Raw genomic sequence first — 69,699 nt, 5'->3', positions numbered from 1 at the left:
CTTGGACTGGGGGTTTGGGACGTGTCCCAAGCCCGGGCCTTGGAGGAGGGACTGAACCTGGGCTTGGGCCCTCCTCCATGGGCCTGGTCCGGTTTTGGGACTAGACCTTCTAAGATCGATCCTTGTAAGGACCGGTCCTAAGCCTGGTTTTTTGGGTGGGTTTTTTTGGGTCGGGTCCCAAATTCCTACCTCTAAAACAAAATGTTTTTTGGTTAAAGTTTTTGGAATTTTGATGTGATATGGTACTTGGATTATTTTATGTTCACTGAAAATAAAGAGAATGGCTAATGGGTTGCTGCTGGTTGTTGAGGTTAAGGAGGGGAGCTTTCGGAGTATAGTAGGCGTGGTGTGACGGTGGTGGGGATGGAGGTTGAGAGGCGATTATGGTAGTGGTGATGCGAAAATGGTGGGGATGGACTATGGAGGTTGTTGGTGCATGAAGAATGGCGGCTTAAGGGCTGTGGTCTCATGGTTTTTCATATTAGTATTTGATCTTTTTTGTTTTTTTGCTTCATTTCTGATTTTGCTGGATTTTATAGGGAGTAATGCTACAGTTACCGACGAGTATACACCGAATTTGTGCACCGAATGACGTGACAAAATCCTAACCGTTGATTCATTATAAGTTAATATTAATCAACGGTCAGGATTTTGTCACGTCATTCGGTGTATACTTTTCGGTAACTCTATCGTTTTCCTTTTATAGGAGGTGAAGGTCGTAGGGCGGTGGGAGAAGAAGAGCTACCAGGTTTTTTTTTTTGTTTTTGGCCAATGACGAACGTTAGAGGGAACATGTGGTGAAAGAGTGCTTCTCTTTGACCCTTTGTATTTATTAATTTTTTTTATGAATTAAAAATTTTTTTTTTTTTTAATAATAGGGTTAAACTTGGTCTTTAAATGATCTGCATTTGTCAGGTGAAGGATTTGGATAACTTTGACAAACGGCAGGGGGTTGATAGCAATATCCAAAATGAGAGGCGGTTTATGTATTTACCAAATACTTCAGGGGTTTTAGATCTCCATGTTTTAATTAGTACTAGACTATTGAGTTTTGTACTGTCAATAGTCTAGCATAATCTAACGTTTTATATCATCAATCAATTATTTATTGTTTCATTAAGAATATGATTGGTAAGTTACTAATTTTACAGCTACTTTTGTTCTTTAAAAAAAGCGTTCACTGCTTTTTACCACCCAAATAATGGTTTAATGACATTTTCTTATCTATCGACTTCTAAAATATCATTTTACTATTCGAATTTATATTCTAAAAACAAAAAAAGAGTAAACTCAGTGCAGACTGTTGGGGCTTTTGAAAATGGGAGGTCAATGAGTCTTTTGATAGTGGAATGTTGGATTTTAGTGGTTGTGATTGATCAGAATTTGACTTTGGAGGGCGGCTGTACAAACCCTAATCTCTCGATTGTCGGCGATTGACGGGGTCGACGGGAGTAGGGATTGAAAGGTCATGGTGAGTGATAATCAAGAAAGAGAATGGTGGTGGTGTAGGGTCGTAACGATGCCAGAATTGGAAACGGAATATAAATTTAGGTAATAAAATGGTATTTTAAAATTTGGTGGATGGAAAAGTGTTATTAAGTCATTATTTGGGTGGGAAAAAGTCGTTTACTCTTAAATAAAAATTAATACTTATAAATTTTGAGAAAGTATGATGATTGAATTGGCTATGTATGCCCAAATAAGGTATTGCACACGGAAACAGAACTAATAATACACTTATTAATTATTATCGTGGACTTGTAAAACAATAATAATTTTGTTGATGCTAGTTTTCGGCACCAACCAATTGTCACGTGGGTATCACTTTTTGATGAATTAATACACGTGATAAAGGATATATGAAGTGAAATAAATGCAAAGAAGACTTTTAAAGTGGTTCGGATGCTAAGGTAGCAAATCCTACGTCCACTGATTTGTATTGATATTAGTGTGGGTCAGGTCGCGAAGCGGACTGACGTACATAAGAGTTATGAAAAAGTTAGTGTTTTCTTTTACAAGAGAGAGAGAGAGTTGTTTTTCTGTAAAGAATGGCCGAATCCCCTTAATGGAGGGGACTTCTTCATTTTATATCAAATTGAAGCGTGTAATCATCATTAAATCTATGGGTTGGTGTGATTGTCAGGATATAATCCGGCTTTACGTCCCATTTTCCTTTTTCCAAGCTGACCTCGCATGACTTACTGCAGAGGAATGGACGCGTGTGAGCTCCATATTATTTTGCAGGCCTGACGTGTGCGTGTTGCCCTGACGGGAGCAGGTCAGCTTTAACGTGACTTTCCCACGTCAACCCTTCATTTTCCCGGGTATAACAGAAGCCCCCTAGTTTTTAAGGCTTGAGGAACGAGCCTTGGAAACTTAAGTCACGCTGGAGGCTTTGGTCGCTCCGACCTGGATGGGGTGAGCTCGGCTCAAGACCCGCAGCGAACACGATCTTGCGCGATCCCTTGCCTAAGAGACCTGACAATCTTCATCCTAGCGACCTGGACTTGACGGACGCTCCTTTCTGTACCTTAGAGGTTCAATGAACCTGGCTCTGCGCTGTCAGGCGCTCTGCATGCGTTACAGCGCTTGTCAGACATATTAAATGCGCGGCATGATGACCCGACGCCGTTTTGACAACATTGACTGTTGTAACACATTTGAAACGACAACCCTTATTACTGCATTTAATGCGACGTAGGTTTGAAACGACGCCCCTTTTCACGGCATTTAATGCGACGTGGGGCGCATTTAATGCGGAGAGAGAGAGAACTGCCATTTCGGTTCCAAGGGGTGGTAACTGTCGATTCGCAATCCATATAAAAACTTTGTATTTTTCAGATGAGGTCACCGAAATTTCTTTCGCTTCGAGTGACAAACTTTTGCAAACCAAGAATCATTCTCTCCCGATCGGCGCTTTTCAGGCAACCAGAACGAGTTTCGGTCCCAGCTCCTATACCACAGAGTAAGGTTCTCTCTCTTTTTTTTTTTTTTTTTTTTTTTTTTTTTTTTGGCACATGGTTTGGTTGAACCACGGCGTTGGGTCTTCTAGTGTTTCACCGGAGTCGCGACGCCGTTATTGGATTCGAGCCGTGGATGGCGGTTTGAATCACACGCTAGGTTTTAAGCACTTGTCCCTTGCCGCCGCACGGGACGAACACGAAGGCCTAATGACTAGTCTGTCGATGTTGCAGACTGGAATGGAACCGTCAACATCCAAGCCCGAGGAAGGAGCCAGCTCGTCCGCGCGGGGAGCTCCCGAGGACGCAGCTCTCGATGTCTACTCGGTTCTCACCCCGAGGAATATGCTAGAAAGAGGCAGTTCGACATCCGCTCGGAGGTGTTCCTCGACCAACTAGGCCGTCACGGCGCCGGCTGTTCACCTTGCCGTGATCTCTGAAGAGATCTTCAAGGGTGGAGGGAGGATTCCTTCCACCCTTTCATCAGGTCGGTCCTGGATCATTTCGGGACGCACCAAGCAGTTGACGCCAAAGCGTATGTCATCGCTGTCGCGATGTACATCGCGTGCTGCGAAAATGGCTTGGGAGAGCATCGGCAGTGGAGCTCGGCGTCGCTACTACCTGAAGAGAGTAGGGACAAGGATTCGTACTATTTGTCTCGGTGACCTACCATTGCGCGGGGATACACAGCTATCCAGCAATCGGGGGCCTACGAGACAAAGTTTTTCTTTTTTTTTATAATGGTCACCGCCATTTTCAGGATCCAAGTAGGTTTCCTTTCGCTGGGTTCGTTATCTGCTCGCACGATCATAGTAACGACCTGTTTCTTATGCAGTTAATAGAACGACCAGCCAAGACTTACTCGCCGACCCAAACAGGCTCGTATCTTTCAGGGTACTGGACGAGGAACAACGGGACGCGAGGAAGCTTGTGACGACCGCGAACCTGCGAAAGTACGGTTTTTTTCAGCGATAAGGCGTCGTTAGAACCCCTAGAAGGTAAGTCATACTGGTAGCTTTTGGTCGTGAATAAATTCCCTACGACGAGTTTAAAGCAGAGACCATGCCCCCAAGGACTCGGGGAGTCCCGCCGAGCACCATTTGTTTTCCCTCGATCAAGGAGGGAGAGGGGAGAGGAGAGGGAGACTGCGGCCGAGGCTGCCCGTGCTTCCCGCACAACCGCTGCGAACTTCTACGCCTTCGCAGCCCTGTCCGGCAAGAAGCGACCAGGACAGAACAGGTCGCTCAGGCACCTCTGCTCGCCCCCGACGGAAGGCTCTGGCCCAAAGGTCCAAGAAGAGGAAACAGGTTCAGGTCGAAGAGTCTGAGACACGAATCCGAGGAGGAGCCTCTGAGGACGCGCCAAGAATCCAGGAGGTCGGGCAAGGAACCCGCGAGCGAGGCGGTGACTGGCGACAAGGCGAAGGACGCGCCTGTACTGGATTCATTGGGGAGTCTGCCCGAGTACCTGCAGCCAATTGCTATGGCCTGCTCGAGTGCGAGCTACGGAGTCGTACGGCGAATTTGCAGACAGGGCGACGACCTGATGGCCACGTAGTTCCAGCATCTGAGCAAGGTAAACACAGCTGTACTTGAAATTTCATTTTGCTCTATTTCTAACTCGTACTGCTCGCAGGGTGTTACGATGAGGATGTCCATGGAGAAGACGCGGCTGGGGGCCGCAAAGGGGGGAGCGACCTGCAGGAGGAGGTCGCGAAGCTGAAGCAAAGTTTGGAGTCCGTTTGAGGCGGAAAGAACCCAGCGTTCGAAGCACAGCGATAGGTATCTGAAACCAAAAGGACGCTGCTCAGCGAACAGTGGGACTTCCAGAGGGCGGAGCTCGATCGGCGTGGGAGGAAGTCAGAGAGCTTCAAAGGACAAACGCTAGGCTCTCTAGGGAGGTCGGAGAAAGGACCAGGAGCTCCAGGCGACCTTCGCACGGGCTCAGCGAGCTGAAGAAGATAGGCAGGCCTCGAGCAGGAGAAGGCTAGCTCTTGAGGCCGAGCTCCAGGAGAGTCGGGCGAGAGTCGCTTCTCTGACTGACGAAATGCAGAACCAGTCAGAGGAGTGGAAGAAAAGGCCGCGGACTGGGCGATTGGGTGTATCTACTCCCTGCGAGCAAGGAACCAGGATTTGAACATGTCGACCTCCCGGAGGGTTGGCAAGCGACTTTGCGGATCATGGCCGAAGAGGACGATCTGGAAACCGCGGGCGCCCAATGACCCGACCAGGCAGGGGGTTCTGATCAAAGGATCCCCCGACCAGCCTTAAGCGTAATGAGTCGTCCTTGTGTAATCGGGTTTTGGACTCTTTTTGTTTGTAAATGAATGAAATATCTTTCAATTTGCAGTTCGCTCTTTTCAATATTGTGTACAATTTACAATTCGCGACTACATAAGCAATTGTCTACGAATTTTTCATGCGAACAGAACAGAACACATACGAACGTTTCGAACGAATAAAGTAATACTTAAAAGAATTGACAAAAATTGAGTGGAGTTTGAGATTACTGATATTATGGCCGGAGGTGCTCGGCATTCCAAGCTCGGGGTACTTTGGAACCGTTCAACCTTTTGAGATGGTAGGTCCCGGTCTGATTACTTTGTCGACCCGGTATGGACCTTCCAGTTAGGTCCTAGTACCCCGCACTCGACTCTCTGGTTCGAGGAGAACTTCCTTTAGCACAAGATCTCCGACCTGGAAGTCTCTTCGCTTGACCTTGAGTCGAAGAATTTTGCTCGCTGCTGGTAGGCCGCTATCCTTAGCGAAGCCTTGTTGCGGTGCTCTTAGACCAGATCCAAACTTGCTCTCATTAGTGCTTCGTTTTCGTCCTCATTGTACAAGTCCCTCCGAAGAGACCCAGTTCGACCTTTACTGGGATCATTGCTTCACAGCCATAGGCTAGCGAAAATGGAGTTTCCGAGGTGGAGGTCCCTGGAGTTGTCCGTACGCCACAAGATTCGGGGAGGTCGTCAGCCCATTTCCTTGGCTGCCCTGAGCTTGGCTTTCGAGTGTGCTTGATGGTCTTGTTGACTGCTTCAACTTGGCCATTCGCCTGCAGTCTGGCGACTGAGGCAAACTTTTTAAGGATGCCCAGCTCGTCAGAACTGCTTGAACCCTCATTATCGAATTGCTTTCATTATCTGAGATGAGGGTGTGAGGAATTCCATAGCGGCACATTATATTCTTGAAAACGAAGTCTTTCAGCTTTCTGGTCGTGATCGCGGCTAGCGGTTCGGCTTCGACCCATTTGTGAAGTAATCTACCGCGACCACGGCATACTTGACCCCTCCTTTCGACTGGCATGGGGCGATGATAGGTCGATCCCCACATGGAAAATGGCCAGGGGCTAGACATAGTGATCAGCTCGTGAGAAGGGGCTCGCGGAATGTTCGCGAACACGTTGGCATTTGTCGCATTTCTTGACAAAGTTGTGCGCATCCTCCTGGATTCGGGGCCAATAGTATCCCTGGCGAACAATCTTGTTCGCAAGAGACCGAGCTGCTGCGTGGTTACCGCAGATCCCCTCATGAATTTTCCTCATGATGTAGTCTGCTTCTTCACCGGTCACACATCGGAGGAGTGGGACACTGAATCCTCTCCTGTAAAGCTGATCCCGATGAGTGTTGAAACGAGCGACCTTACTCGTAGGACCCTTGCCTCGACCTTGTCGCAGGCAAGATCCCATCCTTGAGGTACTGGACAATGGGAGTCATCCAGGAATCTGGTTGAACCTCATTTACGGCCTGTTCGGCCGAGCTGATAGTTGGAGCATTGACAAAACGAACAGGAATACTATCAGGAGCTCTGAATCTAGTGACGGGCTATCTTTGCCAAGGCGTCCGCTTATGAGTTGCTCTCCCTGGGGATCTGAGCGATCTCGAAGTGCTTAAACGCCCCAGAGAGACCTAGCTTCTTTCAGGTAGTGGCTAGTCTCTTCCTTAGCTTGGTATTCCCCTAGGATCTGGTTGACGACCAGCATAGAGTCGTGTACACACTGATCGTGGTTGCACCTATTTCTTTGGCGAGTGCAATCGGCGAGCAGAGCTTCGTATCGGACTCATTGTTGGTCGCCTTAAACCCGAACCAGAGGATACCATGAATCCGAAGCCCCTCGGGGCTAACAGGAGAAGACCCGCTCGGCCTTTTCCTGTTTGATGACCCGTCGACGTAGAGGTTCCAGGTCGACAGGTTCTGAATAGTTTCTTGCCCGACTTTGCTAGACTGTTGCTCGTTTGGGAGATATGAAAATTCCGAGATGAAGTCTGCAACAGCCTGCCTTTGATAGTCGACCTGGGCGTATACCTTAAGTCGAACTGGCTCAGCTCCATGGCCCAATGAGCAGTTTACCGAGGCCTCCAGTTTCAAGGACCTGCCTGAGAGGGTAACTCGTCATTACATTGATTGATGGGCATGGAAATAAGGTCGCAGCTTTCGGACGCGACACAGCAGGGCAAAAAGCTAGTCGCTCCATTTCCGGGTACCGTATCTCGGCATCCGATAGACGCTACTTGCATAATATACCAGCCACTGAACTTTTTCCTCTTCTCGTATTAAAGCTGCACTGACCGCGAACTGAGACACGGACAGGTAGATGAGCAGGATTTCTTGTGGAAGAGGCTTAGAGAGGAGAGGTGGCTTCCCAAGATGTCTTTATGCTTGGAATGCCTGCTCGCATTCGGAAGTCCACTCGAATTTCTTATTGGCTTTCAGAACATTGAAAAATGGTAAACAACGGTCTGTTAGCCTTGATATGAAGCGACTAAGTGCCGCTATTCGCCCATTCAGACTCATGACCTGCTTTTTACTGGTCGGGCTTTCCATATCTAGCAGAGCTTGAATCTTCGGGGTTTACCTCTATGCCCCGCTGATTGACCATATACCCAGGAACTTTCCTGACGATAATCCGAACGAACATTTGAGAGGGTTCAGCTTCATTTTGTAGAGTCGGAGTATGCAAAACTCTCAGCGAGATGCGAAATATGATCTGTGGCGACCGGGATTTGACTAGCATGTCGTCCACATAGACCTCTGTCCTCCCGATAGGTCGGAGAACATTCGGTTGACTAACCTCTGATAGGTCGCACCCGCATCTTGAGGCCGAAGGGCATGACTTTGTACAGTATAGCCCCCGGTCGTAATGAAGGTCGTATGCTCCTCATCGGCTTATACATCGGGATTTGGTTGTATCCGAGTATGCATCCATGAAGCTTAACAGCTCGTGCCCGAGGTGGCGTCAACGAGCTGGTCGATCTTGGCAGGGGGAAGCTGTCTTTCGGGCAAGCTTATTCAGGTCGCTGAAGTCTACGCAAGTCCGCCACTTGCCATTTGGCTTTTTGACCAAGACGGGTTAGCAACCCAGGTCGGGTAGAGAGCCTCGCGAATAGATCCATTGCGGAGAAGGTTCTCCACTTCTGATTTTAATGCGGCGTACCGCTTCGGATCCATTGCCCTTCTCTTTTGGGAACTGGCTTAGCTTCACTGCTGACGTTCAGTGAATGGCAAATAACGTTCGGGCTGACCCCGACCATATCTGCATGCGACCAGGCGAACACATCAATGTTCTCCTCAGGAAGCTTACCATCGGAAGCGAGTGAGGGTTGAGACAGCTTCCGATTTTAGCATTCGGCTCGGCTCTTTTGGATCAACCGAAACTTCGGACAGATCCTCAACCGGGCCGCTCGGGAGGGTTTCCTGAACTCGCGGATCTATGTTATCCTCCGCCGGACCAGGCTGTGGCTCGATCCGGCTGATCGCCATAGCATGCGGGGTGCACACCGCGAAATGCCCTTTCCTTTGTCGGCCATCTGGACTGATTTACATAGCATTCGCGAGATGCGCTTTGCGACCCGCTACCTCCCTATCCCGGTTGGAGTGGGGAACTCATCTTGAGATGATAAATGGAAGTGACTGCCCTGAAGGTTCTCAGCAGAGGTCGTCCCAGGATTCCATTGAAGGCCGACGGACAGTCCACGACCAAAAATTCGGTAAACCTAGTACCTCTCGTAGTCGCCGAGCGTGACTGGCAGTTGGATCGTTCCATTAGGGATCAGGTGATCCCCTGTAAAACCATACAGAGGCATCGAGGCTGGCTTCAGGTCGGCCTCGACCAGGTTCATTCTGTCGAAAGCGGATTTGAATAGGATGTTTACAGCGCTTCCGTTGTCTACAAGCATTCTGCAGACATTATGACACCTATCAGGGGCATGATTACCAGAGCATCCTCGTGAGGATGGTGCAGGCGAGCTGCCTCTTTCTCGCAGAAAGTGATTGGCTCCTTTTTCTGGCTTTCGGAGGTCGCTGCGAAGTATTCATTACTCTGATCGGGTCATGGCGCGCTTCGCGAACATATCTCTCCTGCGCTCCTCGCTTGTTTCCTGCGAGGTGCGGACCTCTGAAGATTAGGTTAACACTGTCGTACCCGCTGCGATCACGGCGCTTTTTCTTTCGCTCCCCTTGGTTTTCTTTTCGGGAGTGTCATGTACTCCTTGAAGTGCCCCTTTTTGATGAGCTCTTCGATAGCCTGTTTTAGAGCTCGGCACTCATCGGTGAGATGCCCATTTTCCCGATGATAACGGCAGTACTTTTGTTGTTTCTAGCCGTGAGGGGGTTTTCATTGGTTCGGGCTCACCGAGCAGGCTGGCTTCCTTGGATTTGTCGAGGAGCGCAGATATGGACACATTCAACGGAGTGTATTGAGTCCGTTGCGGTCGCGACGGGGGACAGGAGCATAGGACTTTTCTGCTCGTAGCGGGGTTTCTTCCCTTTCGTGACCGTCAATGTCTCCTTGCGATCAGCTCGCTTATTGTCTCCCCGAACTGATACTACTGGAAGTGCCGTGATCGCGACGGCGGAGCGCCGCCAGCGAATTCTCTATTCGAAGATACTTTTCTGCCAGGTTATAGAATCTGGTGAGGGAGATACCGTCCTCAGCCTGCAGTTCTTTCCACAGTTCGGTTTACGGGCGAACCCTAGCTATTATAAGAGTTGGATGGACTCTTCTGGCGCGTGAGCCACTTGTGAGCTCCTTGTGGAAGCGATCAATGTAGAAGCAGGGATCGTCTCTCCTTGCCTTATATGCTAAGGTAGCTCAAAGGCATTGAAAATTTCGGTTGGTTGGAAATGCCGCAGGAACGTCGTGCTCATCTGAGGCCACGAAATGATCGATCCAGCTGGGAGCGACCTCAACCACCGTTTGCATGAGAAGTCAGCGTCACGGCCAAACAGCGGCATTCGCAAGGTCCAAAACCTTGTAGAGCTCCATCAGGTCGTTGAAACTATATAATGATCCTGCGGATCATAGTTTCCGTCAAACGGCCGCATATCTGGCAATCTGAACCTTGGTGGAAGTGGAGCAGCTAGCACTTCAGGAGAAAACGAGGACGTAGAGGCGACCTGCGCCTGTTCGTTTCGCTGCTCCCGTAAACTGTCTGAGCTCGCTGAGCTCCTCAATTTGTGGTAACGGAGCCATACCTGGGTTGTTTCAACCATGCGAGCCCGACTTCCCGGTTGCGGTTCAGGAGAGTTCGGAGGTCGGATGCCTCCTCGCCTCGGCCGGTATTCAGCCGCGCTCGAACACGCTGATAGAGGCGTGTGAAGGCGAATAGTAGTGCAGGGCATTTTCACGACCCTTGCGGTGGTACGAACCGCCCGCGAGGTATGGAGGCCCACCGATGAGAACGATCGGGATTGTTCTGCTGGTGGTGATCGGAATCATCTCGCCAGCATTTTCGCTCGGGTTTGCTTGGACGTGGCATGGGACAGCTCGAATTTACTTTTCACTGAGTCTCAGCTTTGCCGATACCCTGCTCGGGGCACCTTTTGTATTCGTCGGCCCTTGGGAGCCGTAGGCTTATTTTTGCCACTTGTTTACCCTTGCGCCTACGCGCTGCAGTGCTCCGGCACGGGCTATCACCTTTGCCGCGCTTTCGGGCGACTGCAAGCGTTTTGGCGGTTGTACCGCTCCGGCTGTCGTGGACGACATGCCCTGGTCCAGACGGTCCAACCTTGATTGACCGTCTGGAGAGTATTTTCGAACCTCTCAGGTAGCTTCCAATGGCAGGGTCCAGTTGCGGAGCTGCTGGGGTATTCCCAACAGCATTTTGCGAAACTGGAGGCATGTTGGAAGGGGTGTCCCTTTGGGCTGGGGGGACTCCTTCAGCGTGTTGGTTCCCCTGCTCAGGTTCAGATTGGCGGGCCATTGTAGTGTAAGACCAGCAGGTCAAAGATTCTCCTGATGAAGGGTAGACGCTAAATCAGGGCCCTCCTTCTAGCGCCAAACTGTGATGCTAGTTTCGGCACCAACCAATTGTCACGTGGGTATCACTTTTTGATGAATTAATACACGTGATAAAGGATATATGAAGTGAAATAAATGCAAAGAAGACTTTTAAAGTGGTTGGATGCAAGGTAGCAAATCCTACGTCCACTGATTTGTATTGATATTAGTGTGGGTCAGGTCGCGAAGCGGATGACGTACATAAGAGTTATGAAAAAGTTAGTGTTTCTTTTACAAGAGAGAGAGAGAGTTGTTTTTCTGTAAAGAATGGCGAATCCCTTAAGGAGGGGACTTTTCATTTTAATAAATTGAACGCGTGTAATCAATCATTAAATTATGGGTTGGTGTGATTGTCAGGATATAATCCGGCTTTACGTCCCATTTTCCTTTTTCCAAGCTGACCTCGCACGACTTACTGCAGAGGAATGGACGCGTGTGAGCTCCATATTATTTTGCAGGCCTGACGTGTGCGTGTTGCCCTGACGGGAGCAGGTCAGCTTTAACGTGACTTTCCCACGTCAACCCTTCATTTTCCCGGGTATAACAAATTTTAATTTAAAAAAAGAAAAATACATTTCAATCAAATCATATTAAAATAATTATAGAACTCAAAAAATAAATAAATATAGTGGCTTGGAATCATTAAGGAAAGATTCTTGTTAGATTATATTTATTTTAGTAAAACAGAATATGCTATCTGATTAAGCGAAGCCCATTTTTGTTTTGATTTCAAATATTTGGATGGTCGATTTGCACCGTTCCAAGTGTCATTCATCATTGATTAGTCAAGTGATAAACACAGTCTAATTTGTCTGCATAGAGTAAACAACAAATTCCCACCCGAGGTTTAGTGAAAGTATTTAATACCCCTAGTTTCATTTATTTCAAATATCCACCCTTAAAGTAACACAATTTCATTTATTTTAATAGTTAAGCTCTAAAATGGTCATTTTCTTTTTTTCTCTCTTCACTTCCCAATTTTTCCTCATCTCCGCCTCATCCTCCCATCTTTTTCTTCTTCCCTTCCCATTTCGTCCTTATCTCCGCCTCCACCCATCTTCTTCTTTTTCCCTCCACTATCGTCGGCTTCATCCCCCACCGTCATCAAAACCACATCACTTCCTGGCCACACCAGCTTGTCGTTCACCAATCGTCTCTGGCTGTTTTCTGGCACTTTCCCATGAAGGAAATTGGCCCCTACCCCATTTTCTGACTCCTCGACGCCTCACCATCCCAACCCATTACCCCCTTGACCACCTTGATTTCTCTTTCGCCATCACCCTTCACCTCATGTGTCGCACTCCGCCAGCTTCTTTCCGGCCAACCCCATCACTGAAAATCTTCATTGAGCCCACCATTCAACTCATCAAAGAGCCCTCCCCAATAACCCTATGCTTTTTGTTCCCGATTTCTCACCTTTCAACATCGATTGAAGCCCCCTCTCCCTAGGGTTTTTATTTTGCTTTTGTATTTTGTATTTTTTTTTTCTGTTTTCTGTTTTTATTGAAATGGTGTGATTTTAGGTGGTGGATGTTGGATTTGGAATCAGGTGGTTTGGATGGTTGTGTGGTGGTCTTAGGATGGGATGGTTTGGAATGGGTTGTGGTGGTGGTTTGGAATGGGTTGTGGTGGTGGTTTGGAATGGGGTGGTTTGGCCAACTATGGGACTTGGAATGGGGTGGTTTGGCTGATTGTGGTGGTGGTTTGGATGGCTATGGTAGTTTGGGATGGGGTGGTTTGGAATGGACTATGGTAGTGGTATGGAATGGAGTAAAGGGTAGTTTAATAATAACACTCGTCAAAACCCAACAATCACTAACTATGTTACTTTAAGGCTGGGTATCTAGAATAAATGAAACCTTGGGTATCAACTTGGAATTTTGCTACATCTCAGGTGGGAATATGTTGTTTACTCGTCTGCATATAACTAATCAAGTGTTGTATTTATTAAGAATATCTGAGGGGTCCATAGATTCACTTTGTTTTGTACTTTTGTTATAATCATCATGGCTGCGAATTTAGTGGTGGGTAGTCAGACGTCATCGTTTCAATCAAGACAAAGGAATATATTCATGCTTTCTCTTTCAACTAGTAATCCCCATTCCCCACTAAGAATATAAGTGATATTTTTAAGATTATATAATTTAAATCTTTTATTAATTTTATGAAATTAAACTTATAATTATTGATAGTATAATTCAATGTTTTAGAATTTGTTGAGGTAACATAAAAATGATTTCCTCTAAAGTCCATTGAATTATAATGTTTCAATTTAAATAAAAAATAAATTACTTTAATATATATGATCTATTAGGTTTATGTAAACTTAATTTTTTTGATACTCGATCATGCTTTCAATGTTGTCGTATCTATAACTTATTATTTTGCAAAAGAGTTAATAACATTATCTTCTTGAAATATGATATAATAACAAAATTTCTTTGTGATTTTCGAAATAACAAAAATCTCCCTATGGTTAATGAACTATTAAAAGCCGTTAAAATTAACACTGTTATGAATTAATTATTACCAAATTCATCTTTCACCGTTTATTTTAACACTTAAAACTTAACAAAAATGAGATTTTTTGTATCATAGAGTATTATATCACATGGGGATTAATGTCATTAACTATTTCTATAACATAAAGTGCTTTTGCTTTCATCTATTGAAATAAGGGCTACACATATAATAAAGATAGGCTGACAAACATTTTTCACAAACTTCTCTCATTAACGCTGACGTGACAGCTCGCATTTGGTAAGGCAGGATCCATTGTTGGATAGGCAGAACCTATTGCGAGCTGACCAATTACGAGCTGATACGTCGCGTTCACAGAATAAAGTCCGGTAATAATAAACCCTAATTCTCAAACAATATTTGATAAATTATATAACTGGTCAAATTGTTGTCTAATTAAGAAGGTGTTATGGCATCAATTAGAAATCAAATACAAGAGTGCAATATTATTAATAGTATAAATAACTTTCCTCTTTATGGCCGGATGACAAATTTTTTAGTCATTGATGTTAGTTATACCTAAAAAGTCTTGTGTTTGAATCACAGAAAATGAACTTATTACATTTATACAATTACTTTAGTCTATTAAATTTTTATAGTTTTTTGTGGCCCGATAATTAGACATGCTCTAATAAAGGTTTGGATACCTCGATTACCTAAGACAAAAAATACATAAAATCCACCTTCTAAAATCGTATCAAATAAAAAAAAAAAAATAGATTTATAAAGTTTTGAGATATTAAATTACATGGTCACACTTTAGACAACCTCGTTAACGTGTCAAATATGCACTATAGAGCATAGAAACAAAACCATCCCAATCCATTTGAATAAATACAAATTCTTCAACGAACTCTAACTTCCACACGAAGTTTCCTTCTCTGACACGTAAACTTGTCCTTTAATTGCTAAATACCTTTTATCAGTACTAGCTTTTTTTATTATTTTTTTATAACTCAATTATAAATCAATTTATGCATACTTTAATTAATATTACGAGGTTTTGAAATTATCGATCAACTAACAGTTTCAAAGATTATCTCTAATAATAATTAAAGAAAGACTCGAACTCAGAACCACTTAAATAATACATCTAAGAGTCTATATCAAACCATTCGATTACCCAAAAATAGTTACGATTAACTTTTTAAACCATTTCAAAAATTATAATTAACCAAGCTCATAACACTTATAATTCAACCACCAGTCATTAATATTATTGTGATTAATCACATGATCCCTTCTCTCTTTATTTATGGTGTCATTTTCATTTAAGGGGTAGGTTATCAGCTGTGGATAAGAGACATTTGGTGCCTCGTCAAAGGATGATTCAATTTTTATTTTTATTTTTAATTATCATGTCTATATATAGATTTATTTAAATAAAAAAGTTGTCACTTTCTTTCACAAAGGGAATTGTCACAACACGAGAGACAAAAATTTTATTAACACATTTATGTTTTACCGTTTTATTAACACTTAGATATATATATATTAAACATATTTTTAGATATAAAATTCATGTAAAATCAGAAAACAATTAGAATTTTTTCTATTTTTTAACTTAAAAACATAATTTGATTATCATATTAAATACATTTTCAAATATGAATATCTTAAAATAGAGTTTAACAGCTTTTTCTTACCCAAATAATGGTTTAATGACATTTTCTCACTCATAGACTTTTAAAATACTATTTTACTATCCAAACTTATATTCTAACACTAAACAGTGAGCAAAATCGATTCAGATTGTTGAGGTTTTTGAAGAGGGAAGGTCGATGTGTCTTTTGATAGTGAAAGTTTGGATTTTAGTGGTTGAAATTTATTATAATTTTACTGGGATGATTAGTTGTATAAACCCTAATCACTCGATTGTCGGTCGTCAAGTGAGTCGATAATGATAGGATTTGAGAGATTTTAATGAATAATGATCAGAGAAAAGAATGATGGTAGTGTGTGATTGTAATGATGTCGGAATCATAAACATGGTCACACTTTAGACAACCAATTATAGGACCGTGAATGTGTCAAATCTGTAGTATAGAGTATAGAAACAAAACCATCCCAATCCATTTGAATAAATACAAATTCTTCAACCAACACTAACTTCCACGCGAAGTTTCCTTCTCCACATATAAATTTTTTATCCAGGATTATCTTTTTAAACCATCTAAAAAAAATATATTTAAACAAGGTCATAACACTCATAAATCAACAACCAGTCATTAATATTATTGTAACTGGTAGTTATCAATATTAGTTATGGTGTCATTTTCATTTAAGAGGCAGGTTATCAAACGTGGATAAGAGACATTTGGTGCCTCGTCAAAGGATGATTCAATATATATATGATTTATTTAAATAAAAAAGTCGTCATTTTCTTTCACAAAGGGAATTGTCACAACATGAGAGACAAAATTTTATTAACACAATTATGTTTTACCATATCATTGATACTTAGATACATTTATTAAACATATTTTTAAATATAAAATTAGCGTAAAATCATAAAATGATTAGAAATTGTTTTCTCGGTTATTCTTAGTTTTTAACTTAAAAAAAAAAAAAATCTAAATACTGTTTGTTTTAGTATTTTGAGTAATATTTTTGAAATATTATTGGTAGGTAGAGTTGGGTGATTATTACGAGGTAAAATTTAAAAATTAACCAAAAACCCCTCTAAGTTTGCTAATTTAACTAAACACCTTAATATATAAAATTTTATAAGACGACAAAAACACTCCCACCCAACCACAGTGCCAGATTTCGGCCACCATCGCCGAAATCTGGTCGAAATCTGGCGTTATGGTGCACGACCGGTCGAATCTGGCCGGTCGTGTGCCAATCTTGCATTTTTCGGCCAGATCCACCACATATCTGACCGGAAAAAGCCAAATCTGTGGCCAGATATAGCTGTCGACGATCGAAAAAGGCCAGATATAGCCGTCAGTGACGGTTGACCGTCAACGACGGCCATTTCTTTAGTCGTGGCTGACGACTAGTTCTTGCCTTTTCTGACCAGATCGACGCATTATCGGCTGGTAGTGCACCATTGTGATAGATTCCAACCACCACTGACGATGGTTGCCGGAATCTGGCAACTATGGGTAGATGAGAGTGTTTTTGTTAATTTATAAATTTTTTTGTTGGGGGTGTTTTTGTCAATTAACAAACCTAGGGGGTTTAAGAAGTTTTTTAATTTAGAATAGGATTTTGAAAATAAGAAAACAAACGTGCATTTGTATTTGGAATAGGGACAGAATAGTGATAAGTTTTCTTAGTTTTTAACTTAAAAATAGAATCTGAATACTATATTAAATATATTTTCAAATATAAATATATTAAAATTTAATTAAAAAATTTTAATCCTATTTTAATTTTTAAAAATAATTTTAAATCAAACTAAAATATACTAAATACCAACACAACAGAGATGGTTTATATTGATCAACAATAAACTTTAACGTTTTTAAAATAAAGGGAATATTTTAATGTAATCGAATTTTGTTTTACTAAATTATTAAACTTCGAAAAATGCTTCTAAAATATAACAAAAATCTAGTAGAAATTCACAGAATGACACGGCACTGTAGAGGTGGAAAAGTGGTCCTACCTCCCCCATCCTGTGTTCGGCCTAAGCAATTTGTGGGTCGGGTTGGGTCGGCCCCACCAAAAAGAGGTAGGTCGGGTTAGGCCCGCCTAACTCGGCCCGATAACCCTAGCCCCACGGGTTTTTGTGTGGGTCGGATCGGGCTGACCCACCCAAAAAATTTAATTTTTGTTTTTGTTTTTTTCATTGTTTTAAAACCCAGCCCGGCCCAGCCGGTTGAACCTGGACCCGGTAGCTTCAACAGGTCGGGTTTAACTTTTCCGATTCACCCCCAAACCCTAAGATTTGGGAGGATGATCGGCGAACAATCGATGGTCGGAAGGTTAGGGCTTTTGAAGACAAAGGTCCGGTGAATACAATGGTGGTGGCATCGTTGATTTCCGGTGAGTAAATCGACCGGAAATCGAAGAAACTTGGCAGCGGCAACAATGGGACTTTTTCGGCGATTGGCTAGGCTAACGGGGGTCGGGTGAGGTGGGTTTTGTTCAGGAGGAATAACGGAGTAATTCCTGAGTGATGGGGAGGTTTGTAGGCGCCGGCGTGGATGAGATCTGGCCTGGAATACCCACGCCGGCGTTGGTGAGATCTGGCCGAAATCGAACCTATTTCGGCCAGATCTTGGATAGATTTTAATGGAAATAGGCTCAGGGGAAGATTGGGGTTGCATCTGGGGTGTCGCCGTTGCCAATCAGTCGCCGGTCGATTTTCAGTTGGGGTGTGTTTGAGAAAGTTCAAACATGTAGGACTTGAAGGTAATTTTCAGGGGTGTATTTGTTGAGTTTTAAAATTTGTAGCGGTCAAACCGGTCAACCCGGGACACGAAAACTTTACCGGGTTTCACCCCGGGTTGGGTTTTAAAACATTGGTTTTTTTGATGTTTTTGGCTTTTGTGTAATTTTTTTTAGTTAACTTTTCAAATATTAATTTAATTAAAATTTTTTATAGTTAACATTTCAAATATTAATTTAATTTTAATATAATTAAATTGTAATATAAGAAAAATTAGATTTATTCATTTATCAAAAAATAAAATAAGAAATTACAATAATTATTGCCTCGTTAAAAACCTTATCAAGAAAAACTCAATTGAGACAAAAACTTGGTAAAGAAAAAAAGTGCAATAATTGACAGCTAATTTATAAATTACAAAATTACAATTGATAAATTTGGGGGTGGTTGACTAAGACCTCCCTCATCTGTATCATCTAAATTACAAAATTGAAATGATTCTATTAAAGTATCATCGATAACCTCATATTGATCCTGATGGCGCGACCGTTCCCAATCTCGAAGACATGTGAGGATTTCAATCAATTTTGGTGAAAGTTTAGTCCTCCTTTCATTTAAAATTCTTCCACTTGCACTAAATATTTGTTCGGATGAGACGGTTGAGACAGGAACAGAGAAAACATCAAGGGCAAGTCTTGATAGTACCGGAAAAATACATTTTCTGATTTTCCAATATTCTAAGACATCAAAGTTGGCTCTTTGTTGTGGATCTACTGGTAGCAAGTCAGGGGTTCTCAAATATTGGTGAAGCTCATTACTCTGCAGTTGCATGGAGGACATTATATTCGTTGTTGATGCTTCTGAAGGGAATGCTGTGCTTCGGGTTCGGGTCTTCTTCCGCCTATTAAATGCACTCCAGGAGTTGAAATCTTCTTTTGTGTCTTCTATTGGTACTTCCTCGGGTATTGCGCATCTTTGCTGGTTCCCATACCTGCTTTCATATTGCAAATATATCTCTCCAAGACATTGTCTTATCTCTTCTAATTGATTGGCATACGCTCCTTCTTGCAAATTTTCACTTAACGTGTCTAAACCATTTTCTAAACCCGTGAATTTAATCCTAGGATCAAATATGGCAGCTAAACAAAAAAGAAAAGGAATGGGTTTCCAATATTTTTTAAATTTTAATTCCATTGCTTCTATTGGTCCCGCTAAAATTTTATTGTTTCTGTTTTGAGCAAATAAATTTGAAATTTTTAAAATTGTATGTATTATCAATGGACTAGTAGGATAATACACTTCAGAAAGTTTTAAAGTGGCAACATAAAAAGTTTTAAGAAAAGAATGAAATTTTTGAGCTATATGCCAATCACTCTCTACCAAAAAATGAGGACTCCTTTTATTTGCTACAAAATAACTAATTAAATTTGCATAAGGTAAACATGAATCAAGCATTAAATAAGTACTATTCCATCTACCTGGCATGTCTAATGCAAAAGTTTTAGGAGACAAATTTGAAGTTTTACAAGCATCTTTAAATTCAGAATTTCTTTTATTACTACTAGTAATCCAAGCTAAACAATCTCTAATTCTATCAATATTATTTCTAATTCTTTTCATACCACTTTTTACAATTAAATTAATAATGTCACATGCACAACGTTGGTGAAAAAACTTCAAATTGTCATAAAAAGGAAAATTTAGTTTTAAAAAATCTACAACTCTACGGTTAGCGCTTGCATTATCTAAAGTTAGACTTATTACTTTGTTAACCAAATCATATTCTTCTAAAACTTCAACAATTTTAAAATAAATTTGTTGACCACTATGATCTACATCCATTAATTTAAATCCTAATAAAGATTTATTTAATTTACATTTGTTATCAAAATAGTGACTAGTCACACAAATATAATCTTGTTTAACTCTACCACTCCAAATATCAACGGTTAAAGCCACCTTAACATGACAACTATGTATTTTATTTCTTAATTCTAATTTCATTTTGTTAAATAACTTTATTAAATCATTCTTAGTTGTAGTTTTAGAATAAGTTTTAAATTCCGGTAAAAATGAATTTTTAATAAATCTTTCAAAATATTTATCTTGAGCCATATTAATAGGCTGATCAGTTGCAACAATATATAAAGCTAATTGTTCCCTATATACATCAGAATTATAACGCCAAGTATTACCCATACTAACTATTTGAGTTTGATTGGTTTGTATATATCCATGATGATTTATATGTTTATCTGCATGCATTTTTAAAGTACTAATATCATTACCTGCATCAGCTTTATAAATATTTCCACAATACTTGCATATTGCTTTCTTCACTTGAACTCCATTTTTTGTCTCGTAAAACTCTACGAAATGCATCGAAACGTTTGATGTGTGCTTGTCGTCAGTTTCGGTAGCTGCAGTTGATGAACCCACTTCTACTGCATATGGAGTTGGGTGAAGACAACGATTACGGGAACGACCTTTAGAACCACTGGGAGTTGTAGCAACATGGAGAGGAAGTGGGGAAATATTATAAGGTGTATCAGATGAATCTACTACATTTGTGTCAGTAAATTCAGGGGGATTAGGATAATTTTCTTCATCATTGAAATTGATGGTGGGATTATGGAAATATCTATCCATTCTAGTTATAAAAAAAAAAAAAAAATTGGTTATAAAAGAATTAAAGAAAGAGAATTAGAATTTGGAAATATGAATTAAAAATTACAAAAAGTAATAAAAATTAAAATGAAAGCAAAATGACAACAAAGATTTGAGAGATTTTTAAAGCAAGAGCAATTGAAGAAAATTAGAGAATTTTGGATGTGAAGAAATATAAGAAGTTTAGGCCTTATTTATAGAGAAAAATGGAAAAAGAAAATGACAAAAAAACCTCTCCAACGACTATAAAACAACTATATTTGAAGGGTAAAATTGGTTTTTTAATTTTTTTTTCTGGTCTCCAACCAGCCGGGTTGCCCGTTGGCAGCCCAACAGCCAACCCGCCGGGTTGCCCGTTGGAAGCCGCGGGCCAACCCGCTGGGCTCGACAGGTTTTTTTTAAAAAGAAAAAAATCAACATATAATTTAAAATAGTAATAAACTCCTAAGTCCTAACAGCATAATTACGTAGCCCCACCACCACGTGGCAAAGCTGCCCCACTTATATTTCAGCTTTCGCTTCACAAATTTTTCTTGCACAAACAAACTTTCAGAACTGTTATTATTTATTTTTTAATTGATATTTTGTCCTCAGCCAGCCTTCAAGTTGANACTCCTAAGTCCTAACAGCATGATTACGTAGCCCCACTACCACGTGGCAAAGCTGCCCCACTTATATTTCAGCTTTCGCTTCACAAATTTTTCTTGCACAAACAAAATTTCAGAACTGTTATTTATTTATTTTTTAATTGATATTTTGTCCTCAGCCAGCCTTCAAGTTGAAGATTTCTGCCCTTTCTTGTAACATTTCTTTCACTTTTTGACGAAATCTCAATCTCAGATCACAAACAATCACAATTTCCAACTGTTCAATCACTCAATATTGTGTTTCGCTTCCAAATTTCACCCTCAATTTCGGATGAAATTTAGGGTTTTCAAATACGATTCTTGCATGCTTGTCTCACTGTCGGAATTGAATTCGAATCTAGGGCTTTCGAATTGCAATTGTCATTAAATAATAGGTACGGCTTCTAGGAAAAATATATAATATGTATATTTCTTTTATTAATTATATAATATAATTTGTTTATTTGTAAAACAACTATTGTTCGTGGCTGATGGCATCTGAAGGAACTAAAAAACTTTCGTCTTGTTTTTGGAAGAATCAAGCTAAGGTCTAGTTTTGCTTATTATTTAATTTTATATTTTTTAATTTAAAGTTGTTTTTTTTTTTATTATTATTTGAAAAGGTCAACGTATTGGCGGTGAATGTTGAGGCTGCATTGGGCACTACTATAAACTGGAGTTACAATAGCGATGTTGGGTCTCAATCGAATTGGCTTCAAAATAATTAGTTGTTTCTTTCATTTGGCGGAGTGGCATCCACTAGAATAGCAAAGTTGATTTGGGCTTAAAAGCCCTCTTGCTTTGTCTTCTCCTTAGATCAGGTTTGAATTTTATCTCTTTTATTTATGTGGGTTGATTTTACTTGTAAGTGATACTCTTTTTTCTATTTGTTTGTGTGATGAATAAGAAACCCAGAATACCCATTGGAGTATTGGTCTTCTGCGTTCAAATCTTTTTTTTTTTTTTTTTCGCTCATTCATGATTCTGGATGAAAAATGTGAAAATCCCATCTAATGAGTATTCTACCATTTAATAATTTTGATTTTGTGTTATGTGACAATTATATAAACTTATATGCTAATTCAGCTTAGGTGGCTATTTTTTGTAAGGCGGTATTGATTGTTTATTGACACAACGGTTTGTCTATTTGCAGCTTTTGGGATCACTTTTTTATTCTCTTTGGTGGCTGGGAGTTGTAATAGTTGTTCTAAGATTATTGAAGTTTTTCATGTTTAATAAGAGCTCCTACTCTTGGGTGAGAGCTATGGGTTGTTGTGGTTGTTTCGGGTTTTCCAAAAGAAAGCCTAAACAATCATTGAGGCCCATTCCTGGGTTTAATAATCGAATTTCCCAAGAGTTTTTGTTAGAGGATGAAATAGACGATGAGACTGATAGTTTGTTTAATGGTGAGGATACGAATACAGCACATGGAGATGATGGCGAGTTGCAGAACTGTGCCAAACGCTCTGAAGAGATTTTGAGGTTAAGAGTGCAGAATGGACTGGTTTGCAGGCAATATCCTGTCAAGGAAACTAACAAACTTATTCGATCAGAGGTAAGTTTATAATAAAGTTAAAGTGGGACTTTTTGCAAACTTATTTATGATGCTATATTCTATTTATGGTTGAGTATGATGATTCGTTATCTTTGTACTGAATATAACTTGATTATTAAGAAATCTGGCAACTGTATAACTATCATGCATCCGGCATTGTAGTACTTCTGATAGTTGTTTCAGATACAATATGGTTGCACACTGGCTACAAGATCAGTCATTTTCTTATCTTGTTGTTGTCAACAGTTGATGATTTGATAAATTTTAGTGGTTTTGCTGTGTATAGTTGTTGTATACAGTTATAATAAATCCCTATTGGTTGTTGCTCTTGTTAGGTTGTTAGTTACAGCTAGTTCATTCTCGCTATAAATTTGAATTTAATGCTTGGTAGCTAAGGCAACATTTAAGCAGATTTTCCGATCAGTTTTCTCATACTTTGTTGCTTCCCAGATTTTTTTTCTTTTTTGTGCTTTATGTTCAGGATGATTTGAGGTTTTGCTTGTTTTTGTGAATTAATTCAGTCTAATTAAAGTTTAAGGGTGAATTTACTGAAGAAGGTCGTATGTCCCACAGTGGTTGTCTTACAGATGGAATTCCATGTGTAGGAGTCCTTAAATTTTGTATTTGCTTCCATAATGTTTTACTAAGATTTTATATATGTATTGCATTTTTTTAGGATGAAAACGGGACTAAGATGATCAATGAGTATGTGCATGAGCGCAAGATTGGTGCTGGTAGCTATGGTAAAGTGGTAAGCATTGATTTGACAGACATTAAGCTGTATTTCTTGCTTTAAGGATTTTCTTAAGTCTTCTGGCCTTGCTTCTGCAACAGGTTCTATACCAAAGCTCTATAGATGGGAAGCATTATGCAATTAAGGTACTGCTTTTTTGCCTTCTATGGAGAGGCATTCGTGTTTTGGGGCAGAGCAGTAGTTTAGTGAAAATCTTCAGGATTTATCTGAAAATAATATGGTGGAATATAGCGTTTTTCAGTCCTGTGACTTTCATTTAGTTATTAGGATCTGCAAATTAAATGGTGTTTAGTGTTTTCTTGATTATGTAGAAGCTTATACCAAAACAAGGTTTATCTTTCTTATCGTGCAAATTTTATATTTGAACTCCAGGCCTTTCATAAGTCTCATTTGTTAAAGCTACGTGTTGCTCCTTCAGAGACTGCTATGACTGATGTTCTTCGTGAGGTATCTGCTTTTTTTCTTCTCTTTTGAGCTTTTACAGTCTAGACCATATAGAAAGACATTGCATTGTTGCTAATTTTTTATATGCTTGTACTGAAATTTTCTGTTGTATATGTTCTTGATATAGAATATCCTCCCTGAGGTTCTTGATGCTTCTGCTTAGTCAACAAGTGCTTGTAGATCAGGCTAAAATTTGGCTTATTTATACTACAAGTGCTTATGCTTATCATTATAATAGACACTCTATGATGCTTTGGCTCTTTATCTTTGTTTTTATCGTAGATGAAACTTTTCTAATATTTAATTCCTATCCTTGCAGGTTCTAATAATGAAAATGTTGGACCATCCAAATATAGTCAATCTCATTGAGGTGATTGATGATCCAAACACAGATCAGTTCTACATGGGTATTTATTTCCTTTTGCTTTCTCTCACTTATTTTTTTCCCTTTGATTAACAATTTCACTTCCAACTTTTATATTTGATTATTGCATTGAAGTCTTAGTATGAAAAAATATTCAGTTACCTTAATTGTTCTGTTATCCTTATGCTTGACTGGAAACTTTTCCTAACTTCTTTCCTCCAGTTCTTGAATATGTGGAAAGCAAAGGGGATTGTGGTGGTTCTGCTCTACCTGGGGCCCTTGAAGAAGATACTGCCAGAAAGTACTTACGGGATGTAGTCTCTGGGCTGATGTACCTTCATGCTCATGTAAGCTTTCGAAAGCCTTAATTTTGCGTCATTAATTCTTGGACTCTGTGTGTGCCTGCAGCTGGATATGTATTTGTATGGAGCAATGTTGGTTATTACATCAATGTTTGCCATTTATTTAATGGAGGTATATGTGGTAGACCATTATATAGAAGGTTGCTGGCTATCTAGTACCGTGATGTTTCATATATGCCCACAAATATTTACATATGCACCATTTGTTTTTGCATTTTATTATACATTCACCTCAATTTATAAGATTTGAAAAGTTGTAGATTTTTCTCTAAAAAGTGAGTTTCAAGGCGAACCATGTGAAAATAGCTTATGGTCACAATCTTAATCAATTTGCTATGGGACCAGAGCAGTCTTGCGAGATGTATGGCATTGGCTTGTGCTTATGTACCATTGTTGTATTTTTGTCTTTTGAGGTGTATTCAGAAAATTGGTAATTTGCTTGTATATATTTCTTTCCTCATCTTCCACTTTACATCTAGTATTTTGTAGAATAGTTTAGTTGATTAGTGATTCCAGCTAACTGTGTGTAGTCTACCATGTGTGGTGCCAATAATACTAAATCTGACCTCACTGGTGCTCGGTTTGGTTTGCTTTTGACTTCATTTGTAACAGTATAGGCTGTGTTTGGGGCATTATTTCTACCCTATTCTATCCCTATCCTACCCAAAATACATATTTGTTTCCCTATTCTAAAAATCTAATTCTATTTTATTCAACTACCTTTAAACCCCCTAGGTTTGTTAATTTAACTAAACACCCCCAACAATAAAAGTTTATAAATTGACAAAAACACCCCCACCCACCTACACATTCTTGGCAGCCGGCGTTTAATGGGTGGATGGGGCTGTTTTTGTTAACTTTGAAACTTTTATTGTAAGGGGTGTTTAACTAAATTAACAAATATAGGGGATTGAAAAATAATCTTACTAAACACATTTTCAAATTCAAATCTTACCTCATAATTATAACCCAACTCAACTTTTTCAAAAATACTACTCAAAATAATAAAACAAATACACCCATATTTTTTTCTTACCGCACTGGAATCCTGAAGCCAGGCTGTTGTAGAGGTTTAAGGATAGGAGAAAACTGTTGATGACTTAGAAGCCTTTTATAAGCTTATCTGTTTGGGATTCAACATTTTATCACTTAAGATGTTTTACTTAAACTGTGCAATGCCCTGCTCTGATTGAAGGAATGTATCTGCTCTGGGAATGGCTGGAGCAAGTTTCCCCTGTTTCCAATCACATTTACTTTTTATTAGAACCAGCTTCTTGACCACTTTTTATCGTTCTGACCCTAGCAAGATGATGACGATTCTTGTGAAGCTTGTTTATTGTCCAGTATCAAATTTTTGTAGGCACAGGGGGTTGTTTAATGTATGGTATCTTATTGATGTATGGATAAGTTTATTTATCTCTGAGTTGATGGGTTGCAGAAACCTAACATCTGGTGGATTTTCCACCATGAGCTGTTGGGTAGACGGTGTACTGTGTCTTTGTGGTTTATTTTTTCTTTAGTTTTCTCGGTTGGGTCTTTTGTTATAGTCGACTGTCTGAAATAAGTGCAAACTTGGCTAATATTTATAAGCATTTTCTTTCATATAAAGATTTCCTCCTTCCTTGCTATTGATATTGAGTAGAATATCTTTTGTACTTATTCTATTATTCTCTTTTTGGTTGTAAAACCAGAATGTTGTGCACGGGGATATAAAACCTGATAACCTGTTAGTTACACGTACGGGTATAGTGAAGATTGGAGATTTTAGCGTCAGCCAGGTTTTTGAGGTATGAATTATCTTTTCCCTTGATTTTCTAAGTTTATGAATACTTGCTTCAACGAAAAAATACAATTGATTGATATATACTTTTCAAATATTATTACTCATGAACTAGAATGGTGTAAAACATATTCTTCATCCTTTTTGTTTAGTGTCTTTTGTATTTTTCTCTATCTCTTCTCTCAGTGGCAATGCTATGATGTGGAAGAAACAGCTGATGAACATGTTGATTAATGTCGTATAATACCTGTTTGTAACGGGATTGTGTGATATTGAGTTTGTACATGCATGTGCTCATCTGTTGGAGTTGTGGTAAAAGGCATTGAAAGAAAAGCTTTTTGTCCAATTATAATAGTCTGTAATTGTTTTAGATAAATAGGATATACATTTTATGATTGTAGTTTAAGGATATGTCACTGTTACAGTCTAAAGTTTTGAATTTTTATATTGATTCTTGTCTTGTTGCATATTATCTGGAGTGACTACTTAAATATGAAGAGGCAATCTATGTTATATCTATGAATGTTTCTTTTACGGTGTAGTTTAAAACTAAACTATTGGGCAAGCAAGGCATCACAGAAAAATATTTTGCTTATCCTAGATAGAGTTGTATGTATATCTTTCTGATTGTGGATCTTGTATTGTTGAAATATTGCCCTAGGATCAATTAATAGTCCACCTAATTTCTTTATCGTGTTGAAACAAGACATTTTGGTTTTGCAGGATGATAATGATGAGCTTCGCCGTTCTCCTGGGACTCCTGTTTTTACTGCCCCTGAATGCTGTCTAGGTTAGAATTCTCTCTTTCAGAGATTTAAATTTGTGTTTATTAATAAGAGGCCATTGGATATATAACAGTGTATGTGAATTTCTTTTATGATAATAGGTCTAACTTACCATGGGAAAGCTGCTGACACATGGGCTGTAGGAGTTACTTTATACTATGTGGTACTGGGACAATATCCATTTCTAGGCGAAACACTGCAGGATACGTATGATAAGGTGTGCACAGTGCTTTTTGCATCTTCGTTTTTCTTTTTTTTTTTTTTTTTTTCTTTGTGTGTGACAGTGTTCTTTGTTACTACATTTTGTATGCCCATAGGGAAAAACTAAATTGAGATCTTTCTCTTCTGTTTTACAGATTGTTAATAACTCATTGGAACTTCCAGATGATATGAACCCACAGCTGAGAAACTTAATAGAAGGACTTCTTTGCAAAGGCCAGTATAATCTGTTCTTAATTAGCATAGGCTGCTCCTTACCGTCCACTTCTTTTACACCTGTCTTCAATTTTTATGATTTCCAATTTCTGCTGAAAAAAGGTTATAATTGTGGTTTGCAGATCCAACTCAGAGATTGACTCTAAAGGATGTAGCTGGGCACGCTTGGGTTATCGGAGAAGAAGGGCCAATCCCAGAGTATTTATGCTGGTGCAAGCGTAATACCCTGCAGAGGGACAGCAGTGCACAGAATTCTAACTGACTAGATTGTTTGATTAGTTTGGATTTCTTTGTGTACAGTGGAAAAGCTAGGTTTTTTATTTACAATTTTTTTTGAGTTATCAAAACTATTGGGCATATCTTTTGCCTGAGACAAATAGTAAGTAAAATTTTCTGGATTACAAAAGATTTGAGGCTCCCATCATCCACAATACAAAAAAGTGGAAGAATGCGGCTTGTAATCTGGCTTTCAGACTGTAGTATTTTTTTTCAATTTACAATTGACAATACGAGCTTGAGTTTTTCTGAATGAATAACACAATCGTGTTTCTTTTCTTCCTCTCAAAAAAACATTGATGAAAGAAGGAAGCTTTTAGATTTTGTTATGTGAAAGTGAAAGTGTAATGTAATAACTGCTCATAAATTCCTCTCCAGATGTCAGAAGGTTTTGGGTTGGCTTGAATGAGATGGTTTTGGAATAATAGCTTTCTTAAAGATTTAGTAAAGCAAAGCACATAAAAGATGCTGATTAAACATCAAACATCATTCTGTCAAGACAAGACATTCTCATGCGAATTCTACAATCCAAAGCAACCTTCATAAGTCTCTGATTTTGTTTTGAGGCCTCATGTCATCATCTCATCTTCTTCAACAAGCCATCTTATTTTAATAAGATTTAAAATAACATGGAGATAATGATATAAAAGATAGCACTTTGTAGGCTAATCCAATAACCCAAAATCAAAAAGTGGGCAATACTAATGCCAACTTTTATCACCCAAACTAAACCTAAAGCAGCAGCTGATTTTTTATTTTATTTTTCTTTAAAAGATGAAGATGATGGTGATGCAGACAAATAAAAAATAAAATAAAAATGAGAATTGATTGCAGGTTCGGTTCTGTTCTACCCTCGTGGCTCCCATGCACCTTTTGTCTCATACAAAACCCAGTTGGATTCTCTGACACTTCACACTACTATCCAACTAACTCTATTATTTATTAACCCTGTTACAACAACAAAATATCTGTTTATTTATTTATTTTTTTAACAATCGGGGTGTTCGAGTCTCTAGAATTTATTGAACACTTTATAAACTCAATAAGTAAGTCACAAATGAGGTAGATAACTTCAAGTGGTTTGAACCCAGAAAATCAATGAAATGAGCAAATATTTTTTTTTTTTATCACCAGATGGATTAATATCTGTTTACTTGTTACTAATATTTTATTAATGTATTTATTCAAAATTAACTTTAGAATTTTTAATGTTGTTGTCTTTCTCTATTCAAGCATAAACTTTGAGTTATTGCCTTCACATTTGCTTCTTTCCTCACACTTTAACTTTTTTTTTCTTGAGATGCTAATCAAAATTCCATTCAATGAATTCTACCCCGTTCTTTTCTTAGTGCAAGCCAAGACATTCAATTAATCAAGTAATTATAGGAAAATTTTCATTCCTTTCTCAGAGAGATAATTAAGTTTCAGAAAATGTTAAAAATAAGAAATAATATAGAAAATTAGGAGAAAGGCATGAGGCTTTAGAGGCTGACAAGTGGCATAAATAAGGGCCGTTAATTGTTCTCACGACTTTACCTAGAACTAGAATAAAGAAAAGTATTAGATTCTCTTACATATTTTTTTTTTTCAAGTTCTTAAATTAATAATTCTTTTGTTAATTAATTTTTTTTTTTTTTTAAAAAAGAAAAAGAATAGCATATTTGTTTAGTGCATGCCCATGATTAAGACTTAACTCATTGTGTTTTCCAATAACCTTTTTCATTAGAAAGTGATGGGTTGGTTAGATTAAATATTAATCAGCACGTGACTGTATTTATTTTAACATCTAATTACTAATAATTAATTAAATTAATACTAATAATAAGATCAGCCAAATCTTTGCCCTTTCAACGTTTGGCTAACACGTGCTAATTGATTCTCTCTATTCACGAATAGTCTTCCTCATCATAACCATCACCAGTTTATTAATCTTACGTGTTTATAAATACTATTTTGTTTGGCAACAGGAACAACCAGTAACTTTCATTCTTCTATGGTGGACTGGGATTGGCCCAAGCCAGCCCATGGTCAGGCCCAATCTAATTCATAAATGTTGGTTTTTTTTTTTTTTAACTTCAAGTTGTCAAAGTACCAGTAAGTACATCCATAATTCTCATGATTATTCCTGCACACGGAATAAAACAAAAAGGAGTCAAAGGGTAGTTTTGGAAATTCAGGAGCAGAGAGTTTGGCAGAAATCTGTACTAGAACACAGGTGAAGTTTTAAGTTTTATCCGCCGAAGAAACGGCTTTAGTAACTTTTGAGAGCCATTAAATGCCGCCACTTTGACTATTTAGTACTAGTTGACTCAGTAAATGTCCGAGTCAACTGCGTGATTTGACCAACCTTAAGCCTTCAATCAGAACTTTAAAATTACAATTTGACCCCTCAATTATCATGTAATATTATTAATTACTATCAATTTGTCTAACTTATAAAATAAAGAAAAATAAAATAAAAGTTGAAATTGAGTTAGGTAATTACTCAAGTCTATCAAATGGTATATAGGATTTAAATGATACTAATTTAAGGGTACAAACGAGCCAAATCAAGCCGAGCTTAGCTTGGTTGCTCGTTAAAAATTCAAGTTCGAGTTCGAACTCACAAAAAAAACTCTCCAGTTCTCCACTTTCCTAATCACATTTTTTGCCCAGATAATATTGTTAAACCATACTTATTAATCTATATTAGATATACACATAAATAATAATTAAAGAGTGCCAACGACGATTGCGGATGTATAGTTGTCATATTCGCTTTTAATAAAATAAACATATATTATTAGGCTAGTGATTATTACGACAATCGTACTCGTAACCGTTAATCGGTTACTAACACTTAGTTATAATAATTTAGGATCAGGTATTGATTTGATATAAAGAGTTAAACAAGTTTAGAAAATGTAAATATAAATGAACGAAGAATATGAAAGTTTGAATTGAATAAGGAAGATGAGTTGGACTTGGGGGGTGGGCGGTTGGCATGAATTGTAAAACTCGTAACGTATTTGTAATCATAAAGAAGAAAGAGTTTGATTAATCACAAGTTTCATGTTTTGTGAACGTCATAAAGGTCTGGTCCCTATTGGTCAAACCCTCCCAATGTCCTAGTCAATCTTTTTCATTTCTTCCTTCTTACGTTTCTTTCCTCTTTTATTATTTCACCATTTAATCCACCTTCGTAAATTTCACCTAAATAAATACATTAATACTACCATTTAAACACATAAAAGTACATAAAGGAATAATAAAATTATATATATATAAATATTAAGATATTTGTTATAAATTTTTATTTATTTAATCCTTCTGGATAGAGTCCGAATTTTTTTGATAATGTGAGTGAAAAAAACTCAACCAAAAAGGAAAGGGTAAAAACACAAATTTGAAGAAAATATGGGCCCTTTTGCAAATAACGGCGACACATTTCCGTTTTTATAGCCACACCCTCTCTTCATCACTTCACCTTCTCAGTTTCCTTATGCAACAGTCTCAACTGGCCGGACTCCGGCGCCATGTCTAGAGACTAGAGCCACATAGTTTCCGGCTAATTTCCCGGCGAAAGTTCGTTACTTCCGTAGAAAGTTACGGTACGAATTATCCAAATTCTCATTTTACATTTTTAGACTATGAAAATCTCCATTTGTTTCAATTGTATTCAGCGAGATCCAATTAATTACCTGATTCGGATCCGAATTTTTACGTTCGGCAGTGATTTGGATTTGAACCGAATTTTTTTTTTTTTGGTAATTTTATACCGGATCGGCCCGTGATTTTAGAATTATAATTGATATTCTTGCTTGTTTAACTGTTGAAATATGTGTTTTGTTATGGTTTTTGTATTGATTTTTAATTATATTTTTTTTCCTTTTCAGGTAACTCTGTTTGAATTGTTAGAGAAAAGTTTGAAGATTTCCCGGAAAATCCCCGTTGTTCGGTCCTATCGCGGGGATTGGGTTTGACTTCTCATTTGATTTGCTCCTGTATCGACTAATTTTTTTTTTTTGGGGAATCTATAGAGAATTAGGGCTATTTGGGGTTTCTCAAATGGTTGTCAAAACTCAAAAGGGGGGATTCTTTTAATCCAGATTGCGATACGACTTTAAATGTTTTGATTTGTTAAATTTGATGGAAAAAACTAATAGGTGTAGATTGATTGTAGGCAAAGATCAGAATTTGTTTTCGGGTTATTGGGAGCTTAAGTGAGAATCGTGGGGTGATACTGGGTTTTTTTTTTCTTGACATTTTATCGAAATTGATTTGTTTTCAGAAATTTGTTTGATTTTGTTTGGAATATATTAAGATACTTGTTCAAAATGATAAAGAAAGCTCGTTTGGATGATATTACGGAGGAAACAGAAAATGAAGAAGTAAATAGTTTTTCAATGGTGAATTGGGGGGAAACAGTGAATTATGGTTGTTGCCAAAATAGGCCAAGTGATTCACTGTTTCCTGGTCTTGTTGATGATGTTGCCTTGAACTGTCTTGCTTTGGCGTGTAGATCAGACTATGCTTCTTTGTCATGTATAAATAAGAGGTTTCATAAATTAATCAAAAGTGGGTATTTGTATGGATTGAGGAAGCAACTAGGTGTCGCAGAGCATTGGGTGTACTTAGTTTGTGATCCAAGGGGCTGGGAAGCATTTGATACAATGAGAAACAAATGGATGACGTTGCCTAAGATACCTTGTGATGAGTGTTTCAACCATGCAGATAAGGAGTCATTGGCTGTGGGTAGTGAATTGTTGGTTTTTGGGCGTGAGTTATTTGATTTTGCAATTTGGAAGTATAGTTTGGTCCATAGTGGTTGGATGAAGTGTGAGGGAATGAATCACCCCCGTTGTTTGTTTGGATCAGGTAGTCTTGGTTCTATTGCTATTGTTGCTGGTGGTAGTGATAAGAATGGAAAAGTTTTGAATTCAGCAGAGTTATATGACTCTACATTGGGTAAATGGAATATGTTACCCAAAATGAATTCACCACGTAGATTGTGCTCTGGTTTTTTTATGGATGGCAAATTCTACGTCATTGGTGGGATGTCAAGTCCTACTGAATCATTAACATGTGGAGAGGAGTTTGATTTTGAGAGAGGGGAATGGAGGAAGATAGAAGGGATGTATCCAAATGTTAATAGAGCTGCCCAGGCTCCTCCACTTGTGGCTGTTGTTGATAACCAGCTCTATGCAGTTGAGTATGTGACAAACATGGTGAAAAAGTATGACAAGGTGAAGAACACTTGGGATGTGTTGGGAAGGCTACCGGTTAGGGCTGATTCTTCGAATGGCTGGGGTTTGGCATTTAAGGCTTGCGGAGATAAACTTTTGGTTGTGGGTGGGCAAAGAGGCCCAGAAGGTGAAGCTATTGTGTTGAACTCTTGGTGTCCAAAGTCAGGAGTTAATAATGGGACCCTGGACTGGAAAGTTCTTGGTGTGAAGGAGCATGTTGGGGTATTCGTGTACAACTGTGCCGTTATGGGTTGCTGATGATTCTTTAGATTGACTCAACGGATGAAGCAGGTTTCTGCAACCTGCACTGCACTATAGGGTGCTTTCCTGCACATTATTTGATTGACTAAAATTAATTGTTGATGAGGTAGCCTTTCACAATCTATGAATTCAATTACTTTGCTTAGCATGTCTGTATCTGAAAACTTTATGATTATGCAATTTATCTGCTTTCAGGAGTACTCAGTTGGGTCACTCTGATCATGTATCTTTCAAATCCCATTTCTGATCCACAGTCAACGTATTTATATCAATAAATTGAAACCTTCATTGTTGAATGAATTGGTTCTCATTGTGTAGTTCTTTGCTCCATTGGTGTACCAGATTGAGTTCATAATTTTCAGTGATGCATGTTCTTTCATTGTGTAGGGCTACTGTGCTATACTCCATAGCAAATTTTCTTAAATTTTCACTTCAAAGTTTTGACATTATCGTAGGCTACACTACAGCATGAGTAATGCAATAAATAGTGGCAGTAAGGAGTGAAAATTGTTGAAAAGATGAACGGCGGTTGTTGAAAGTGGTTGAAATGCCGGTTTTTGGTTTGACCGACCAAGCGTATGGAGTTGAAACATTTTGTCAGTTCAACATTATGCAACTTATACATTGAAGCAAGCAATTAATTCAATTCTATCCATTATAAAAGAAAAAAAAAGTAATGATACTCATGAGAGTTTGGTGCAGTGCAAACAAAAAACACTCCAATTCCAAAGTGGGCAAAATTATTGAACCTCTTCTGAAATTGAAATACCACCACCAAACCAATAAATAGCTCCGTGATTCCCTTCTCTGTGAGTTTATTAAAGTCTTTGAAAATGTGTCTGGTTATTCGGTGGCATTTGCTGTTGATTACCAACCGCTTGCTATATCAAATTGAATTATTATACAGTCTAATGACAATTCATTTTGATGTAATTATTTTTGTGGGTTGTCGTGGATTAAATAAGTCATATTATAATAAAACCTTGTTTTAGAACTAGAAAAAGTATTTATCATATATTTATAGAAATTGTTTTTGAACAAAAATATTCTATTAAATTACATTTTTATTTAATATTTTGGTTCATACATTTTTAAGTGTTTTTGCCGGACAAGAGCAGTTGTCATAAAGCTTTCCTTCTAACAAGGCCAGGCCGGCACCGGGGTTAACTTAGCAATGATCGAAGCTTATTTGACATAGTGTGGGTTGGGCTTCAAAACAGAAATGTGAAATTGTGAATGCCCATTGCAATTTCCTATATATACATATTAAATTATATACATAAATTATATCTCAAATAAATTATATGAGGCAAATAAAATATAAAATTTTGAAGAGATAATTATATTTGTTGATGCGTGATTTTGATACCAACGACGTTGCACGTGCAAAGTGCTAAGTAGGTCTTAAAAATTACACGTGAACAGTAGTATGCAAAGATTTAACAAGTAAATGAGACAGTGAGAATTTTTATAGTAGTTTGGATGTTTAAAGAGATTCCTACATCTATTGTTATCTTTTTATATAAGTGTTCTTGGTTATTAGCCAAGCTACAAGCGGTCGCGAACAACGAACAGAATTACAAGAGCTTGGTATTCAAAGTGAATATCAAGCTAGTCTCTTCCTCGTAGGTTGTCTTTACTATATGTTTGTGTGAATTCAAAGTATTTGATCCCGATATTGTGAGGGGGAGTCCTCTCTTTATAGCTGTTGAGCTCAAGGTAATGATTATAAGTCTACAGGTGGGTAGAAACCATGCAAGTCCTTCCTTATGCTCCATTGGTTAACAAGTTAAGAAATATCCTTAAATTAAATGAGGCTTGGACAGGTGTGTGAACCAAATTCATTCACAAACTAAACTTAAGTCGGCTGGGCTAGTGACAACTATGTTTTCTTTGTCTTGGGGCGACATGACAAATTCTGGACGGTGTAAAGCCTTCCTGAACTCCAATTGGCGCTTGCTGATGTAAGCTTACTTCAGCCCTGATTTTTTAGGCATAACAGAAGCTCCCCAATTCTTAAGATTCAAGGAATTAGACCTTGAGAACTTCGTGATTATGCTACGACCTTCCTTGACTTCAGAAACGTTTACTCGAGCTGAATGCCAAGATATAATCACATCGTTGCAGACGACCTGAAGTTGAATGCTTGATCTGACTTCTGAAGTGTTGTCTTGATTGGCGAACTGGAGATAGGTCGTGAAATATGATTTGAGAGTAACACGGGCGACCTAACTTGATCGTTTACTGAGATCTAACGACTTGAGCTTGATCTTTTCCTAAGTCATTAGGAGGCATTTTGAACTCTAATTGTCATTTATGACTTGAAAACACTTAGAATATTTCATGGTTGAAAATTTTGAACAATCTTGTTTGGTGTTCGTGTTCGACATGTTGAATAAATGTCTTCTTTGAACGACCTCTTCAGATGTTATTTGCTACGTTTGATAGTTGGTTCAGTCAATAAAGTAAATTTTATCTGACAAACGTGTCTCTACAAGCAATAAGTGTCAGCCATGAGCATTAAATGCGAGCTATGCTGAAACGAAATTCCCTTTTGGTGCATTGAATGCGGCTGAAGGCGCATTTAATGCGAAGGAGATAATTACGCTGGCGTTTGACATTTTCAATAAAGAAAAGCGCCAGTTGATTTTCACGAAGCGTGAGGGTTACTCTTTGTGTAGATTGATGACACATGGTCGTAATCTATGACTAAGAGCACATTCCCGCCCAAATGTTGCTTATAAAAGAAGCTAAGCGTTGTCCTCCACCCTATAAAACCCTAAGTTTCTAGAAAACTCAAATTTTTCAGAGAGAATAACAATGTTTTTCTACCCCCAAAAAATTTGTTCATGCGAACCCAACACTACAACAGAGTACCCATTTTAGGCAACCAAGAGGTAAAGAAATTTTTTCATTCTTCTCTTTTACACATTTCAACAATTTTTTTTTTTTTTTTTTTGACAATCATGGTGGTTATGGGTATCTTGTAGGTCTAGGAAAGGAGCACTTCTGGGTGGTGTTCGAAAGAGACACTTGAAGGCTTAAAACTTAGGGTAAAGAGTTTAGAGGATCATTTTTAAGAGTTTTTAGGGTTTAGAAGCTTTGACGGCTATGGAAGAAAAACCATGGTTTTTTTATTCCTATGAGTCATTGTATGAGGTAGATTATTCAGGGTTTGAGTCTCCCCTAAACATCATACCTTTACAGACTCTAGAGCCAATGGAGATCCCTGAAATGAGAATAGCCAGCGTAGAAAGCTCGCACCTGCTAGGTACTTCTGCAGGTCTCGGAAAGGTGATAAGGTCTATTGTCACAATGAACAAAATCAAAGATGCATTAGAGTAGTATGCGATTGACGTGGAAATGTTCCAAAAGAGGTCGTACACTGCCTAGGAGCCTCCCGAGGGAATGACTAGTATCTCGGAAGTCATCTTCAAATGCAGAGTGAGGATACCCTTCCACCCCTACATTAGGTCAATTCTCGACCACTTCTAGATCACACCATTCTAGCTAACTTCGAACGCATATATGATAGCTATCGCTATGTATATATCGTTCTGCAAGCATGACCTCGAGGAGCCAACGACACTGGAGCTCGCTTGCGCCTATATCTTGAAGAAGAGTAAAGATAAGGATTCGTACTACCTTTCCAAATGATCAATGATCGAGGAAGGAATAGTTGGCTATCCCAGCAATGCGGGAGCTTCCAAGACCAAATATTTATTCTTTAAGTATGACGGTGTTTGTAAATTTTAGGAATCGAGTAGTTTTTTCCCTTCAATTTTCAGGTTGCTCGTCCTTTACACTTAATTCTTTTTCAGATTATAAGCTAACGAACTCTTTTATTTGCTGAAAATAAAATGACCAAGTTGCAACTATTGACCGATCGTAGCCGCATCAAAGCATTCAGCTGACTTTCTGATAGAGGTCGCGACGCAAAGCTACTTGTGACGACTGAAAACCTTGGAAAGTACAGATTCTTCCCTCCCGAAGCATACTTAAACGATTTAGCTCGTAAGTTTTTCTGAAACTAAAAAAACCCAAGTCTCTTACATAGTTAGACTATTTTGCTGATCATTTTTGTATGCCATGCAGCAGCCATGCAATCGAAGAAAACAAAGCGATCTGGGGGAATCACTTTCCTGAGATTGAACCTAAACTCGCAACTTGGACCAACCTCGAGCGATATCCCTATAACGGGGACACAAGCTAGTGCCAAAAGGCAACCAACTGTGGAGCGACATCAAGAAGCTCCTTAGCTTACTACTGCTCGCCTATTGAAGAAGAAAACCATGACCTTAAGGAAAACGAAAATTATAACAACCAAAGCATTTGAGTGAGATGACTTCTGAATATTACCGAGTGGGCTACATCCTACCTAACTTCCTACCTCGAAGATTGTTTTAAAAGGCGCCCTAGGAACTTCGCAAGGGAAGAAAGGTGTGGCCACTCAAGGAGAAATTGGCGAAGAACAAACAGAAGAGGTCTCTACCTCAGTAGGGCAAAGTCAATCCATACTGGACCTTCTGGGGAAGATGTTAGACCATCTAAGGCTGGTGGACTTCACCCTTTTAGAGTGCCAACTAGCATCGACCTTCGAGAGATATGTAACCTCTCGACCTTCTGACTTGGTGGCTATTGCGCTTCATATATGCAAAGCTAGGTAAAACAAACATTTCTCTTTGTGAACTCTTTTACATAGGTCGGGTTCCCTATCGTTAAAAAAAAAACTAACTCTTTACCCCTTTCTCTTTTAGTCTCTACTCACCTTGAACGTTGCTCATAACAAGATGAAGATAAACTCCTCTGGAAAAGTTCATGAAATGAAGGAGAAGTTTACCAAATTAAAGCAAGCCTTTGCCACCTCAAACGAAGCTGTAAGCAATGCTTAGGTTCAAGCAAGCACATCTCTGGCAGAAAGGGACTTCGCTCAATGAACAATAGAGTTCTAGAAGCACGAGCTTCAAAAGAAGGATGACCACACCAAAGAGCTCCAGATGGCAATAGCGAAGCTCACCAAAGATCTGAATCAAAGAGAGAAGGAGCTACAAGAGAGTGTAGATCGCGAGAAGGAAATAGAAAAGACTCGAACTGAGCCATGGGAAAACATAGAAAAGAGAATAAAGGTGAAAGACATAGAGCTCAAGATGGCTCAAGGGTGGATCACTTCGTTGACATAGCAGATGAAGCAATTGAATAGCGAGGTGGAAAGAAAAGTTGGTCATTGGGCATTGTAAGTTATTCACAGCTTGCGACCGAACAACCCAAACTTCGAAGTCAGGGATCCTAAGGTTTAAGACAAATGATCGACCTCTTTCCTGCTTGTCCTCAAGGAGTCTTTTTTGTTTCTTTTTGCTATTTTTTGTAGCTCTCTTTGTCGTCCATGTACATATTTTTGAAAATATATAAACATACTTTTGTAGCTCTCTTTTGTAACCCTTTTATAGTTTAAGTACTTCACAAAACAAATATAGCTTTTCTGATCGTAAAGCTTGTATAACATTGTAAATAATAAGATTATTAAAACTTGAGATTACGACACAAGTAATTCTTGAAGAGGAAGTGGGATAATCTTATTCATGATATTTACAAGAAAAAATTACAAGTAAAACAGATCGCATAAGCTATACAAGGGTTTGGAATCACTGATAATAAGGACACAAATGTTCAACATTCCAAGCTTGCGGCACTTCAGAACCATTAAGTCTTTTGAGATGATACGTCCTAGACTATATCACTTTAGGGAAGCGATATGGACCTTCCTAATTAGGCCCCAATACCCCTGCGCTTCATTCTCAAGAATGACTTATTTGAGGACCAGGTCGCCAACCCAGAAGTATTTTCTCTTGACTTTGGAGTCGAAGAATCTTTTAGCCCGCTGTTGGTAGGAAGCTATCCTTAACCGACCTTTGTTGTAGTGTTCTTCAACTAAGTCTAGACTTGCACGCATAAATGCTTCATTATCTGCCTCATTGTGTAATTCTTTCCGAAGTGAACCAATTCCTACTTCAATTGGGACCATTGCCTCGCAGCCATATACTAGGGAGAAATGTGTCTCTGAAGTAGAGGTCCTCGAAGTTGTTCTATATACCCATAAAACTTCCAAGACATCGTCAGCCCAATTGCCTTTTGATACACCAAGCTTGGCCTTCAAAGTGTGTTTAATGATTTTGTTGACAACTTCAACTTGACCATTAGCTTGTAGTCTTGCTATTGAGGCAAATTCTTATGAATCCTTAGCTCTTTGCAAAACTGCTTGAACTCCTCGTTGTCAAACTGTTTCCCATTATTTGAGATGAGTGTATGAGGAATTTCATAGCGACACACTATATTCTTGAAGACAAAGTCTTTGAATTTCTTTGTGGTGATTGCGGCCAAAGGTTCTACCCCGATCCATTTAATAAAATAATCTACTACGACCACAACATATTTGACACCACCCCTACCGGTTGACATGAGATCGATAAGATCAATTCCCCACATAGCGAATAGCCAAGGATTGGTCATCGTTGTCAATTGGTGGGAAGGATCTCACAGGAAGTTCGCTAATCTCTGGCACTTATCACACTTCTTCACAAAGTTATATGTATTTTCATGAAGTAAAGGTCAATAATATACCTGACGGATAATTTTGTTGGCAAGAGATTGTGCAGCAGTGTGATTACCACAGATCCCTTCATGTATCTCTCTCATGATGTAGTTTGCTTCTTCATCAATTGCACATCGGAGGAGGGGGAGTGCTAAAACCTCATTTATATAACTGATCCCTGATTATGGACGTGCATCTCTAGTTTATAGGAGCCTTGCCTCAGTCTTGCTGTTAGGAAGGACCCCTTCTTTGAGATATTGAATGATAAGAGTCATCCAAGACACAGATAAGTTGTAGCCATTGTTTGGTCGGGTGAGTTAATATTGGGAACTTCGATGTATTTGATCAGGATGTTATCCAGCGCATCAGAGTCTAGCGATGAAGCTATCTTCGCCAAAACATCTGCGATACAATTGCTGTCTCTCGAAATTTGCTTGATCGTATAGTGCTTGAAGGGCTCGAGTGGGACCTTGGCTTTCTTCAAGTAACTGATCATATTCTCTTATTTGGCTTGATATTCTTTCAAGATTTGATTGGCTAGGGAGTTGCTATTGATGTCGATCATATTTGATCCCATCTTTCTTGCTAGTCGCAAACTAGCAAATAGTGCTTCATACTCAACCTTATTATTTGTGTCTTTGAATTTGAACCTAAGGGCTTTATAAATATGAGTTCCTTTAGGGTTGACAAGCGGAAGACTAGTTCCAACTCTTTTTATGTTAGAAGACCCATAACATAAATACTCCATGTTGACAAGTTCCAAATAGTTTCTTGGATATCTTCGATTGCTGGCTATTCTGGTTCTCGATCTGACTGATAAGAGAAACTCTGATATGAAGTCAGCTACGGCTTGCCCTTTGATTGTTGCTTTTAGTCTATAATGTAGACCTGACTTAATTCCATGGCCTTTTGAGTAATTTACCCGAGGCCTCTGATTTTTAAAGGACTTGTTTGAGCAGATAATTTGTAAGTACATGAATGGTATGGGTATAGAAGTAAGGTCGCAGTTTCTAAAAAGCTATTAGCAAGGTAAAAACTAATCGTTAAATCTCTGGGTACCTTGACTCTCATCCAGTAACCGTTTGCTGATGTAATACACTAGCCATTGAGTTTTGCCTTCTTCTCGAATGAGAGCTGCACTGATCGCATACTGAGAAACGGACAGGTGGAGAAATAAAATTTCTTTAGGAAGCAGCTTGGACAGAAGAGGTGGTTTTCCAAGATGCCCTTTTATGCTCTGGAAGGCTTGTTCACACTCTGGAGTCCATTCAAATCTTTTATTGGCTCTGAGTATATTAAAGAACAGTAAACATCGATCTGTTGCTCTGATATGAAGTGATTGAGAGTCGTTTTTCTTCCCTTCAAGCTCTGAACTTGTTTGCGATTGGTGAGACTTTTCATATTTAGAAGAGCTTGGATCTTATCGAGATTGACTTCAATTCCCCGATGATTAACCATATACTCTAGGAATTTTCCTGTGGGTACTTCAAATGAACACTTAAGAGGATTAAGCTTCATTTTATATCTCTGGAGCATATCGAACATTTCTACAAGGTTGGATATATGATCTGAAGTGACACGCGACTTGACCAACATGTCATCAACATAGACCTTCATTGTTTTTCTGATCTGCTCAGAAAACATACATCGCCCCAACATTTTTCAGGCCGAAGGGCATAACTCTATAGCAGTATAGTCCTCGATCCGTTTCGAAATCTGATTATATCTTGAGTAGGCATCCATGAAGCTCAGCAGCTCTTGCCTGGAAGTGGCATTAACGAGCTGATCTATTCTTGGCAGAGGGAAATTATCCAATGGGCAGGCATTGTTAAGATCAGTGAAATCAACGCAGGTTTACCACTTATCGTGAGGTTTTTTTTTTTTTTTTTTTTTTAACCAAAACAGGATTGACAATCCAATTGGGGTAATGAGCTTCCCGAATGAACCCGATTGAGAGGAGCTTATCCACCTCAACATTAAGAGCCGCATAGCGTTCTGGGTCCATAGCTCTTATCCTTTGGCGAACTGGCTTGACTGCACTGTCGATGTTAAGTGCATGACATATAGCGTCTAAGCTGATCCCAACCATGTCAGCATGAGTCCATGCAAAAACATCTATATTTTGTCTGAGGAAGCTTGTTAAATCAATTGCGAGTTGAGAGTTGAGATTGCTTCCGATTTTTAGCATATGAGTTGGCTCGTTTTTGTCGACAAAAACCTCAGATAAAGTCTCAATAGGCTCATTGTGGGAATACTCCTCTTGAGCACGAGGATCAATACTGTCTTCCACTGGACTAGGATGTGGTTTGATCCTACTGATCACCATTGCCTGTTCAGGAATGCCCATAGGTTTCCATTTTCCTTTCCCTTTGCATGCCATCTGCACCACTATATCATAGTAGTCGCGAGATTCACATTGTGATCCCTTGACTTCCCCACACCCTGTCGGAGTGGGAAACTTCATATTTAGATGATAGATTGAGGTGACAACCTTAAAATTTCACAGTGGAGGTCATCCGAGGATGCTATTAAAAGCTGATGGACAATCCACAACTAAAATTTTTGTCATTTTGGTCAATCCACTACTAAAATTTTTGTCATTTTGGTCATTTTGTGGGTATCTCCCAAAGTGACCGGAAACGAAATCATTCTTTGGGGGATTGGATGGTCCCTAGTAAACCTATATAAAGGAATGGAGACAGGTTTTAGATCTACCTCTTCTAGCTTTATTTCCTCAAAAGCTCACTGGAATATGATGTTCACGACACTCTCATTGTCCACCAACATTCCGTGGACTTCGTACCTTCCTATTTCTACTAGGTCGTGGTTCCAGATTAAGCACATAGTAGGGCTCATGCCTAGCCTCTCGAGCATATTTTCCCTATGCACTTCGAGAGTTTTCGATTATATGAGGTCCCCCAAAGATAGTCCCTACCAGATAGAGATATTTGCGACCTCGGCGCCTTTTCCCATCGTCCTCTTGGTCTTTCTCCCTTGTGGAAGTTGGACTAACAACATACTCTTTGAAGTACCCTTTTTGAATGAGGTCTTTAATTGCCTGCTTAATAGCTCGACATTCATCGGTGTGGTGCTTATTATTTTGATAATAACAGCAATATTTCTTGCCATTTCTTTTAGATGCGAGTTTTTTCATGGGCTTTAGCTCCCTGAGCAGATTAGCCTCTTCTGATTTATCCAGAATGGCTAAAATGGATGCATTGAGTGGAGTGGAGATGTCACAGTTGTGACGAGGAACTAGAACATATGATTTCTTGGGCTCAAACCGTTGTTTCTTTCCCTTTCTCTGATCGTTATTAGCCCATTTACGATCATATCTTCTACTACTCTCTCTTCGGTATTCCTCCCTTTGACTGGGAGCGTTGGTCGAAGGCCCGGGGTCATGGCGATTTAAAACTGCCACCGAGTTTTCTATTAGTAGATATTTCTATGTTAGATTGTAGAAGTAGTGAGAGAAATATCATCCTCATATTGCAATTTCTTCCATAGGTCGGTTTGCGGGCGAATTTTAGTAATTATCAGAGTTCAAACTGAATCCTCGGGGGTATTAGCCACCTTGTTCAGTTCCCTGTGGAACTTGTTAATATAGGGTTGAAGAGACTCATTTTTCTCTTGTCGTATGTTGCTGAGATAGCTTAACGACATTGAGAACTTTCGATTGGCCTGAAAGTGTCTCAAGAACAACGAGCTCATCTGCCACCACGAGTTGATAGACCTTGGTGGAAGCAATCTGAACCAACGTTTGGCGTGGGCAGTTAGAGTCATTGCCAAGCAGCTATATTTCGTCAAGTTAGAAACTTGGTGAAATTCCATGAGGTCGTTAAACTCATAGAAATGATCCCGCATATCAGAATTTCCCTCTAATGCTCTCATGTCAGGCATTCTAAATCTTGACGGCAGAGAAGCAGTTAGAACTGCTGGAGAAAAGGGCGACGCCTCAACGACCCTGCTAATTTGTTGACCTCTAAGCTGATCTAAAGCCCGTTGTAGCTCCTTTATTTGAGGAAGCGGAGCCCTTGGGGGATCACTTTCTACAATGTAGGTACGTTCCCTACGATTGTAGCTGAGGAAAGACCGCAGGTTGGTACTTTCTCTCCCTTGGCCGGAGCTTTTGGCATGCCTTAACACCTGCTGGTTGGAGCCTTGTGAAGGCATTGAATGGCTTAGAGAGTTTTCCCTACATCTGCAGTGGTCAAAATCGACCCGCGGATGGTGCGTGCTTCTCTCTCGATGATGGTTGGAACCATTGTAATGGCGATAGCGGGGATCTCCCTGCCGAGCACTCTTGTGGGGGTGCCCTTGCGATGTGGTATGGGATGGCTCTTGATGCGACATACTGCCAAGTCGCTAATGCACAAGTTTTTTCCCTTTCTTGTTACCAATATTCGCTTGCCCCTTCGAGCCTTTTCTGCCTTTTCTCGGCCCTTTGTTTCCCTTTATCTTTACGCGTTGTAGTGCATGTGGTATGAGCTTTTGCTCGTTTCCACGCTTTAGCGTGACCTATAGACCTTTTTGGAGGTGGTACCGCCTTGTCAAAATTTAGCGGCATGACTTGATCAAAACGATCTAGCCTTTGGCTCATCGTTTGAAGGGTTTTGTCAAACTTCTCCAGGTAGCTGATCACATCAAGGTCTGCCTGGGAAGTTGAGAGGATGTCTGTCGTAGTGCTATGGGGAGGTGGAGCTACTTCGGGAGGAGTAGTCTCCTAATTGCGGGGGGGTCTCCTCGTTGTTGGCGCTAGTATGCTCCGTTTCAAGACCACGAGCCATGAGTTTTGCAGGTAATACTGATTGATCAGTTGAGGATACCGGACAAAGAGCTGGTGTGAAATCTCGCCCTCCTTCTAGTGCCAAACTGTTGATGCGTGATTTTGACACCAACGATGTCACACGTGCAAAATGCTAACAGGTCTTAGAAATTACACGTGAATAGTAGTGTGCAAAGATTTAACAAGTAAATGAGACAGTGAGAATTTTAATAGTGGTTCGGATGCTTAAAACAATTCCTACATCTATTGTTATCTTTTTATATAAGTGTTCTTGGTTATTAGCCAAGTTACAAGAGGTCACGAATAACGAACATAATTACAAGAGCTTGGTATTCAGAGTGAATATCAAGCCAGTCTCTTCTTGTAGGTTGTCTTTGCTATTTGTTTTTGTGAATTTAAAGTATCTGATCCCGATTTTGTGAGGAAGAGTCCTCTATTTATAGCCGTTGAGCTCAAGGTAATGATTGCTGTGTAAGTCTTTCCTTGTGCCCCATTGGTTGATAACTTAAGAAATATCCTTAAATTAAATGGGGTTTAGACATGTGTGCGAACCAAATTCATTCACAGACTAAACTTGAGTTGGCTGGGTTGGTGACAGCTATGTTTTCTCTATCTTGGGGTGATGTGGCAGATTTTGGACAGTGTAAAGCCTTCCTGAACTTTGATTGACGCTCGCTGATGTAAGCTTACGTCAGCCCTGATTTTTTAGGCATAACAATTTTGGGGGTGTCTGTCGAGCTTACGCGTACCTCAACTAATCTTTTCGGACCCTAAAACTATCGATCGAGTAAGAGCTTGATTGATTACCTCTATTAGCAATCGAAGAGTGACTCAAACTCAGCTAATCCTCAATTAATCCTCCAAGACCTTGGAACTACCAGCCGAGTAAGAGCTCCAATGATTATTTCTATTAACAACCGAGAATGAACTTGAACTCATAACTACTTGAGTAATACACCAAAGAGTTCTCATCAAACTACTCGATCACTCATAGTTAGTTTTTATTTATCTTACTACAAATAAGTTATATAATAATAACAGGGTCAGAACTTTTATTTTATTATTTGGCTTTTGAAAATATCAAATTATACAAAACATTCTATAATTAGGACAATATAGTAAAACTGCACTAATCTTATATTACAAGGAGAGATTAAGATCACTACTTAAATAAAAACAAATTTCATTAGGTGTAACTTATAATGAGGTGAATTAGAGTTGGATTAAATTCCCAAACAACTCATAAATCATAATAATCTCTTTGTCATTTAGGTATAACTTAGTTGTAACAAAACATAATTACATTAATAAATAAATAAATAAATAAATAATCCAATTCCAATTACCATTCCCATTGCAATACCAAACCCAAACAATCTTTATTCTTATCTATCTCCTCAAGTCAATCTCCTAATTTTCCATCGCCCGCCTCCTTCGTTCAATTCAATTCAAAATTCACTTGAATAATGGGAAATTCCAATTCAGGACAACATCGGAGGCACTATCACAGTGACGAACCACCGCCTCCACGATCTCGACCCACGCCAAACCAGTACGTCTTCGCCGCTGCGACGCCCTATCCCGCTCAATACCCTAATTCTAATCGATATTACCACAATTACCCCTCTTTTTACCCGCCCCCTCCTGTTCCCGCTCCCACTCCCTACGGTGCTTTTCATCAAGTACCTGGTGCGCATTATCCGCCCATGATGGCGCCCTACGTCGAGCACCAGAAGGCGGTTACCATAAGAAATGATGTTAATGTGAAGAAGGAGAGTCTTAGGGTTGAGCCCGATCACGAAAGTCCTGGAAAGTTCCTTGTTTCTTTCACGTTTGACGCCACTGCGCCTGGAAGGTATATCTTTATATGCGGATTAAGATGCCAATTTGGTTTTAATTTCATTTTTAATGATTTCTGATTTTTTAATGTGGGTTTGTTTCTGGTTTATATTTTGTTGCTTACATGGTGTTGAAAAGTGGAAAGGAATTTGTATCTAGGTAGGTTCAGGGCGTTTAAATTTAGTGATTAGATGACAAATTTATATGATTATCGTAATGTAAACATTATCCAAGAAAAAAAAAGAGAAAAGAAAGAAAGCAAAGGTAAAAATGAAACCAACATTCTTTGCAGTTTTGGCTTAAAGCTTGTATATTGGTGAATCCAATCACCATTTTCCAAATATATTCTGGCTTAAAGCTATTTAAGTATTCATAAATTATTTACTGCAAAATCATTTTCATAAGATATAATTTCCTTATGTAATTTAGCGTCTGAGTGATGTAGTAGTATATTTTCTTCTTTAGAATGATTTTGGTGTGTGGTTACAGGATTTTTCTTCTTCCCAAATATGAGCTTTTGTGTTCTTATATAATGAATTTGATTTGGCTTAGTGCATTTCTCCTTAGCATCTGAAATATCAAGTTTCGAGATTTTCCGACAGACATTATTTTATTGATTACTTAAACATATTTTGCTAATGAGAAATAATACGCTATTTCATATTATAGTTGGAGCCATATTCTATCAATTATCAAGGTACATGAAAGTTATTTTTTAAACTAATTTACTAACCGTTAGAGTTGTGGAACCTGTTTAATTCTCTTGCTTTTGATTATTATTCTTTGACCTGCATATATTGATGCTTTCTATACTTCAAACTTCTATACTACTAAGATATTGCTCTTCTGACAATTGTTCTTTTCTTTTCTTCAACAGTATTTCGGTTATGTTTTTAGCTAAAGAAGAAGAAGACTGTAACCTGATTCCAACAAAGGAAGACCTGCTTAAAACAGTCACTATATCTTTTCAACCAGGTCTCGGCCAGAAGTTTAGACAACCTTCTGGAACAGGGATTGACTTCTTGATGTTTGATGAAACAACATTGACAGAGGGGGGTGATACACAAGTTTATCCTCTCATTGTGAAGGCTGAGGCTTGCCCATCAGACCATGGTGGATCAGAAGCAAATCCATCTGGGAATTCTCAGATTACTATGGCAGTGTTCGAAAAGAGAGAGAAAGCTGAATACCAAGTCAGGGTGATTAAGCAAATCTTGTGGGTGAACAGAGTGAGGTATGAGCTTCAGGAAATTTACGGAATTGGGAATACTGTTTCCAGTGAAGCTGATGAAAGTGATTCCGGAAAAGATTGTGTCATCTGCCTGTCAGAACCACGTGACACAACTGTCCTCCCATGCCGACACATGGTATGTATAGAAACTTATTCTATTTTCCTCCCTTTTTTTTATTCTTTTTTGGTGTGATTGGAAAACAAGGCAATACTCTGTCTTACTGGTTGCATCATAGACATCAAAGTGGAAGGGTTAAGAACATAACTTTTTGTGTTTCATGTTGATCGTGTGTAAACTTAAATTTTCTTTATCTTAGTCACATATTTACAATTATATGCATGTATATCTAGCATAGCACACCACTTTGTTGAGAAAATTGAAGAGATTTTTACTTCTTGAGTAAGTTGAGCGTTCTCCTATTTCATAGTTGGTTTTTAGTTATATTTAGGTGTATGCCATATCTACTAGATGATGTTATGTGTCCTATTTAAGCTGCTTCGAAAGGGCATTAGAATTTGTTTGCAGTATTTATTTTGTTTGATCATCAGGCTTGAAGTATGGCGACTTTAAAAATATTTCAAATTTTTTTTAGACTTGAATTTTCATCACCAAGGAACTTTAGCATGATGATTAGTAATGATGTTCACAGAGCTGGAAATTGTGAGTTCAAATCCTCTGAAGACACTCCTCGCCTATGTTTTTAAGTTGGAGTATTCTGTAATAGGCCATGTTTACGGTGTGGTAGATTGTAAATGTTTATGCCCCACTAACCCTCAAATGTCCTGGCTCAGGATCAACTTAGTCATGTGAATTGTTCTGTACTTTGTGATTGCCTGATTCAAAAAGAGAAGCATCTGTGCTGTTTAAGTGTCTATAATTAACAGTTTCGGTAAAGTTTCTTATGAAGAAATGAATATACCGAGATAGTTTATTCTATAAATGTTGGATCAAACTGATGGAGGGAGCATAAAAAATCAGTTTGTGAGGTTTTAAAGCCCATCTAATGATGTTTGTTAACCATGTGGGTCATTTCCAAACTTTTTCTTATCAAACTTCGTCCTCGTTCCTATAGATTTGTTATGTAAATTGGCTATTTAAAAGTTTTACTTGATGATTATGTTTTGTTTGTTCTATTGTTGTGCAGTGTATGTGCAGTGGGTGTGCCAAGGTTCTGCAGTTCCAATCAAACCGGTGTCCTATTTGTAGGCAACCGGTTGATAGGCTTTTAGAAATTAAGGTGAACAATGGACCTGATGATTGAGGACAGTCTGCTGCTGCCAGAAGAATATTGCTTTTTATTTACTCTGGTTTATCAGGAGTAATTTTATATACAGGAGGTTAAATGTGGAGTGCGGATACAATGTCATGGGTTTAACTCTAATGCATTGCTGGCTATCTTCGGTGTTGTCCCAGAAATAGTCACAAATGAATTCTCATGTAAATATATAGTCAACATATTTGTTTGATAAGTGCTTCAATTGTAGAAGTTGTTCTCTCATGATAAGTTTAAAGATTTCTGTTTCAACTCACCTACTTATGCACTCTGTTTGCAAAAAAGATGATTCTCTAGCTTATCCCTCTATCAAAAATTAACACACAAGTTCATAGTGATTAAATTTTTATCTTGCAAAAGCATTGGTCTTATAATATAGTTTATGGTTAATTCATTTAATCTAAGTTTATTTTCATTATCTTATTATCCATTTGTATTTTTAATGGATATAGTGCAGCCAAATGCTGAAGGCATGAAAACATAATAATGTAAACAGGCAACTATTTTAGCAATTAATTAAATTGAGTGTATATTTAACCTCTATTAGTGTACAGAATTTGTAATATTCCATTGCAAGGCTACCTTTTTTTACCAAGTACAAAAGAAACGACATGACATTCTTTCATAATTTGAGTATCTGCTCCGTCGTTCGTGTCCATTTCCGAAAGATGACATGTCGGTCCGCCTATTCGTCATTCGTCACTATTTAAATAGACTACCTGCTTTAACTTAAGGTCTTTGAATCCAAACAGTTAAACCCCTAACCAGAAGCATATCACTGACAGTTTCCAACTTCTAAGTAACTAACTCAATGGCATCTTCTCCTACTGAAACCCTAAGCCTCGACCCTCCAATCAACGGTCATGATTCAACCAATCCAAATCAACCGGACCACAATGCTGATGACGAAATCCAACCGTCCGTTCCGCTGTCAACGGACGGTGACCACCCCAACCCAGCCGAGAAACGTAAAAGAGAGGAGGACCCACTACAAAATTCAGAGCCGGACCCTTCACTTAACCCGTTATGGAAAACCAGTCTCTGCTCCTACTTCAGGACCCACTCGGGCCATTGCCGCCATGGAAGCGCTTGTAGGTATGCTCACGGCGAGGAGGAGCTCAGGCCCCGACCCGACAACACTTGGGACCCCACTTCGCAGCGTGCCAAGAGGGCAAAGCAATCGGAGAATGGCGAGAAATGCGAAGTGAAGGAAAAGGTGGAGGATGTTATGATGACGGAGGTGGTTGTCGACGGTGACGGTGACGGCGGTGACGGTGAGGATAGTGAGCTTAGTAAATGTTTGGTTCATTTACCAAGGAAATGGAGTTCTGATAATTTGAAGAAGTTTCTTGCTGAGCATGTAAGTAAAGTTAGGAGTTAAGTCAACATTATATTGTACTAAACGGAAGATAACTTAAAAAGAAACCGTGAAATTTATTCTAGAAAATGTTAGTGAAATTTTAAAGCTTGTGAAACAATGAATCCTATCATATAAAGTAAAACTTGTAATACGAGAACCTAACATTTATAAAATATTAGGAGTATGAGGTTTGGTAACATGAACTTGAATTACAATTTTTATATGTTATTGTGAAAAGTAATTGTTCTTTTAGTAGTTTTATATTCTCGTGTTCTTAAAAAAGGGAAAAAAATTATTACTTTGGCTTTTTTATGTTTTGTACCCGGCCTTTGAAATGAGGGATCCAAGTGGTTAGTGATTATTGAAAGATTGAAATTATTAGTAGAGACAAACCCAAGCATAAGTTTGTCTTTGAATTTCCCATATCAATGTAGTTTTTGGAAGCTTATTTGTATTAAGGTTGGAACATTTAGGTATCCATATAGCAAAAAAATTGCGTTAGAGTTTGTTTAACCAACATAAAAGAAATAAAAAAGAACAGGAAAAGAAGATAAAAGCATCAATGTAGCAGAATCTGGTTGATGATATCTGCAAGAAGAGTTTAAGGTTGGGGCAGGAGACATCTTGATATTTCTCGTGTTACAGAATTTTAAACTTATGCAACTTTATAAGTATTTATGTGAAGTTATCATAATGGAAGGAAATCATACTTCTAAAATTTGTCTGTCTCTTAGTTTATTTATCTTTTTGACTTATAACTTAGTTGCTATTGTTTTGATTATATCTTAGGCCACAATATGGGTAGTTTTACAGAAATATACAAGATACTGGAAAATTATGTGACTTGGCCAGTGTTATTTTCTTTTCCTGTGTTGCTCTGTCTATTGAAACCATTTGGTGTGAGATATACAAGTCTTAGTACAACATTACCTTTTTCATAGCAAATGTTTCTTCTGCCAGGAAATTCTCTTTAAATCTGCAAAGAAGAAAAAGGGCATGACTGTGGGTTTTGTGAATTTTGGAAGTACAGAACAATTGAGCAGTTCAATGGAGGTATCCCTTGTTTTATATAGTTTATAGTTACTGCTTTTAAAACTTGCATTGCTTTTTTTTCACTGGTATATGGGAATTTTAATGTGGCAGAAGCTGGAAGGAATATCTGTTGGCAACAAGAATCTAAAGGTTGCGAATGTCATTCCTCGATCATTTGAGAAGAAGGTCAAATCGGCAATGGCTCACCCACAAAACACCCAGCAAACTGATGAGCCTGTGTTGGTTGGAGAGATTGATGGGGTCTCTCCATCTTCAAATAGGATAGAAGATGGTAATACCAACACTGACAGTTCAGCTGTAGATGGTTCAGTCTCAAGGGCTAGAAGTGCTCGAGATGTTGTGACACCCTTGGCACACATGCCCTACAGTGATCAGTTGGAACACAAAAGGAACTCGATTGCACAGATGCTGAAAAAACTTGTTAGAAATGCTGACTCCTGTGTTATTTTTCTCTATCATTTTTGGCAGTACAATTTTAAAGCAATCTGAACTTTGATAAATTTTGTGGACAGACTAGAAATGCTCGTAAAGCATGTCCAAATGGTGTTTCACTTCCACAATGGATAATCAAATCTAGGGAGATAGGTAGTGTCTTTACCTTTATGAGGACTTTCCAAAATATTCATGTTAAGAATGCTTGTAATGCTTATGTTTGTCCTTTCTCTATCTTAAATCCTGCAGGCGGTCTTCCTTGCCAACTAGAGGGTATACTTGAGTCACCACTTGTGAATGGATACCGTAACAAATGTGAGTTTTCAGTTGGATATTCTCTCCAAGGCAAGCCAACCGTGGGATTCATGCTTGGAAACTTTAGGTAGTCAGCATTATCCTTTATTTTTGCTGTTGTTAGGAGGGCACTTCTTGGTATTAGAACAGTCTTACAAAGTATAAGAGACTTTCAGGGAAGGTGTGACAGCAGTTGAAGAACCTGTGGACTGTCCAAATGTTTCTACAATTGCTTGCAAATATGCTTCAGTCTTCCAGGAATTTCTGCAGCATTCAGACTTACCAATTTGGAACAGATTTAAAAATATTGGATTCTGGCGCCAGTTAACAGTATGTATAGCTAAAAGTGACTGTTTAGTTGCCATCAGTTGTGTACTATAGGATTCTTGATTGGGTTTGTTCAGTATGCTGTTTTAATGAACCTAAAATTTCAGTTGATCTCCCATTTTGACATTCTCTATGTTGATGTCTTTTAAGGTTCGAGAAGGAAGAACTCCACGAAAGCCAACTGATGCTGAAAATTTAGATGCCAACACTTCAGAGGTCATGCTAATAGTTCAGGTTTGTGTCAAATAAAGTAAAAGACAACTTAAATGAACTTTGTTTCACATGAACCATTTCTTTTTTGGAATTTTCTGCAGTATGTTGCAAAAGAATGAACAAAGAAACCTAAATTGGCTCAAGCTGGTGTGTTTTGGTTGATATAGGGTGCATTTTGCTTTTTTTTTTTTTTTTTTTTTTCTTGAATTGGAGTAGTTCTAATGATGTATTCACCTTTACCTTTTGGGCTCAGATTCATTTTTTCTTAATATTGATCACATAGGTTTGCTCAACGGGTGTTGATGATTCAGTAGTAAACCGTGAATTTGAGAAGCTAGCTCAAGCATTTGCAGCAGGAGCCACTGCAACCTCACCATCTTTACCGTTGACAGCATTGGTTGTGCAGGTATGAGGTCCTTTTGGTGATTTAATGTTGTAATTGGGATAGCTAATATTTCTGTATCTAAGTAAAGATATTGAACAATGATATAAGGAAAGATCTTCCCCTCCCTCTGTCTCTGTTGCTACTTTTAATATGTTCTCAATTTTGTTTGGCTAATAATAATAGATCTAACAGAACATTAGTCATTAATGTTTTTGTATAATCAATATAAATTATGTCTCTAGTTTCTTATACCTTGTTTCTATATTGATACATGCTATAAATATATGAAAGTCCTCAGGTGGGAACTCTAAGTTTGGACATTTCAGTTTTTTAACTATAAATTTACTTAGGCTTGCACTCGTAATAGATTTACTTGTACAAGAATCATCGAGTCTGGATGTTTTTGCCCATTCACTGCATTAATGGTATATTAGAAGATTTGTTCCTCAGGAATAGTATCTAAAACTAGAGACCCAAAAGCTACTGTAGGAAATAACATACAATACTACAATGTTTTACTTTGCTAAAATTTGGAATGCAGAACTCCATGATTTTAGAATGTGTGATCAGGATGGAATGGCTATATGGACAAGGAGAAAAGAATGTTTAGTACTTGGTGCCTTAAAGTCATGATGCCTCTTGTACAAGCCAATGAAATTTGCCACGTATAATATTATGAATTTATAGATTGTACAGAGTCTGCTTCTTTGGCCCCTTAAACGCCAGTGGCTTAATATGGTGCTCTCCAAGTTTTTGATGAACAATATGCTTTCTTTATATTAGCTTCCTTTTTTATGGTGACTTTGTTTTCATATAGGATCATCAAGGGATATCAAATGTAGCTCCAGCTGATGCTTCATTGCGCCAACTAACAATTCCAAAATCAGAAAGCGGCACCGAGCTGGAGGGAACTAACGATGTTGTGGAGGCAAGAATCCACGATTGTATTAGCAATCTCCGGTTTTGTATATCCCCAACAGCTTTTTTCCAGGTGAGACTTCAGATTGCTGTTCTGCTCAATTCAATAATTTCTGCAACTGAAGCTGGATAAATTGTGTGCGCAAATGGTTTTTGTTGGTATATAATAGAAACTGAAAGAAAAGTATAAATAAAATTAACTATGTACTGCAGGTTAATACCTTAGCTGCAGAGAAACTGTATTCGCTTGCTGGGGATTGGGCTGATTTGGGTCCTGATACCTTGTTATTTGATGTATGCTGTGGTACTGGAACAATTGGGCTCACGTTAGCACATCGTGTTGGTATGGTAATAGTCGGCTACCTAGTTCTTGCCTTCTCTTTTATTTGTGATCTTATTATTGGTTGACACTTCCAAGTGTAGAATACCCTACGTAACATGGTTTTGGATAACAGATAAATATGTATAAGACAATTATGCAGTTGAGGTTTTTGAAACAGTAAATAAGTAGTAGTATAATGCCCTTTGGACTTATATATTAATGAAATAATGCTATCTCTTTTATGCTTTTTCAAATAATTGGACCTGTTCTGACTTTGATTCTCCAGGTTATCGGCATTGAAATGAATGCTTCTGCAGTGTCAGATGCTCATCGGAACGCTGAAATTAATGGCATAAAAAACTGTAAATTTGTCTGTGCAAAGGTGTGGTTTTGATTTTTTGACTCCTTTTTTTTTCTTTTTTGAAATAGTGAATCATGACTAGCGTTATTTGTATTAACTCACGAGGAAAACAAATTTTCATCTGTTGACATTGGAAAATGATATTTAATTTTGATTAATTTGTTATTATCATTTAACATTTGTTAGATTTATCACAGTTACTAGAAGGCAAATTTATCTCTTGTTTATTTGTATGACTAACAGGCTGAGGATGTGATGGGATCTTTATTAAGAGAGTATCTAAATGTGCCTCAGAAACAAGATGAGCATGCATTTGAGAGCAATGACAAAGAAACTGCTACAACTGAAGAGAATGATTCCTCCGTAGATAACGTTCTACACAGTGAAGGGAGCTCAGGCCATGAGCCTGAAAATGGTGTTAGCCCTTCTGAGTGTTCAGAAAGTGGTGGAAAAGAACCTCAAAACCAAGTCCAGAAGAGTTGTACTTCAGAAGATGAAAATTCCTTTGTGCAGCAGTTTAAAAATGTTGTTGCTATTGTTGATCCTCCACGTGGTGGACTTCATCCAACTGTAAGTAACATGCTCCTATTTTTAGTTCACATGTACATATACATGCGCATTTTAACCATTTTCCATTACTTTTGCTCCAACCAAAGGACCCTTCTTACTAACTTGTCATGAAAAAGAAAAATTGAAGAAAAACACTTGACCATTTATCAGGTTATAGTTTGGAGAATATTGGGGTGGTGGTTAGTGTCCAACCTATTTGTAAAAAAAAAAAAAAAAAAAGGTTCTATCCTGTGTCTAATGAAACATTTCTGTATTCTATGTGATTTACTTTGTGATGAAGTTGGCATTATGATCTCAATCTATATTTATTCTCCAAAGATGGATATAGATATCAGCAGACACCAATAGCAAGTCAGCTTGGTCAACCACCATGCTGTGATGCTTTTGTTCACTTTTTGCTTATGTTCAGTACAGAACTTGTGCTATGGATGTTTCCCTTTCCCTGTCATTCTTGTAGTTGTAGTGCATCAAAATTACAGTGTGGAAGTGGTCATAGAAAACACCGTTGTGTTTGCAATTTACTGCTCTTCTTTCTTATGTTTTTGTTTTATGGTGAAGATGCCTTGGATAATATGTATCTTGTTGAATGCTACTAAAAGGTTTTGCTTTCTATCTCCTAAAATTAAAAACCTTCAAAAATTTAAACACCATAGCTGTCGTTAACAGGGGTTGAACATGAGAAGGTTTATAATTTGGACTAAAATCTTAAAATTAATTCTTTGATGGGGCACCTCGGTCTTCGCTCTTCACTACTCATATACAAGAATCCATGTGATGTGTCTTTCAAAATGTGACTTGCTACTGCTAATTCTAGTTTCCGTTTTCGGGAGAATGCAGGTGATTAAAGCTTTGAGGACACATCCACATCTGCGGAGGCTTGTGTTAGTAAACTATTATACTTGGGATATTCCTCGTTATATATATGTATATACTCTTTCTTTGTACAATCTTATAATTTATACTGTTTCTTTTTCCACAGTTACATATCCTGCAATCCTGAAACCTTAGTGGCAAATGCTATTGAATTGTGCACACCATCTCCAGAAAAGGTTGAGAAAGGAAATAAAGACAACAGGGGATGGAGGAACATGAGCAGTGCAGGATTGGCACGGCATCGAGCCAAATCTATGCCCGTATCAGAGCCTTTCCAACCTGTAAAAGCCATGGCTGTCGATCTTTTCCCACATACTTCTCACTGCGAGATGGTGATGCTCTTGGAGAGGTAGATTGATCATGACAGAAGATTCTACAATTATTTTACAATTATTCCATGTAGACTAACACCAACTACAATTTTGGCCAAAGATTTGTTATGTTAATTTATTAAACAATGAAAAATTTTGGTAGTTACATCTTGACTTTCTTTCTCTCTTCCTGACCGTTTTATTTAGGTTCATTTGTCATAATGAAATGCTAAAGTCAGTGGTATGAATTCCTCTATTTTTATTGCACAACTAGGAAATAAAGCAAATTACATATCTATTCAATATAAAGGAAAACATGTGTTTACACATCATGGCAGATTCCAAGGAAGTTCATGTTTGGATTTGTTGCCTGATCTTGAACCCAACACCAAAAGATTTTCAGTGGCCAACGCTATCACAAACCTGCTGGAGGGTGAGTTGGCACCTCTTTTGACTGTCTTGTTATCTCAAGAGCTAATGGTTTCTGAGAGAGAGAGAGATCTTATTGCACTTCAAACATCACTCCACTCCACCTTATTACTTTTTCTACCCACTTCCAATTTCAAGGATAGGATTAGTTTTGGCATAAATGTCCCTCCTTCATTTGCAGACACCTTATTTAATCTCATTTCTTAATTTTTCTTTCTCTGGACTTTGTAAACTATTACCAAGTTGCTGATTTCTATATTATCTTTTTCGACTTGCAAGTACCTTTCATTCAAAATGTATCTATTTAATTGTTATAAACTAATTTAAACTAGCTTTCATTTCAAATTATTATGTGGGTGTGAAGTGACGCTTAAGATAATATGAGTACTTTGTTAAAGAAATCTGATGGCTAACTTTGTTTGCTCAACTTTTGCACCATAAAGCCAATACAGAATCCTTCTTCTTTTATGATCTACACTCAAAAACTGAACACTTTTTAGTGAAGAGACTGGCATCTTTAATACAATAATTTCATCAAATAAGTACATCAAACTTCATACACACACAAATACAGGTAAGACCATTAAGCCAAAACAATCAAATCCCATTATTGAGGAGATAACCATTTTATACGAAGAAGTGGCCATACTTTTGTTAGGTTCATATCTTTTTCCACAAAAATACAATAACTAATCAAACCCAGACTCACCACTCCAATTTTTTTGCTCCCCTTTCAAACTTGCTCAAAACTTTAAAACTCTCAATTCATATTCTTTCTGTCTCTGCCTCTCTTCTTGATTTCTTTTTGTTTTTCTTTTCTTTTCTTTTCTTTTGCTTTATCTTCTTTTTAACTACTTGGTTTTTTTACAGGTATGGCCTTATCTGGTTTGGTAGACTGGTACTGATGTAGACTGATGAATCTAACCATTTTGGAATTCTGGGGTCATTGCTCATCTTTAAGTGTTTTAATTTCCAGAACAAATAATAATTATATAGTCTAAGTGGGATTTCCATTTCTTTTTATGTTTTTGTCTGGTTTATCAGCCATGGCACTCCAAAATCCCACTATTTGTCAGTTGTTATCTTTATGATAACAACATAAATCCTCCCGGTAAGACTGGAAAAAAATATAATCCATGCTTTGCTTTTCTGAAATTGACTGCAGTCTTCCACTTTAATTTAAACAGTGCAGGAGGCTTTCTTCTATTTTAAATTTATTACCCATTTAGTGGGATGATCTCATTCCAACAGTAACACCAACAGTTGTAAACTTAGCTGCCATTAACATAATCTTTCTCAAAAGCAATTCATTTTCTTAGTAAAAAAAAAATCCATGAACCCCATAAAGAAATTAAAAGTACATCAATTATAAAAAGGGTTAGAAACACTGTGTATAGTGAATATACACAATGAAACAATCATTCATGAGATGGTGATGTAATCTAACAAAATAATTGTAAATTACACCCTTTTCAAATCAACTTTTCTCAGCTTTGATTTGTTTAATTTCCTCCATACATTTGAGAGTTTATTGAAGAAATTAGTGGTGTCATTGTATTATTCATATATGGCCATGTCTGCTCAACTCCACCACCACATCCATGTGTTGCAGATAGGACTGTAAATCATACCCTTTTTTTCTCCTTTGAAATTATTAATTATTCTATCTTCGATTATGTTATTTAGTATAACTAAGATGATATGATTTTTAAATCTTAATCCAGGGTGAGTGAAGAAGAAAAGAAATGAGACAGAGACAGAGACAGGTTGTAATTGATTATAGTCCAAGGCTTTTTGGCAATAAAAAGTTTGCCTTCTCTTCAAACGAGGAGTTGTAATAAGCATGTTTTATGAAAAGCAAAGTATAAAAGTAAGGCTTCTAATATCAACCTTTACACATTAAGTTAAACTATTCATGGCGGCCTGGACCTTGAATTTGATTGATTGTTTACAAATGAGTAAACGACTTTTTCCCACCCAAGGTTTGCCTAAATTACACTGTCCCACCCAAAACACTTCAAAATACCATTTTATCACCCAAAGCTTATATTTCGTTAATACCCAAAATACATTTCACTTTCTCAGCTGATGTTTGACTAGTTATCAAGAGCCAGGGTAAGAGAGGTTTTGTAGAGTGGAGGGCGATAGATCGAATGGTGGTGACTGATTGAATATTCGCGACTGGAATCAGCTGAAAACCAGCTAAAAATAGGAAACTCTAGCTTTGCAGTGACCTGCAATCGATGAGAAATCAGGTGTTGGAGTAAGAGAAGTTTTGTAGAGAGGATACCAAAGATTCAAATGGTGGTGACAAAGAGAATTTTTGCTATTAGAATTAGTTGGAATTGACTTTGAGTAGTAACAGAATATTAAGTTTGGATGGGTGGTATTTTGAAATTTATTCGGTGAGAAAGTATCATTGAGGCAAACCTTGGGTGGGAACAAGTTGTTTACTTTTCAAATCACATATCAATTAACAATAAAATATTGAACATATCATACCCTTAGGCATATACTATCAAGTGTCAAGATTGGCATATACTATCAAGTGTCAAGATTTTTGTTGTCGAATCTTGACTACTTGTTTCTTTTATTATTTAAATATGCAACTCCAAACCCTACTTCCAACCTCATAAAATTAGGCTTACTGATATTTTCACCCCAATCTATCACAAAAACAATCTCCCCTCCCTGGTTTTAGAATTGGAAAAATAGGATAACATTGGGTGTTTCCAAAACCAAGGGGGGAAAGTGTATTTCGGGATAGATTGGGGGAACAAAAAGATTTTTATTAAATTTTTAATTTTATGCTTCGTAACAAATCAAGTTTTGGATTAACAATAATTAGGACAGATGTAAGATATGTTTTAAAAATCATTTCATATTATTTTTATGCCTTAACCAATGGCAGCACTAAAAAGATGGTCCCGTTAAGCTCAAATCCCTTTGTTTAAGGATACAATGAACTCTTCAAATCCAATGAAGCGGGATACGATATAATTAGTATCATAATTACAACTTAATTATAATTAATCATTTTCCACCATCACGCTTTACTTAAGTCTTCATTTTTTCGGGAGATGGAATTCATATGATAATTTTAAATAGAGTAAACGACATATTAAGTACACGGAAATGGCAAGTTTCCACGCCTCATTTCATAAATTCTATATTCACAATCACACCATTAAATTAATATTGTTTCATTTTTTTTAACAGTTAAAAATTAAAATGATCATTTATTATATTTTAATATTTCCATTTTTGCAAAAATATCTCTCTCACCCGCCACCTAACCAACACCACCACACCCTCTTGTTCCTGGCAAGCCAATGGTAGCGCCACCACCTAGCCTCTGCCGCTGCCCACCAAACTTCATACCTAGAAATCAAAACACCCCAGATCCAATAATTAAAACAATTCGAGAATCAAACAACACACAACTCAAATCAATCCAAACTTATAAAACTCAAAATACATGTTAATAATTGATTGGATCTATAGGCAGAGGGTCAACAATGACCCTTGGTTGGGACAATTTATCGAGCAAGTGGGAGGTATTTGTGCAAGCTCGGGTGTTGGTTGTAAGGAGACCGGTCGGGTTGCCAATGTTAAGGGAAGCTATACAAACAAATCACACTACCAAACATAAATCAAATTCAACCGAACTCTGATTCAATCACACAACCAACTCAATCAAACTCCTATTCAATAAAAAATCAAAGCAACACAATTGCGAGTGGCGTGAGACAGGCGGTTGAGCGGCAGGGTTCGATTGGTAGGCTTGATGATGGCGATGTGCGACAACTCTGGGTTTGTTAGGTCGCTACATGGAGTTGCGACACGACATAGAGAAAACTATTGGATGACGGGTGGTGCGACTAGAAGGTGTTGGGGTTTTGGTGGGGATGGTGAGGGGAAGCAATTGGTGGTGTCAGGGGGTAGCCAAGTGGTTGTGCACTAGTTGGAGGAAAGAGCCACGCACGGAAGGCGGGAGGACAATTTGGTAATAGCATATGAGGGGAGATAAAGAAGAAAAAGATGAGAGGACAGTGTGATAATAACACGCATCTGTGTCAGAACCCAACAATCATTAATATTATTATTTTAAGAGTGAGAATATGAAATTTATGAAACCAAAGATAAGAACTTATCATTTTGCTAAACCTTGGGTGAGAACACAGACGTTTACTCTTTTAAGTACACTATAAAGTAAGTTAGGTCGCTGCATGGAGTTGCGACACAACATAGAGAAAACTATTGGGTGACGGGTGGTGCGACTAGAAGGTGTCGGGGTTTTGGTAGGGATGGTGAGGGGAAGCAATTGGTGGTGTCAGGTGGGGTAGTCAATGTCAGGGGCTAGCCAAGTGGTCGTGCACTAGTTGGAGGAAAGAGTCACGCACGGAAGGCGAGAGGACAATTTGGTAATAGCAGATGAGGGGAGGTAAAGAAGAAAAAGACGAGAGGACAGTGTGATAATAACACCCTTTGCATCTATGTCAAAACCTAATAATCATTAATATTATTATTTTAGAGGTGAGAATATAAAATTTATGAAACCAAAGATAAGAACTTATCATTTTGCTAAACCTTGGGTGAGAACACAGACGTTTACTCTTTTAAGTACACTATAAAGTAAGTTAGGTCGCTGCATGGAGTTGCGACACAACATAGAGAAAACTATTGGGTGACGGGTGGTGCGACCAGAAGGTGTCGGGGTTTTGGTGGGGATGGTGAGGGGAAGCAATTGGTGGTGTCAGGTGGGGTAGTCAATGTTAGGGGCTGGCCAAGTGGTCGTGCACTAGTTGGAGGAAAGAACCACGCACGGAAGGTGGGAGGACAATTTGGTAATAGCAGATGAGGGGAGATAAAGAAGAAAAAGATAAGAGGACAGTGTGATAATAACACCCTCTGCATCTGTATCAGAATCCAACAATCATTAATATTATTATTTTAAGGGTGAGAATATAAAATTTATGAAACCAAATATAAGAACTTATCATTTTGCTAAACCTTGGGTGGGAAGACTACGTTTACCCTTTTGAGTACACTATAAAGTAAGCCATTGGCCATGAATTATGGTAGATGGTATTGATGGATTGATTTGAGTGGTGTATTCTCTAAGCATGCGCCACGTAATCTCTATTTTTATTAATTTTTAATCAAATTGCGTAACCAATTGAAGTTTCTACAAAACTCCCACCTGCCTCGACCTCACCCTTTTTATTTGGATCCATATTGCATTCATTTCATGTCTCCTTAAAACAATATTTTTGGTGTGAAATTTTGAGATGATAGAGGGTTGTTTTGTGGAGTAATCAACGAAGCAAAAACATTTCCATAAGTTTCAAATACAAAAGAATTAAGTTTTTGGATAGGTAATGTATAACATACATCTATGCTCCCTCTAAAAAGAGATAAAAGAGATATAAGTCTGTATTATGTATAATTTTATTGATTATACATCAATTCAAATCGATATAGAAGTTAAAATAGTAAGTGAAATGAAATAATATTTTTTAAAAGATGATTATGGCAAAGGTAGAATATGAGATTAATTGAAGATACAATAATAATAATTATAATAATAAGAGTAAACGACATTTTCTCACCCAAGGTTTGGCGAATCTGCAAGTTCTCACCCCTGGTTTCATAAATTGTAGAGTCTCACTCTTAAATTAACGTTGTTATTTTCTCTATATCTCAAATTTCTCTCAAATAACCCCTAGAGGATCTCGGCTAAGCCAAGAATCCGACACCATTGGACCTCCCCGACACCACCATCAACATCCCCTTATCCTCCTCACCAAAACCTCCAACTTTTCCACCCAATTGCACATCGACGAGGTGTTGGAATTTGGCTGGAAATGGGCGAAAAAATACAAAAACCTAAGGGAGAGGCGGCGGCGATCGGCGGGCAATTGCAGTCGACGATGTTGGGGGTTTTGGTGGGGGGAAGCCGAATATGCTATTGGTGGTCTTGGGGGTGGTTTTCGGTGTCAGGACTTGCCAGAATTTGGATGAAACGCTGATTGACACTAAAAGCGACGACCGACGATTAGGGTATTCAATTAGGCGGGGAGGTTAGGGGTTTTGATGTAGGGGTTGAGGAGATTGTAATAATGGTGTCAGGAGGGGTCGATTGTGCCGGAAACAGGCCGGAATGACCTGAAATTGCCAGTGGGGTGAATTAGAGAAGTGAAGAGTTATTTTAAAATTTTTCAAAGGGGTGAATTTGAGAAGTGAAGGGTTATTTTGAAATTTTTATCTTTAAAATAACCATTTTACCCTTTTAACTGTTTTTAAATAGTTATCTGTTAATTCAAGGGTAAAAATTGCAATTTATGAAATTAGGGTTGGGAACGGAGATTCGCCAAACCTTGGGTGGGAAAATGTTGTTTACTCTAATAATAATAATACAAAGGAGAGTCCGCGCGCACCGGGGGAAGGTGGGGGGGTGGGAGTAGGGACAGTCACAGAGGTTGCTACCACCTTTTGCCATAAATGAGATTTGAGTTGAGAGAGAATCATTTTTATTAACTCTTCTATCTTCTTCTTCCACCTGTCATCTCTGCCCTTTACCCTTCATCTCACACACTTACCAAGAAAACACCTTTAACTCTCCCTCTCTGTTTTATTTCAGCTTCCTCTTGCCCCTTCTTTTTTGCTTCAAAACTTTTCTTCTTCTTCTTCTTCTTCTTCTTCTTTTTTGGTTTTGTCTTGGGGTTTCAGCTTCTGGGTTCTTGTTTCTTTTCTCACTTTTTATGAGAAAATGGAAACTAAAGAGGACAAGCCTGTGTCTGAGGAGCCTCATGAGGCTGCTGCTGCTTCAACCCAAAATGTAACTGTTAGTCCAGGTCGCAAGGTGCATGCTTTATGCTTTCTTGCTTTGTTCTCATATACTTTTTGTTTGAGTCCATGTATGGAAAAAATTTCGAACTTTTGATTTTTTTCTTTAATTGGGTTGTTTCCGGTTTCTAAACTCTGTTTTAACAATAATTGATCTCAATAAACTATTTTTCTTTTCAAAATTTCAGATTAATATATATGAAACCAGTATTTGGAATTATTAATCGTTACTTACAATAATTCAGCGCTGAACTCAGTCAGAAATCACAAATCTAATGTACAAGAAATGAGAAATAGATTACAGTTCAATGAAAATTTTTGTTGATGCTTATCAACAGTATCTTATATCTAATACACAAATATCAATAAGGAACTGGTATGCCCCTGATCATAAATTAGGGGGATGGACAGGACCAATCTCCAGATGTTAACTTCAGTTAATTGAAACCAAGGATTTATGAGCACAATTGGCAGCTTTTATTAGTATCGAACGAGTAGGTGGTTTTGTTTAACATTACATGGCAGATTTTTGGTCATGAACAACTCTAACAAAAGTTTTAGAGAAAGTTATTATGTATATATAGCTGCAAGTAATTACTTTCATCAGTTCATCTGTCGGTTGTAGGACTCTTTTATGTCTAACAAGATTTGTGGTTGAAATTCTTTCCCTCCCTCAATAAAGTCAAGAGGAAAAGGCTAGCAGGGCTCTGGGTATTAGAATGTCAAATATATAATTTCCTTTATTCTATTATTTTTTTCTCTTCTATTATTTTTATTATTTTTTTGTTTTATTCTTTTTAGCAAAAGAAAATACCTCAGTACATCCCATAGTTATGTTGCAATTTTGTGGAACCGCCTAATTGTGTTTGTTATTTTACATATAATTTTTCGGATATATGTTCCTTCTTATTATGCACTTAAGACATTTTTCACTGGTGTCTTATAATTATTTTTTATCTTTTCAAACGTTAGATTTTGCATATTTTAGTGCCGAATTGAGATCAAACGGCATGATTCTCTCCTTTTATAAATTATATTATCATGCAGTTGCTGGTTTGACTTTGGAGGCCTATTTAGTTGGTATTAAAGGTGTCGAGGAAGATTATTGAATATTGATCTTAGAAACTCCATTCTTATCTCGTTATGTGTTTCCACATGTGTGCGCTTCATCTTTATGATATAAAATTTGTAGCCTCAACGGAGAAACCAGAAAGAATTTGTTGCTCGTTTCTCAAAGCTCGGAAGGATTCTAAATTAGTGAATTCACAGAATCACTAGGAGAACAGTTAGGCTAGTAGGAGTTGATGGAAAAAGTACTATAGAGAGAAATAAATGTTTTTTTTGTTTTTTGTTTTGGTATATTCTACTGCTCATTTTATATTACTCATTGCTGTTTCTCAGCTTGAAGATTCAATGGGAATAATTGAAGAAAACTCTCATTCTCAAAATTGGAAGCGAAGAAATCTCTTCTTAGAAATACCATCAAGATCACTAGAAGACTCCTCACAGGAATCTGTCATAATTAAGATGCCCCCAACACCTGGTTCCACTCCAACTCCCAGGAGAGTAAATTTCAACTTGAATCCTGCAGATGCAAGAACTAGTGGTTCCCCTGGCCCTTCCTTATCCAGAGCCAAATCTTCCTTAAAAGGTCTCTTACCAAAACTAAGTTTCAAGTATCGAAGTTCTAACTCAGATATCGAAAAGGCTGCCAACCTAGTTCCAGAAACTTCCAATACGGCGCCACGAGAGAAGCCTTCCATCTCAAGGTCATTGTCACTAACAAAGATATTTACTCCCAGGATGAAGAGAACGTCGTCATTGCCTGTAACATCAATCATGCATACAAACCTGGAACCCACATGCAGTGGAAATGTTGTTGATTCTCTAAATTCAAATGTAAGTTTCCAAACATCATTGTTTTGAAACATGAATGCCTTATTTAATTAATTAATAAGCAGAATGGACTTTTTGACAGTGCTTGGTGGCAACAGTGGGGATATAGCCTGCGTGAATTGAATTTGTTGAGTTTTCTTTTTGTTGTTCAGAACAGAGGAGCTTAATTACTTGTTGTCATTCCTTTATGTAGCATTGATGTTGACTGGGCCATCAGAACTTTATGTAGACATGAATTCTTTGAAATTTACATGGAATTGAAGTTTCCTTTCTGATTTTGTCCTCTTCTCTGATTTTCATTCTTTGCCCAGTATTAACTTGAGGATCTTATTTTACAAAGATTTCAGTATGGTTTGCTTCAACTTTGTAGTCTTTTTGGCAGAGAAAAGGAACCCAGAAGCAAATATATCGTTCGCTTTCAGTTCCTGTCAATAACAAAGAAGGGAGCATAAGGAGAATGGATTCATTTTTCCGAGTAATTCCTGCAACTCCTCGAGTAAAGGAACGAGAGGTAGTGTCAGATACATCTCAGATAGTAGAAGCGGGTAACTTTTCCTTTGTAATTATTGGATTGATTCTGTATAACATAAATTCAGGTTGAAGATTCAATGCGAATAATTTTAATTCGTAAAAAGACGAGGAAATCGATTTAAATTTATATGGTTCTTCATACATTTTATTTCTCTATCTCAGTTCTCTTAGCATCCACGCAGAGTTATACGACGCAGAGTTATATGCCTATTTAGCTGGGGCTTTGCACTCATAGTTTTCCCTCCTCCTCTAGTTTGTAGAACCTGTGAATTGTGATTGCCAGCAATGCCTTATAATATTCTCGTATTTGCAGAAAATAGTAGTGATGCTGATGGTGAAGACATACCCGAAGAAGAAGCTGTTTGTAGAATTTGTATGGTTGAACTGTGTGAAGGGGGTGAAACCCTCAAGATGGAATGCAGCTGCAAAGGGGAACTTGCTCTGGCACACAAAGAATGTGCCATAAAATGGTTTACCATTAAAGGTAACAAGACATGTGATGTGTGCAAGCAAGAGGTTCAGAATCTACCTGTCACTCTCTTACGAATTCAAAGCATGCGAACTCGAAATGGTGGAGCAGACAGGGGCCAGCTGGCAGATCTCAATGGATACAGGTAAATGATTTTTTTTAATATTTTTATGCTTGATAAATAACATGTGATTGCTGAAATGTTGTGGTTATAAGTTGATTTGCTGCTATTTGTCTGTATGGTTGATATAATGGTTTTGATCATGAAGATATGATCTCACAACTTAAGACCACACTTGTCCCACAATGAGTCCTTTTTTCTCTCCACAGCCCTTGTCACAGTTTTGTCCTAACCAACCAACTTTCCACTGGATCATTTCACCGTCTTTGATAATTGCTACTGCTACTTCAGTTATTGACTGGAATGAATGTCTGGACTCTCGGGTCAACGAATTTACTGCTTCTCATTTCAAATGACATAAACTAACCTCTAAAATTCCATGCTGACTAGTGATTCTTCTCATACTTATGATATAAACTCGTAAATAGAATCTACCAAACCTGAGTGCTAAATTCTGACTTTGGTCAAGACAAAGTGTCATCTATTAGGATTCCCCTGGGTTTCTGTTGATTCTCATCCACCATTTAGTAATTATTATGTCTTGCTTCTTACACTATTAAGATCAATGATTCTCACTTTGAGTTCCATTCGATATTAAATCCCAGTCTAAATTCTGTCAAAAAGTGGTATCTCTATTGATTTTTATCATCTACAATATATATTATCATAATATGATCTTAATTACCAGAAGAAACAAAAAAAAAATGCATTGGATCTTATTTGTTCAAATCTTATCATCAGGGTTTGGCAGGAAGTTCCTGTGCTCGTTATTGTCAGCATGCTTGCCTATTTTTGTTTTCTTGAGCAGCTTCTGGTAAGCTAAATAGTTCCTCATTTAAATATGTAGATTCGCCATTACATTGTCTTGGTAATATATCTCTTTCCAATTGCATGCAGGTTGCCAAAATGGGTACTGGTGCCATTGCAATATCCCTTCCATTCTCTTGTGTATTGGGTCTCCTCTCATCCATGACCTCATCAACCATGGGTAGGTTTGCAAAAGAAACCAGTGATATAATATTAGAACATTGAATATTTCGTAAAGATACTATTTGAATGTCTTGAACTGGAGTATGAGCAAAAGTGCCGAGTGGTGCATGTTTTTGTTGAAAAACATCACCATTTGGTTATTATACCATTCAAATATGCTAGGCTAGTAATCAATCTACTCACATGTAACAGTAAAAGGCTAGCTTCTTTTGCAACTACAACCAATTACTTTTATCTCAGGTTTCTTTATTACGTTACTGTAGTAGGGATCCTGGGAGATTGTATCTGATGTTTTCTGATTCAACCCCTTCCCTTTGAACTTTGTTAACTAATTCATCAAAATTAAGGTGATTAGATTCTTTTAATTAACTAGTTAACATTGTTCATAATCAACAAATTATTTGTATCTGAAAATTTCTGATTCAACCCCTTAAACTTTGTGTAGTGAAGAGAAGATTTGTCTGGGTCTACGCATCAATTCAATTCGCTCTGGTTGTTCTATTTGCTCACATATTTTATTCTTTGGTAAGACGCCTGTACTTAAGTTATTTATTTACTTGATGATGTAAACGAGATTCTCTTCAACTTGGTCAATGCACCTACTCTTTTGGCTTAGGTGTTCAACCTGACAGAATTGGATTATGGTAGGTCTTAGATCCGCATTAGACTGAACCCTAACAAAAGAAATGAAAATTTTCAGGTGGTTTAGGATTGTTGTATAATTTCATCGGAGATTATAGGATTCTACAAGCTTTGTAGGATGCTAACTATCATTCCATTGACTGAGCTTTCTCTACATGAAACGTTTTGTCATTTGCCAATCCTATCGTCCAGTTGTTTTTAAGTTTTAGCTTGTTTACATATCCCACAGTCGCCACTAGTACATTCCCCCATTTCCTAAAAATGCTTGCCATCATATTACTAAATTACAGCCCTTTTGGCCCTATTTTTCTTGTTCAAATTGTGAATGACTCATTCCTCTCTTTCTTTGGTATACATCCAATCTCTTCTCTTTAGTAATGCTTTTATTTATTTATTATTATTTTATTTATTTGGTTTGGCTTTGTGCTTTACAGGTTCAGGTGCAAGCAGTTCTGTCAGTTCTCCTTGCAACATTTGCCGGGTTTGGAGTAGCCATGAGTGGGAGTTCTATTATTGTTGAGTTCTTGAGATGGAGAAGAAGCTGGGAAGCTCAGTCACATCATAATTCCCAAGTGATGGGTAGACCAGGCCAATTCCCATATTCACCACGGACGGTTTCTCGTGACCGCCGCCAGCCTGACATAGAAAATCCGGGAACTTTCACTGGGAGTTAAATCATTAATTATTTAGTATAGCTAATCAGAAAAGGGTCTGCCTTAAATTATGTTGTGTCTAAGATAAGAATTTTTGTGTTGTAATATAATGCCATATATAGAGTCTTGCAATTTTCTCTTTTGCCTCATGATAGAAGCATCCATACTTAACCAAAATGCCTTCCCTACCAACTGATTCTTGTGTCAAGATTTTAATCCAGGAATTGTGCATCTTTTGGTTGGCCCTTTTGATTAAGCTGAGTTTGGATGCACTGACGAGCTGCGAAGATACAAACTCACAGGCAAAATTAATATTTTAGAGTACAAATATAAAAACCAATTAACCAC

At 38.2% G+C, this 69,699-nt stretch overlaps 6 protein-coding genes and 1 long non-coding RNA gene across 11 annotated transcripts; 6 read left to right on the top strand and 1 right to left on the bottom strand.

Moving 5' to 3' along the window:
• Nucleotides 1–21,490: 21,490 nt before the first annotated feature.
• LOC116105031 (serine/threonine-protein kinase GRIK1) lies at nt 21,491–28,407 on the top strand. Its single transcript, XM_031391456.1, has 13 exons — nt 21,491–21,787; nt 22,016–22,213; nt 22,546–22,947; nt 23,624–23,698; nt 23,782–23,826; nt 24,074–24,148; nt 24,465–24,552; nt 24,732–24,856; nt 26,563–26,658; nt 27,375–27,441; nt 27,538–27,653; nt 27,793–27,871; nt 27,994–28,407. Exons 3-13 carry the CDS (start codon nt 22,621–22,623, stop codon nt 28,131–28,133), a joined length of 1,233 nt encoding a protein of 410 aa, XP_031247316.1. The 5' UTR covers nt 21,491–21,787; nt 22,016–22,213; nt 22,546–22,620; the 3' UTR covers nt 28,134–28,407.
• A 3,175-nt stretch (nt 28,408–31,582) lies between these two features.
• LOC116105018 (F-box/kelch-repeat protein At5g60570) lies at nt 31,583–34,038 on the top strand. 3 transcript variants are annotated; one of them, XR_004124009.1, is made up of 3 exons: nt 31,583–31,737; nt 32,023–33,739; nt 34,021–34,038. XR_004124009.1 is itself a non-coding variant. In XM_031391443.1 (2 exons), the coding sequence occupies exon 2, from the start codon at nt 32,464–32,466 to the stop codon at nt 33,628–33,630; it is 1,167 nt and encodes a 388-aa protein (XP_031247303.1). In that variant the 5' UTR covers nt 31,584–31,737; nt 32,023–32,463; the 3' UTR covers nt 33,631–33,929. The 3 variants fall into 3 exon arrangements, 1 of the variants encoding a protein (XP_031247303.1); XR_004124008.1 differs by lacking the exon at nt 34,021–34,038 and adding an exon at nt 33,829–33,929; XM_031391443.1 differs by lacking the exon at nt 34,021–34,038 and having other exon boundaries at nt 31,584–31,737; nt 32,023–33,929.
• A 3,395-nt stretch (nt 34,039–37,433) lies between these two features.
• On the top strand, nt 37,434–39,016 carry LOC116105005. The gene is made up of 3 exons (XR_004124005.1): nt 37,434–37,647; nt 37,729–38,296; nt 38,391–39,016. It is a non-coding gene; the product is annotated as an uncharacterized LOC116105005 (long non-coding RNA).
• A 4,087-nt stretch (nt 39,017–43,103) lies between these two features.
• Nucleotides 43,104–44,395, bottom strand: LOC116105052. The gene is made up of 2 exons (XM_031391471.1): nt 43,772–44,395; nt 43,104–43,667 (listed from the first exon to the last, which is right to left on the bottom strand). Exons 1-2 carry the CDS (start codon nt 44,393–44,395, stop codon nt 43,104–43,106), a joined length of 1,188 nt encoding a protein of 395 aa, XP_031247331.1.
• A 1,996-nt stretch (nt 44,396–46,391) lies between these two features.
• On the top strand, nt 46,392–49,557 carry LOC116105019 (probable E3 ubiquitin-protein ligase LOG2). The gene is made up of 3 exons (XM_031391444.1): nt 46,392–46,863; nt 47,725–48,214; nt 49,224–49,557. Exons 1-3 carry the CDS (start codon nt 46,475–46,477, stop codon nt 49,338–49,340), a joined length of 996 nt encoding a protein of 331 aa, XP_031247304.1. The 5' UTR covers nt 46,392–46,474; the 3' UTR covers nt 49,341–49,557.
• A 455-nt stretch (nt 49,558–50,012) lies between these two features.
• LOC116105054 (zinc finger CCCH domain-containing protein 24) lies at nt 50,013–56,838 on the top strand. Its single transcript, XM_031391473.1, has 14 exons — nt 50,013–50,712; nt 51,673–51,765; nt 51,856–52,185; nt 52,278–52,350; nt 52,447–52,579; nt 52,668–52,821; nt 52,969–53,052; nt 53,315–53,437; nt 54,234–54,407; nt 54,548–54,682; nt 54,943–55,038; nt 55,261–55,587; nt 56,425–56,468; nt 56,567–56,838. The coding sequence occupies exons 1-14, from the start codon at nt 50,164–50,166 to the stop codon at nt 56,811–56,813; spliced, it is 2,562 nt and encodes an 853-aa protein (XP_031247333.1). The 5' UTR covers nt 50,013–50,163; the 3' UTR covers nt 56,814–56,838.
• A 6,909-nt stretch (nt 56,839–63,747) lies between these two features.
• LOC116105016 lies at nt 63,748–69,580 on the top strand. Of its 3 annotated transcripts, none has more exons than XM_031391437.1 (8): nt 63,748–64,065; nt 65,451–65,948; nt 66,316–66,490; nt 66,790–67,090; nt 67,808–67,880; nt 67,964–68,054; nt 68,502–68,581; nt 69,133–69,580. In XM_031391437.1, the coding sequence occupies exons 1-8, from the start codon at nt 63,973–63,975 to the stop codon at nt 69,370–69,372; spliced, it is 1,551 nt and encodes a 516-aa protein (XP_031247297.1). In that variant the 5' UTR covers nt 63,748–63,972; the 3' UTR covers nt 69,373–69,580. The 3 variants fall into 3 exon arrangements, with proteins under 3 accessions (XP_031247297.1, XP_031247298.1, XP_031247299.1); XM_031391438.1 differs by having other exon boundaries at nt 66,328–66,490; nt 69,133–69,578; XM_031391439.1 differs by lacking the exon at nt 63,748–64,065 and adding an exon at nt 65,151–65,362.
• Nucleotides 69,581–69,699: the final 119 nt, after the last annotated feature.

The sequence above is a fragment of the Pistacia vera genome, unplaced genomic scaffold (genome assembly GCF_008641045.1).
Source record: "Pistacia vera cultivar Batoury unplaced genomic scaffold, PisVer_v2 Contig491, whole genome shotgun sequence".
Lineage (NCBI taxonomy): Eukaryota > Viridiplantae > Streptophyta > Magnoliopsida > Sapindales > Anacardiaceae > Pistacia > Pistacia vera.
Note: the sequence above shows the minus strand (reverse complement) of the source record. Positions and strands in the feature narration are given on the sequence as shown.

What these genes read in the sequence shown, in the direction of transcription:
- LOC116105054 (XM_031391473.1), top strand. Translation starts at nt 50,164, where the DNA reads ATGGCATCTTCTCCTACTGAAACCCTAAGCCTCGACCCTCCAATCAAC. An exon ending in TTCATGCTTGGAAACTTTAG is followed by an intron (nt 52,580 to 52,667) that starts GTAGTCAGCATT and finishes AGAGACTTTCAG; the next exon opens with GGAAGGTGTGACAGCAGTTG. An exon ending in CCACATCTGCGGAGGCTTGT is followed by an intron (nt 56,469 to 56,566) that starts GTTAGTAAACTA and finishes CTTTTTCCACAG; the next exon opens with TTACATATCCTGCAATCCTG.
- LOC116105018 (XM_031391443.1), top strand. Translation starts at nt 32,464, where the DNA reads ATGATAAAGAAAGCTCGTTTGGATGATATTACGGAGGAAACAGAAAAT.
- LOC116105052 (XM_031391471.1), bottom strand. Translation starts at nt 44,395, where the DNA reads ATGCCTTCACAAGGCTCCAACCAGCAGGTGTTAAGGCATGCCAAAAGC. An exon ending in CTAATACCCCCGAGGATTCA is followed by an intron (nt 43,668 to 43,771) that starts GTTTGAACTCTG and finishes AATCTAACATAG; the next exon opens with AAATATCTACTAATAGAAAA.
- LOC116105019 (XM_031391444.1), top strand. Translation starts at nt 46,475, where the DNA reads ATGGGAAATTCCAATTCAGGACAACATCGGAGGCACTATCACAGTGAC. An exon ending in GACGCCACTGCGCCTGGAAG is followed by an intron (nt 46,864 to 47,724) that starts GTATATCTTTAT and finishes TTTCTTCAACAG; the next exon opens with TATTTCGGTTATGTTTTTAG. An exon ending in TCCTCCCATGCCGACACATG is followed by an intron (nt 48,215 to 49,223) that starts GTATGTATAGAA and finishes ATTGTTGTGCAG; the next exon opens with TGTATGTGCAGTGGGTGTGC.
- LOC116105031 (XM_031391456.1), top strand. Translation starts at nt 22,621, where the DNA reads ATGTTTAATAAGAGCTCCTACTCTTGGGTGAGAGCTATGGGTTGTTGT. An exon ending in ACAAACTTATTCGATCAGAG is followed by an intron (nt 22,948 to 23,623) that starts GTAAGTTTATAA and finishes GCATTTTTTTAG; the next exon opens with GATGAAAACGGGACTAAGAT. An exon ending in CACAGATCAGTTCTACATGG is followed by an intron (nt 24,553 to 24,731) that starts GTATTTATTTCC and finishes TCTTTCCTCCAG; the next exon opens with TTCTTGAATATGTGGAAAGC.
- LOC116105016 (XM_031391437.1), top strand. Translation starts at nt 63,973, where the DNA reads ATGGAAACTAAAGAGGACAAGCCTGTGTCTGAGGAGCCTCATGAGGCT. An exon ending in TTGATTCTCTAAATTCAAAT is followed by an intron (nt 65,949 to 66,315) that starts GTAAGTTTCCAA and finishes TCAACTTTGTAG; the next exon opens with TCTTTTTGGCAGAGAAAAGG. An exon ending in ATCTCAGATAGTAGAAGCGG is followed by an intron (nt 66,491 to 66,789) that starts GTAACTTTTCCT and finishes TCGTATTTGCAG; the next exon opens with AAAATAGTAGTGATGCTGAT.